This window comes from Lithobates pipiens, unplaced genomic scaffold (genome assembly GCF_037356315.1).
Source record: "Lithobates pipiens isolate NorthernLeopardFrog02 unplaced genomic scaffold, aLitPip1_a1.2 Scaffold_18, whole genome shotgun sequence".
Taxonomy (NCBI): domain Eukaryota; kingdom Metazoa; phylum Chordata; class Amphibia; order Anura; family Ranidae; genus Lithobates; species Lithobates pipiens.
The window spans coordinates 512,638,467-512,710,555 of record NW_027507758.1 but is presented as its reverse complement, the minus strand read 5'-3'; the positions used below and the strand labels follow the sequence as shown (position 1 = coordinate 512,710,555).

The 72,089-nt window shown below is 50.5% G+C and overlaps 1 long non-coding RNA gene across 1 annotated transcript; it reads left to right on the top strand.

Annotated features, from left to right (window-relative positions):
- The first annotated feature begins 40,516 nt into the window (after positions 1 to 40,516).
- On the top strand, positions 40,517 to 50,887 carry LOC143990240 (uncharacterized). The gene is made up of 2 exons (XR_013277237.1): positions 40,517 to 40,669; positions 50,641 to 50,887. It is a non-coding gene; the product is annotated as an uncharacterized LOC143990240 (long non-coding RNA).
- The last annotated feature ends 21,202 nt before the right edge of the window (positions 50,888 to 72,089 follow it).

Below are 72,089 nucleotides of genomic sequence, written 5' to 3'. Positions count from 1 at the left end.
GCATATATGCTCTTTTTTTTAACTGTGGTGGTGGAATCACCTCCTACGGCATTGGAGTCACGGTTTTATGTATCGAGGGAGCAAATGCTGTTGCTGTCAAGATAAATAAATCTGCGCTGCAACTGAATGGTGTACCTGCTAAGCAAATTTTGGTTAACATCAAAACAAAGTAACATTACAGTATAACAGTAAGACCTTAGCATACCATACCTGCAAAGCAAATACCAAAAAAAAAATCATAAAAAAATCAAACATTTTTTAACGCAACCTGTGCCTAAAATATATATATCCCGAAGCATGGGGGTATCCTCCCACAAAAAAGTTATGCCGCGTACAAACGGTCGGACTTTTCTACGGGCAAGACTCCATCGGAATTTCGACCGTATGTACGCGGCATACGGAGCAAATCACTCCTCCACCCCTGCTGCCCCCATGCTTTGGCATATATGCTCTTTTTTTTAACTGTGGTGGTGGAATCACCTCCTACGGTATTGGAGTCACGGTTTTATGTATCGTGGGAGCAAATGCTGTTGCTGTCAAGATAAATAAATCCGCGCTGCAACTGAATGGTGTACCTGCTAAGCAAATTATGGTTAACATTAAAACAAAGTAACATTATAGTACAACAGTAAGACCTTACCATACCATACCTGCAAAGCAAATACCAGAAAAAACATAGTAAAAAATAAAACATTTTTTAATGCAACCTGTGCCTAAAAAAGATATATGCCGAAGCATGGGGGCATCCTCCCACTAAAGGTAGGAGCAAATCGCTCCTCCACCCCTGCTGCCCCCATGCTTCGGCATATATGCTCTTTTTTTTAACTGTGGTGGTGAAATGACCTCCGACAGCTATGGCAGAGACCACAACTCCGTTGTCAGAGCTATCTGTCATGGAGAAGCTGTCGTCTACAGGATCGTATTGTGAGCCTGAATCTGACAGATGAGAGGCTTCCTCTTCACCATCTGTCATGCTGAGAAACGTGTAGGCCTCTTCACTAGTGTACCTTCGATTTGCCATTTTGGGCTCTAAATTTAGTGGTACACTAGTTAGACTCACAGGTACAAAAAGCTCCTGACTGTTATCAACTGTATTAAAACGCTACTAAAAAAACTGTAAGTGATCACAGGGATCAGGCCTGACTCTGTGAACACTGCCATTGTTTGTGTTTTGTAAGTGACAGTGATCGATCGATACTGATCTTGGGTGGGCTGGGCTGGGCTGGGCTGAGGGGCAAAACGCAGGTGCTAGCAGGTATCTGGGCTGATTCTGCTAACACTGCGTTTTTGGGAACCCTAAACTACTGGGGACACTAGTATAGATCTGATCAGATCAGATATCGATCCGTTCAGATACTATACCGCTAAGGGAGGTTTATGATGCGTGCGTGGGTGTTAGCGGTACTGGCACTAACCTGATGATGCCCTGACACTTTAAAAAACAAACTAACCAGTGTCACCCGTAACAGTTATATGGTGATCACTGGTCAACTAGGGGGCACTCAGGGGGTTAAAACCTTTACTAGGTAGTATATGGGGGTACCTGACTCTATAAAAAGCTGACGGTAATCCTAAATACTTACCTGCCTAACTAGCGTCACTAATACAGCGATCAAAAAAACTTAGTGACACTGGCGACAGGGGTGATCACGGGGTTAAACATTTGTTGGGGGGGTACCCTAGACCTAAAGGGGGCTAACCCTAACTGCCCTACCACTTATAACAGTCACAATGCCCCAATGCAGCAATCAGTAAATAGAAAAAAAACTGCTATTGGTGTCACTGTGGCAGGGGGTGCAGTGGGGTGATCGGGGGGTGATTGGGGGGTGAAAAGTGTGTCTACTGTAAGTGTTGTATTGGTGCAACTCACTTGGATGTCTTCTCTCGACGGGAGACAGAAAAAGGCTCCACGAGAAGCGATGACATCACTTCAACAGAGGAAGATTTTAATTTGCAGGGAATGATCGCGAGGGGGGTGGCCATGAATCAGTGGCCTCCCCCTCAGCACAGATCGCTCCCGCAACAATGCCGACCGCCTAGGGCACCGGGGGAGGCGCAAACCGGTATGTTACTTTGCCCGCCCGTAGCATTCTGCCGACGTATATCGTCGTGAGGCGGTCGGCACGTGGTTAACTAGGATTTTTTTTGTTTTAAAAAAATAAGGATTTTATTTAGACCTTTAAAAAAATAATAATAAAACCCGGGCCGCCTCCTCCCTGTACAGACGGCCAATCGCTCTCCTTTTTTCTAAGATGATGAAGATCTGTGTGAATTTTGTTGTTTTTGTTGGGTGAGAGGGAGAACAGGCACATAGTTGGCCTGCACAGGGGCTGAGCAATGATCCGCTGTTACAGAAATAATACCAACAAGGGCTACAGACATCATATCTGATACCAGATAACACTGAATGGTAGTGGGGACAACTGTATGCAGAGGTGACAGGAAGACATATCCCTAAGGCCTTAATATGATCGCCTTGGGAGTGCTCCCCCTAGCAGGGAGCCGGCCCCAAGGAACTATGACCCTACGAAAGACAGAGACCAGAACAGGAAACCCGGGAAGAAAAGGAGATGAAGGAGAGGGGGAAGGAGAAGGAAAAGAAGGGGAAAGGGACATTTTGGACTAGGAAGCTTCAGAGGAAGCGGCCATATGAGGCCAGAACAGGCCAGTTAGAGTGTGGGACACTGCTAAGAGATCCATGGTTCCAATACCTTAAATCGGTGTTCCGCCCAAAAAAGCCATTGCGTGTAATGGTACCCGGCAGTGTAGCCTTATGGCCTCTCCTCTCTCCTACTGGCCTGGCAACAGGGAGAGGAGGAGTGAGCCCCGCAGTGATGTCACTGGCCGCTGCCTGGACTGCTGGAAGTGGGAACAGGTTACCTGTCTTTACAGGTTTCCTGCCCCCCTTCCCCCTGAAAGGAGCCAATTGTGGCATCGGAGGGGGAGAGGAGACAAATGAGTGGAAGTTCCACTTTTGGATTGTGAACATGAGTGGGACACATGCATCCCCCATACACTCTCCTATACAACATAGTGTACTCCATGCGTCCCCCATACACTCTCCTATACAACATAGTGTACTCCATGCATCCCCCATACACTCTCCTATACACTATAGCACACTCCATGCGTCCTCATACACTTTCCAATATACCATAGCTCACTGCATGTTTCCCCCATACACTCTACTATATACCATATTGCGCACTCCGTGCATCCCCCACACGCTCTCCTATACACCATAGCACACTCCATGCATGCCCCAAACACTCTCATATACACCATAGACGCACTCCATGCTTCCTCCTACACTTTCCTATTCACCATAGCAGACTCCATGTGTCCTCATACACTTTTCTATACACCATAGCACATGTGTCCTTCATACACTCTCCTATACACTACAGCACACTCAATGCGTCTCCTATAAACCATAGCGTACTCCATGCATCTCCTATACACTTTCCTATAAACCATAGCACACTCCGTGCGTCCTCATACACTCTCCTATACACCAAAGCACACTCCATGCATCCTCATACACTCTCCTATACTCCATGCGTCCCCTGTATAGCCTAGCGCACTTCATGCATCCTCATAAACTCTCCTATACTCCATAACGCACTCCATGCATCTGCCATACATTCTCCTATACACCATAGTACACTCCATGCGTCCCCCATACACTCTCCTATATACCCTAGTGCACCCCATGCATCCTCATAAAATCTCCTATATTCCATAGTGCATGCCATGCATCTCCCATACACTATATTGCACTCCATGCATCCTCATACATTCTCCTACACTCCATACCACACTGCGCCCCCCCATACACTCTCCTATATACCCTATCGCACCCCATACATCCTCATAAACTCTCCTATACTCCATAGCTCACGCCATGTATCCCCCATACACTATAGCACACTCCATGCGTCCTCATACACTTTCCAATATACCATAGCTCACTGCATGTATCCCCCATACTCTCCTATACACCATATTGCGCACTCCATGCGTCCCCCACACGCTCTCCTATACACCATAGCACACTCCATGCATGCCCCAAATACTCTCATATACACCATAGATGCATTCCATGCATCCTCATACACACTCCTATACACCAGAGTGTACTCCATGCGTCCTCCATACACTTTCCTATTCACCATAGCACACTCCATGCGTCCTCATACACTCTTCTATACACCATAGCACACGTGTCCTCCATACACTCTCCTATACACCACAGCACACTCCATGCGTCTCCTATAAACCATAGCGTATGCCATGCATCTCCTATACACTTTCCTATAAACCATAGCACACTCCATGCATCTCCTATACACCATAGCACACTCCATGCATCTCCTATACACCATAGCACACTCCATGCATCCCCCATACAATCTGCTCTACACCATAGCACACTCCATGCATCCCCCATACACTCTCCTATACACCATAGTGCACTCCCTGCGTCCTCATACACAAGTTTTGAAAAATGGAAAAAAATAAAATAATTCTGTATTTTGGGGTGTAATTTCACATATACCCATGGCATGTTTGAGCAATATATAATTTAGTGACAACTTTGTTTAACCACTTTCAGACCGGACCATTTTGCTGGTAAATGACCAGAGGTCTTTTTACAATTTGGCACTGCACTGCTTTAACTGGTAATTGCGCGGTCATGCAATGTTGTACCCAAACGAAATTTGCGTCCTTTTCTTCCCACAAATAGAGCTTTCTTTTAAAGGTATTTGACTGACTCTGCGATTTTTATTTTTTGCGATATAAACGTAAAAAGACCGCAAATTTTGAAAAAAAATGATATTTTCTACTTTTTGTTATTAGAAAAATCCAATAAACTCAATTTTAGTCATACATTTAGGCCAAAATGTATTCAGCCACATGTCTTTGATAAAAAAAAAAGTCAATAACTGTATATTTATTGGTTTGCGCAAAGGTTGTCACATCTACAAACTAAGGTACACTTTCTGGAATTTACGCAGCTTTTAGTTTATGACTGCCTATCTCATTTCTTGAGGTGCTAAAATGGCAGGGCAGTACAAAAACCCCCCAAATGACCCCATTTTGGAAAGTAGACACCCTAAGGAAATTGATAAGAGGCATGTTGAGCCCATTGAATATTTTATTTTTTTGCCGCAAGCGATTGAATAATGACAAAAAAAAAAATATATATTTTTTTTTTTACACAAAGTTGTCACTAAATGATATATTGCTCACACATGCCATGGTTATATGTGGAATTGTACCCCAAAATACATTCTGCTGCTTCTTCTAAGTACGGGGATACCACATGTGGTCGACTTTTTGGAAGCCTAGCCACGTACGGGGCCCCGAAAGCCAAGCACCGCCCTCAGGATTTCTAAGGGCATACATATGTCATTTTACTCCTCACCACTTATCACAGTTTTGAAGGCCATAAAATGCCAAGATGGCACAAAACCCCCCCAAATGACCCCATTTTAGAAAGTAGACACCCCAAGCTATTTGCTGAGAGGCATGTTGAGTCCATGGAATATTTTATATTTTGCCACAAGTTGCGGGAATATTACAAACTTTCATTTATTTTTTATTTTTTTTCACAAAGTTGTCACTAAATGATATATTGCTCACACATGCCAGGGGCATATGTGAAATGACACCCCAAAATAAATTCTGCTGCTTCTCCTGAGTACGGGGATACCACATGTGTGGGACTTTTTGGGAGCCTAGTCGCGTACGGGGCCCCGAAATCCAAAAACCGCCTTCAGGATTTCTAAGGGTGTAAATTTTTGATTTCACACCTCACTACCTATCACAGTTTTGAAGGCCATAAAATGCCAAAATAGCACAAAACCCCCCAAAATTACCCCATTTTGGAAAGCAGACACCCCAAGCTATTTGCCGAGAGGCATGGTGAGTATTTTGCAGCTCTTATTTGTTTTTGAAAATGAAGAAAAAAAAAATAATGTATATTTTTCTTTTTTTCAATTTTCAAAACTTTGTGACAAAAATGAAGGTCTGCAAAATACTCACCATACCTCTTGGCAAATAGCTTGGGGTGTCTCCTTTCCAAAATGGGGTCACTTGGGGGGATTTTGTGCTATCTGGGCATTCCATGGCCTCCGAAACTGTGATAGGCAGTGAGGAATGAAATCAAAAATTTACACCCTTAGAAATCCTGAAGGTGGTGCTTGGATTTTGGGGTACCGTACGCGGTTAGGCTCCCAAAAGGTCTCACACTTGTGCTATCCCCGTACTCAGGAGAAGCAACAGAATGTATTTTGGGGTGTAATTTTACATATAACCATGGCATGTTTGAGCAATATATCATTTAATGACAACTTTGTGCAAAAAAAATAAATAAAAAATAATAATGTATTTTTTCCACAACTTTTGTCAAAATATAAAATATTCCATGGACTCAACATGCCTCTCAGCAAATAGCTTGGGGTGTCTACTTTCTAAAATGGGGTCATTTGGGGAGGTTTTGAACTGTCCTGGCATTTTATAAACAACATTTAGAAGCTTATGTCACACATCACCCACTCTTCTAACCACTTGAAGAAAAAGCCCTTTCTGACACTTTTTGTTTATATGAAAAAATATTTTTTTTGCAAGAAAATTACTTTGAACCCCCAAACATGAAGTGTTTTTTTTAACCACTTGCTTACTGGGCACTTAAACCCCCCTCAGTCCCAGACCAATTTTCAGCTTTCAGCGCTGATGCACTTTGAATGACAATTGCGCGGGCATACAACACTGTACCCAAATGAAATTTTTATCATTTTTTTCCCACAAATAGAGCTTTCTTTTGGTGGTATTTAGTTACAGCTCGGAGTTTTATTTTTTGCTAAACAAACAAAAAAAGATGCAAAAAAAAAAAAAAAAAATCATGTTTTAATAGTTTGTTATAAAATTTTGCAAACGGGTCATTTTTCTCCTTCATTGAAGTGCGCTGATTAGGCGGCACTGATAGGCTGCATTGGTGGGCACTGATGGGCTGCATTGGTGGGCACTGATAGGCTGCATTGGTGGGCACTGATAGGCTGCACTGATAGGCATAGTTAAGGCAGCACTAATAGGCACAGATAAGGCGGCACCGATGGGCACAGATAAGGCGGCACTGATGGGCAAAGATGGGCACAGATAAGATGGCACGGATGGGTGGCACGGATAAGTGGCACAGATGGGTGGCACGGATGGGCACTGATAGAAACCACTGATAGATGGGACTGATGGGCACTGATAGGTGGCACTGATAGGTGGCTCTGATAGGTGGCACTGCTGGGCACTGATGGGCGGCACTGATGGGCACTGATGGGCGGCACTGCTGGGCACTGATGGGCGGCACTGGGGTGCAGCACCTTTGAGGCAGATTGTGGGCACTGTGGGTGGCACTGTGGGTGGCACTGTGGGCACTTCTGGGTGGCACTGTGGGCACTGCTGGGTGGCACTATGGGCACTGCTGAGTGGCACTGACGGGGAGCACTTTTATTCAGGATGGCACTGCGGGGGCAGGTGGTTGCTTGAATTGCTGGCCGTGATCGGGACTGATGTCCCGATCACGGCCGCCGGTGATCGGCTTTTTTTTTTTCTCAGCGCGAGGAGGAATACTAGCCGATTACCGGCTCCGTTTTATCACATGATCAGCTGTCATTGGCTGACAGCTGATCACGTGATAAGGGGTCGGGATCGACCCCTTGCACGGATGGGTGATCAGGCGAGTCTCATGGACTCGCCGATCACAGAGCGCGCCGCGCGCGCCCCTCAGGGGGCGCGCAGGCTGCTCGTTCCCGGGACTACGTCTATTGACGTCGTCCCGGAAAAGGAGATCCGCGCTGTAGCCGTCATTTGGCTATAGCGCGGATCTCAAGTGGTTAAAGCAAAAGCCCTACCGATTAAAATGGTGGGTGTTTCATTTTTTTTTTTCACACAGTATTTGCGCATCGATTTTTCAAACGCATTTTTTGGGGAAAAAACACACTTTTTTTTATTTTAATGCACTAAAAATCACTATATTGCCCAAATGTTTGATGAAATAAAAAATATGATCTTAGGCCGAGTACATGAATACCAAACACGACATGCTTTAAAATTGCACAGAAACGTGCAGCGGCGACAAACTACGTACATTTTTAAAAGCCTTTAAATGCCTTTACAGGTGACCACTTTAGATTTATGGAGGAGGTCTACTGCTAAAATTAGTACCCTCGATCTGACCTTCGTGGTGATACCTCACATGCATGGTGCAATTGCTGTTTACATATGACACCAGACCAACGCTTGAGTTTGACGTTGCGCCTTAGCAGGGGGGGACAGCGGTGTTTTTTTTTTTTGTTTTTTTATTATTATTTATTTTGCTTTTTTATTTTATTTCTAAACTGTTCCTTTCATTTATATATATTTTTTTATGATTTTTATTATCTCAGGGAATGTAAATATCCCCTATGATTGCAATAGGTAGTGACAGGTACTCTTTTTTGAAAAAATTAGGGTCTATCAGACCCTAGATCTCTCCTCTGTCCTCAAAGCATCTGACCACACCAAGATCGGTGTGATAAAATGCTTTCCCAATTTCCCAATGGCGCTGTTTACATCCCGCAAAATCTAAGTCATGAAATGCTCATAGCTTCCGGTGTCTTAGGCCATAGAGATGATTGGAGCCATTCTGGTCTCTGATCAGCTCTATGGTCAGCTGGCGGAACCACCAGCTGCATTCTCAGGTTCCCTGTTGGGACAGGAGAGCCTGAGAAAACCATGGAAGATGGTGCGGGGGGGGGGGGGACATTCCCTCCCACTGCTTGTAAAAGTAGTCTAGAGGCTAATTAGCCGCTAGGATTGCTTTTACATAAAAGCCGACCGCTGGCTGAAAAGAATGATACCAAGATGATACCTAAACCTGCAGGCATCATTCTGGTATAAGCACTCAAAGTCCAGCAACATACCAGTATGTTGCTGGAACTTGTTGGGCATATATTGTAATTTTTTTTTTCATGCAGCCTGTGGGCTGAACGAAAAAAAAATATTGATCGGTGGGTATGCCCACCATTAGATACCTCCCTTCATCCACCCACTTTTAATGGTGGGCATACATGCACCATTTATATATGCCGAAGCATGGGGGCATCCTCCCGCAAAAGGTAGGAGCAGATCGCTCCTCCACCCCTTATGCCCCCATGCTTCGGCATATATGCTCTTTTTTAACTGTGGTGGTGGAATCACCTCCTACGGCATTGGAGTCACGGTTTTATGTATCGTGGGAGCAAATGCTGTTGCTGTCAAGATAAATAAATCCGCGCTACAACTGAATGGTGTACCTGCTAAGCAAATGATGGTTAACAATAAAACAAAGTAACATTACAGTATAACAGTAAGACGTACCATACCTGCAAAGCAAATACAAAAAAAAATAGCAAAAAATAACACATTTAACACAATCTGTGCCTAAAATATATATATGCCGAAGCATGGGGGCATCCTCCCGCAAAAGGTAGGAGCAGATCGCTCCTCCACCCCGTATGCCCCCATGCTTCAGCATATATGCTCTTTTTTAACTGTGGTGGTGAAATCACCTCCGACAGTGCTGGAGTCGTGGCTTTACGTATCGTGGGAGCAAACGCTGTTGCTGTCAAGATAAATAAATCCGCTCTGCAGCAGAATGGCGTACCTGCTAAGCAAATGATGGTTAACAATAAAACAAAGTAACATTACAGTATAACAGTAGGACTTACCATACCTGCAAAGCAAATACAAAAAAAATAGCAAGAAATAACACATTTAACACAATCTGTGCCTAAAATATATATATGCCGAAGCATGGGGGCATCCTCCCGCAAAAGGTAGGAGCAGATCGCTCCTCCACCCCTTATGCCCCCATGCTTCGGCATATATGCTCTTTTTTAACTGTGGTGGTGAAATCACCTCCGACAGCGCTGGAGTCGTGGCTTTACGTATCGTGGGAGCAAACGCTGTTGCTGTCAAGATAAATAAATCCACGCTACAGCTGAATGGCGTACCTGAAAACAAAAAATGGTTAACAATAAAACATTGCAGAATAGAATACAGTACAAAGGAGCAGAACAATAGAGAGAGAATAGAGAGAGAGAGAACAATAAAACGACAACTATTTTTATTTTTTATTTTTTTTTTTGCATTTTTTTTTTTTTTTACTTTTTTTTTTTTTTAAACACTTTTTTATGTAACTTTAACACTTCTGTTGTAACGGTTCCAGCGGTTTGGGTCTCTCAAAATGCGATGGCATCTTGGGAGACCCTGTGAACGTGTGCCTAGCCTGTGCAATGCTGTACCCTACTCTAAAACTCAACTAGTTCATGGTAGCGTTCAAAACATTCACCAATGCAAAGACCAGGATTGTCAGGACAGCGGGGACAACAATAACGGGAGTCACGCCTATATCCGCGCTTTCTGCAGACACGACATTTTCTTTGGGGGGCTCGTTGGGTAGGGGTACTCGGGATGACATAAGGATAATGCCTCTCATGCAGCCGGCATACTGCATCTGGTTGGGGAACGTGAGGTGGAGCACCGCCTGGATACAGAAGGGCTCTGACGATATCCTCCTGGAATTTAAGGAAGGATCCAGTCCGTGAAGTATAGCCAATTGGAATAAATAAACAGACACTTTTTTGTACCAGCGTCTGGCCTTACGGGCAACTAGATACGGCGCCAACAACTGGTCATTGAGGTCCACCCCTCCCATGTTAAGGTTATATTTGTGGACACAGAGGGGTTTCTCCACAATACCAGTCGCCGTAGGAATTTGGACCGTCGTGTCTGCATGAAGGGAGGTAAGAACGAAAACATTCTTATTATCCCTCCACTTCATAGCGAGCAAATTATTACTGCGCAAGCAGGCTCTCTCCCCCAGCCTAAGACGGGACTCTACAAGCCGCTAGGGAAAGCCCCGGCGATTAGGTCGCACGGTGCCACATGCTCCAATCTGCTGATCAAACAAGTGACTAAACAGTGGCACGCTTGTGTAATAATTGTCCACGTACAAGTGGTACCCCTTTCCGAATAAGGGTGACACCATGTCCCGCACTATCTTGCCAGCGCTTCCTATGTAGTCAGGGCAGTTCTCCGGCTCTACGTGACTATCTTTACCCTCATAAACCATGAAACTACGTGTATAGCCTGTGGCCCTGTCACAGAGCTTATACATCTTGACCCCGTATCTGGAACGCTTGTTGGGGACGTATTGTTTAAATGACAAGCGACCAGAAAACTTAATCAAGGACTCATCAACGCAGACAACTTGATGGGGAGTAAACAAGTCTGCAAAACGTTGGTTGAAGTGGTTTATGAGGGGCCGAATTTTGTAGAGCCGATCGTATTCAGGGTCTCCACGAGGACGACAGAGTTCATTGTCGCTGAAGTGCATGAACCGCAAAATCATCTCGTATCGTGCCCTGGACATGGAAGCAGAGAACACGCGCATATGGTGAATTGGGTCAGTGGACCAATATGACCGCAACTCACTCTTTTTGGTTATGCCCATGTTGAGGGAGAGGCCCAGAAAGATTTTAAATTTGGAAACCGTAACTGGTTTCCATTGTTTGGCAAGGGCGGACTGGGTAATAGTGGCGATGTGTTGACCAGCGTACAAATTGGTTTGGTCCACAATAGATCTATAGAGATCTTCGGTGAAAAACAGTGAGTAAAAGTCAAGTGTCGTAAAATCAACTGTTTCCACATTAATGCCAGGTTGGCCAGTGAATGGGGGAAGTACGGGTTCTGCAGAAGTGGTGGGCACCCAATTAGGATTGGGGAATTCTGCAGGAAGGGCACTATGGGTACGACGGGCCTGTCTTTGTCTTTGTCTTGGTGGCAGCGGGACAATACTTGTGCTTGCCACCTCGCCAGCTTGAACTGCACTTATGGGACTCGCCACGTCACCACGTGTTACTGCAGTGCTGGATGTAGGTCCAGGGTGTACTAGGCCGCTGGTGCTTGCCAGTTCACCAGAAGGATGAGCGGCTCTAGTACGTCTCTGCTCCATACGAGTGACCTGCGGTTCCTGCACCTGAACAACAGAATACATTCGGGATCGGGCACACCTGTCCTTAACAGGGACCTCATCTCCGTCGTCAGAGCTATCTGTCATGGAGCCGCTGTCCTCTACAGGATCGTATTCTGAGCCTGAATCTGACAGATGAGTGACGTCCTCTTCACTATCTGTCATGCTCAGAAACGTGTAGGCCTCTTCACTAGTGTACCTTCGCTTTGCCATTTTGGGCTCTAAATTTAGGGGTACACTAGTGAGACTCACAGGTAAAAAAGCACCTAGCCTGTCAGCGACTGTTTCAAAACGCTACAAAAAAAACTGTTAGCGATCGCAGGGATCAAGCCTGACTCTGCGAACGCTGCAGTTATGTGTGTTGTGTTTTGTAAGTGACAGTGATCGATCGATACTGCACTTGGGTGGGCTGGGCTGGGCTTGGCGGAGGGGCTAAACGCAGGTACTAGCAGGTATCTGGGCTGATCCCGCTAACAATGCGTTTTGGGAAACCTAAAATGCTGGCAACGCTAATATAGATCTGATCAGATACTATATTACTAAGGGAGGTGTATGCTTTGCGCGTGGGTGTTAGCGGTACTGGCACTAACCTGACGCTGGGGCGACGCAGACCTTATCTGACCCTCAAACTTATATCACCCGCCGGGTGATCAGGGGGTTAAACCTTTATTAGGTAATAAATGGCGGGTGCCCTGAAACAAAAAAAAAAAAAACTAACCAACCAGCGTCACCTGTAACAGTTATATGGTGATCACTGGTGAAAGGGTTAACTGGGGGGCAATCAGGGGGCTTTATGCGGTAGTATATGGGGGTCCCTGATGCTATAAAAAGCTGCGGCGAACCTAAATACTTACCTGCCTAACTAGCGTCACCTGTGACACTAATACAGCGATCAGAAAAACGATCGCTTATTAGTGACACTGGCGACGGGGGGTGATCACGGGGTTAAACCTTTATTGGGGGGGGTTAGGGGGGTACCCTAGAGCTAAAGGGGGCTAACCCTAACTGCCCTAACAGTTATTACAGTCACAAATGACACCAATGCAAAAAAAAAAAATGCAATTGGTGTCACTGTGACTGGGGGGGCAGGGGTAATTGGGGGGTGATCGGGGGGTGAAAAGTGTGCCTGGCGTGTTCTACTGTAAGTGTAGTGTTGGGTGCAACTCACCGATCCTCTCTCCTCGGTGCCTGAACGAAAAAGACCGACACGAGGAGAGATTACATCACTTCCTCTGCCTGTGTTTACATTACAGGAGAGGAAGTGATGTAATGCTGCCATTTCATTCGTCAGGAGCGATCGCGAGGGGGTGGCCATGAATGAATGGCCGCCCCCTCATCCCGGATCGCTCCCGGACGAATACTGACCGCCGCAGGCACTGGGGGGGGGGCCCAATCGGGCCCCCCACCCGCGGGAAGGCAGGGACGTACAGGTACGCCCATATGCCTGCCCGTGCCATTCTGTCGACGTATATTGTCGTGCGGCGGTCGGCAAGTGGTTAAAAAAAAAAATTTAATTTTCCAAAAATTTGTGGCAAAATATAAAATATTCCACGGACTCAACATGCCTCTCAGAAAATAGCTTAGGGTGTCTACTTTCCAAAATGGGGTCATTTGGGGGGGGGGGGTTGACCTGTACTGGGGCATTTTACAGAAGAGGAAAAAAGAGAGCATTGCCACTAACGCCACTTTTTCCTGGCAGTTCTGGCAGTTCTGGCAGGTCTTTGGGGTCATCGCATTCTAAAAGAAAAGAGCGTTCCCCTTAAAAGGCATTCCCATTCCAAGAGAAGCCGTTCAAGATCCTCCCACCACCGCAGAAGCTCATCTTCCTCTCACCAACATCAAGATGGAGGGCATACACGTCCTGCACCTAATACATGTTGGGTTTGCGGAGCACAAGTCCTACCAAGTAAACTAGTGTGTCAAATCTGCTTAGAAGAGGCGACCCGTCATAAAGAATCTGACGCAAGGAAGGCATCTAATATAATAAGAGAATCGGTAAAAGAATCAATCATGCAGGTAGCAGCTTACAAACCGATCGGACCTTTTAATTCAGCCTCTACCTCCTACACTCATCAAGACCAAGATCATTCTCCAGAAGACGACGAATTGATGCCGCCAACTGCATTCAATTTTGCACTAAAAGATTCCTTTGCAAAATCAGTGAAGGAGGCGATTGGGTGGGAGGAGGAGGCTCTACCTAAGTTAAGAAAATATTTTCCTAACTTAAAGAAACATCCCGAAACATTTTTATTCATCGAGGAACTCGAAGAACTGATAAAGGATGAGTGGCAAAAACCAAACAAAAAATACGGGCTAAACAATAGGCTGAGCAAGCTCTATCCACTAAAAGAACCAACGGTGAATCCCCTTATTCTGGCTCCAGTGGTGGACTCCTCACTAATGCGGCTGACGCGCCATGTAACCCTGCCAATCAAAGACGTGGTGACCTTTAAGGATGTGATGGACCGCAAAATAGATCCCGACCTTAAAAAGGCTTACTCAGCGGCAGGGGGCCTGCAGGCCAGCGGTCACTCTGGCAGCAGTCGGTAGAGCCATCACCTGCTGGACTTCCAATGTGGAGAACTTACTGCTGGAAGCAGCAGATCAAGAAAGAATCATATCCGCTCTGCAGGAACTCAGCCTAGTGGGGGACTTAGTGGCAGAAGCTGCGGTGGATATAAGATCCTCAGCAAGAGCAATGCTGGCCTCTGTGACTTCCCGAAGAGCAATGTGGCTCAAGCCCTGGGTCACAGATACGACCTCTAAGTCCATTTGATGTTAGATTCCCTACGATGGTACCAACCTATTTGGCCCTAAGTTAGATGCTGCAATATCAAAGTTCACAGGAGGAAAGTTGGGTCTCATCCCGTCAGATAGAAGGCCCAAACAAAAAAAGAACCCATCTTTCAGGCGCCATCTGCCCGAAAGATATTGGGATGAAAGATCTTATAAACCAGGGAAGGAGTTTAAGCGGAATTGGCGAAACAGCCGTCTTTCATGAGGGTACAGAAGTCAAAGGGGACCCCAGGAGACCAACCAAAATCTTTTTGATGCCACACTTGCCCAGCCCGCAATAGTAGGAGCGAGGCTGAGGCTATTTGCTCATGTATGGATGGACCATATACAAGATCACTAGATGACTTCTACCATTCAAGAAGGCCACAGATGGAAGTTCAAATACAGACCTCCCAAAAATCACTACAGATTTACCAGGCTACCATCCTCGTGCTCAAAATGCAAACTTCTAGTCAAATATATAATGGAGCTAATACAGAAGCAGGCGATTATAGAAGTCCCATGGGAGCAGAGAGGTGTAGGTTTTTACTCCCCTCTTTTTCTAGTCACAAAGAAGACAGGAGACTTGAGGCCGGTGCTAGATTTAAAGAATCTCAACCAAACGATTCTGGTCAAATCCTTCAAGATGGAGAGTCTTCAATCCATATTACTAGCAGTAGGACCGAAAGGCTGGATGCTCTTGGTCAATTTGTCTGACGCTTATTTGCACATACCCGTGCACCAAACCTTTCAGAAGTACCTGTGCTTAGCCATTGGCTAACAACATTTCCAGTTCCAAAGCCTCTCGTTCGGGATTGCAATGGCACCCAGAACCTTTACAAAGGTCTTACTTCCAGTTATAGCACATCTGAGGAAGAAAGGACTGAGAGGCCTACACTATCTAGACGATATTATCCTCCTAGCTGACAGTCAGGAAACACTCTTGCAACATCAAACAGTGCTAATCTCCACACTCCAGCAATTAGGGTGGATAATAAACTGGAAAAAGAGCAGCCTGGTCCCAACACAGAAGATGATTTTCCTAGGATCAATGTCCCCCACCTTCCTAATGATCCAGTGGTCCCAGTGGAATTCGAGAACTTTCCAGAACTTGTTCCTAAAACAATGGAACGGATATTCTATGAATCAATGAATAGTGACCACTCAGGCAGTGAAGAAATCTGCACCATGATGGACTCAAATCAGCAATCTGACACGTTGCTGTCCCATTGTACCCCCACTACCAGAAATAATAACAACGGATGCCAGTCTTCATGGTTGGGGAGCACATTATCAACAACAGGGTACACAAGGCCATTGGACCTTTCGACCGCAGGGCATAGTTTCGAATGTCCTAGAGCTCAGGGCCGCCTGCCAAGCACTCCTTACCTTCGTCCCACTCCTCACAGGGAAAAGCGTCCTCTTGTGAATGGACAATACGATAGCAGTAAACTACGTTCACAGATGGGGTACCCGAAGCAACACACTCATGCAGGAGGTCCAGCCCATACTCAAATGGGCGCAGATCCACCTGGCAGACTTGAAGGCGATATACATCCTAGCAACACAAAACCAACGTAGACAACTTGAGCCGAGTATTTGTGTCAAACAACGAGTGGTCCCTAAGTCACCAGGCCTTTGCCCTTCTCACGAGCAGGTGGCGGACGCCAGACATAGAATTAGTGGCAACGCCAGAGAACAACAAATGTGCCCACTTCCTAGCAAGAACAGCCTACCCAATAGCGACAGGGATCGACTGTCTTCACCACCCTTAGGAATTTTACCTAGGGTACATATTCCCTCCGGTACCCTAATAGCCAGATTTCTGGCCAGATTGAGGAGCTCGACGTCCACAGTCGTTGCGGTATTCCGTTTTGGCCGAGGAAGCCATGGTTTGTGACCATCCTGCAACTAAACACGGAAGAACAGCTCCTGCTTCCACTGTACCTGGACTTGCTCTAACAAGGACAGTTCCTACACCCATCTCCAGAATGAATACATCTACCGGCTTGGAGATTGAAAGGGAGAGGTTGTTAGATCAAGAGTGTTCGCTCAGAGTAGTATCCACACTACAGCAAGCCAGAAAAAAAATCAACTAACAACATATATAATAAAATCTGGGAAAAATTCTTCACTTTTGCTCAACAGCAGTCCTGGGACCCACTCTTCCCGTCAGTTTCTCAGGTTCTAGAGTTCCTGCAACTAGGCCTGGAGAAGAGGCTAAGCTCTAGCACCTTAAAAGTCCAACTTTCTACTCTGTCCGCAATGACAGGAGTTAAATGGGCCTCGAATCCTCTCATCATCCAATTCCAGAGAGCATGTCTGAAAATTAGGCCCCCCGGGAAGCCAATCTTCGCGACCTGAGACCTATCAACCATGTTAGAAACTCTGTCGAAGGAATCATTCTTTCCTCTAGATTCAGTATCCCTATGGGACTTAACACTCAAGTTATCTTTTTTGGTGGCAATAACGAGGCCAAGAGGGTTTTGGAACTCCAAGCCCTGCTAATTAAAGAACTGCATCAGTTTTTTTTATCCAGAGTTGTCCCCAGACCCTCGGATCGGTTTGTACCCAAGGTAGCGTCTACCTTTCACTTCAACTCGGAAATCAATCTTCCAGTCTTTCTCAATAGCGAAGGGAATCCTCATCCCTTGGACGTTAAATCTGTCATCTCCACCTACCTAGAAGTTACTCGTGCATTTAGAAAAACTGAATACCTTCTAGTCATACCACATGGCGCAAAGAAAGACCAGGCAGCATCCTCGAGAATGATGGCATCTTGGCTGATTAGAACCATAAGAAAAGCATACTTAATTCAACTTCTCCCGATACCAGAGGGATTGAGAGCCCACTCGGCAAGAGCAGTAGTGACCTCCTAGGCAGCATACCATGGAGTGTCCCCAGAAACTATTTGCAAGGCAGCAACTTGGACCTCAAAATCCACATTCATGGCACACTACAGAGTAGACCCGGCTCAATTAACTACAGCTGAATGCGGGAGATCAATCATTCAAACAAATTCATCCATAACTTGTCATTGGGTAAATAAGTCTTTTGAAAACACCCACCCATGTAGCGAGTTATTTCCCAATGTGTGTGCTGCCATGATACGTTAGGAAAATGGAAAATTGTATACTCACCTTTCTGTCATTTTTATTTCCTGACGCATCCCATGGCTCACAGGGTCCCACCCCTCTAAGGTGACAGTTACTGAGAATGAAACGGTGGATGCCTCTTCGAGCTAACCAGTCCTATCAGGTTGTGGAGGCGGAGTCACAACCCAATGTGTGTGCTGCCATGGGATGCGTCAGGAAAGGAAAATTACACAAAGGTGAGTATACAATTTTCAGTTTTTTAGTGATCTCTGACTCTTGCAAACCTTCATTTATTTTATTTTTTTCTGATCTAACGTCCTGAAATGGGTTTTGGGCTGTGGGCTTTGGGCTGAGGGTTTTGGGATTTGGGCTGCGGGTTTTTGGCTGTGGCCTGTGAGTTTTGGGCTGAGGGTTTTGGGCTTTGGGCAAAAGAAGAGGTTTGGGAGTTAATGGAGAATGACAGAGGGAGGCATAAACATACAGAAACAATTTCATGACAATTTACAATTAACTAAAATGTCTGTCTATCTTTATTTTTTATTTTTGTATAAAACAAGACCAAAAAACATACATACTATTTTATCATATCACTATCTTATCTATGTTTACAAACTATATATATTTTTTTGTATTTTTTTTCAAACAAACAGAAGTGAAGGGAAAGGGAGAGGTTTGGTAGTTAACAGAGGATGTGATGAGGAATCAGAAGCGCACAGTAAGAAACAATTTAATGACAAATAATTTACAAGTACATAGACTATAATTTCCATCTTATCTATACAAGAACAAAAAACATGCATAATATCTTATCATATCACTATTTTATCTATGTTTACTAACAAAAAATAAAATTGTATTTTTAAATGTATTTATTTATTTTAAAGCAGAAGTGAGGGGAAAGGGAGAGGTCCAATAGTTAACCACTTCATGTCCAAGGTACATCATGACATCATAGACTTTGAGGGGGATAGCTGAATGATCCCATTCAGATATTGTATTTTTTCGGCAGGCGACTCTGTGCACCGTAAGAACAATCCCAACGGCAGCTCAGCCGCTAGATCGTTCTTCCAGGCATGCTTTTCCTGGGCTCGCCTGTACGATCAGCGACCCAGAGAAAGAAACGATCGCCAACGGAAGTTTACTATAGAGATTTATGACGTTATGATGTCACGTCTGGGCCGAGAGATGTAAACAAAGCCGAGGACGTGGCTGGACTTTATTGTTTTTTTTAATGATCCAACTTCCTGAAAAGGGCTATGGGCTTTAGACTTTATGCTATGGGCTTTGGGCTATAAGCTTTGGGCTCTGGGCTTTGTAGTGTTCATAGAGCAGTGTACATGACTGCAACTAACATGCACTACTCATTCGGATCAGACGTGAGGGGAAAAAGAAGGGGTGTAGGAGGACCATTAACTAATGGATGTGTATGAATTTTTTATGAAAAATAAGGATTTGGTGGTAATTGTCTGGAGCCACACCTGGAAAGCCTGAAGCTGCATCAGGATGAAGTGACCCCTTTTCGGTGATAATTGTCTGGAGCCACACCTGGAAAGCCTGAAGCTGCATCAGGATGAAGTGACCCCTTTTCGGTGATATTTGTCTGGAGCCACACCTGGAAAGCCTGAAGCTGCATCAGGATGAAGTGACCCCTTTTCGGTGATAATTGTCTGGAGCCACACCTGGAAAGCCTGAAGCTGCATCAGGATGAAGTGACCCCTTTTCGGTGATAATTGTCTGGAGCCACACCTGGAAAGCCTGAAGCTGCATCAGGATGAAGTGACCCCTTTTCGGTGATATTTGTCTGGAGCCACACCTGGAAAGCCTGAAGCTGCATCAGGATGAAGTGACCCCTTTTCGGTGATAATTGTCTGGAGCCACACCTGGAAAGCCTGAAGCTGCATCAGGATGAAGTGACCCCTTTTAGGTGATATTTGTCTGGAGCCACACCTGGAAAGCCTGAAGCTGCATCAGGATGAAGTGACCCCTTTTCGGTGATATTTGTCTGGAGCCACACCTGGAAAGCCTGAAGCTGCATCAGGATGAAGTGACCCCTTTTCGGTGATATTTGTCTGGAGCCACACCTGGAAAGCCTGAAGCTGCATCAGGATGAAGTGACCCCTTTTCGGTGATAATTGTCTGGAGCCACACCTGGAAAGCCTGAAGCTGCATCAGGATGAAGTGACCCCTTTTCGGTGATATTTGTCTGGAGCCACACCTGGAAAGCCTGAAGCTGCATCAGGATGAAGTGACCCCTTTTCGGTGATATTTGTCTGGAGCCACACCTGGAAAGCCTGAAGCTGCATCAGGATGAAGTGACCCCTTTTCGGTGATATTTGTCTGGAGCCACACCTGGAAAGCCTGAAGCTGCATCAGGATGAAGTGACCCCTTTTCGGTGATAATTGTCTGGAGCCACACCTGGAAAGCCTGAAGCTGCATCAGGATGAAGTGACCCCTTTTAGGTGATATTTGTCTGGAGCCACACCTGGAAAGCCTGAAGCTGCATCAGGATGAAGTGACCCCTTTTCGGTGATATTTGTCTGGAGCCACACCTGGAAAGCCTGAAGCTGCATCAGGATGAAGTGACCCCTTTTCGGTGATATTTGTCTGGAGCCACACCTGGAAAGCCTGAAGCTGCATCAGGATGAAGTGACCCCTTTTCGGTGATAATTGTCTGGAGCCACACCTGGAAAGCCTGAAGCTGCATCAGGATGAAGTGACCCCTTTTCGGTGATATTTGTCTGGAGCCACACCTGGAAAGCCTGAAGCTGCATCAGGATGAAGTGACCCCTTTTCGGTGATAATTGTCTGGAGCGTTCAAGATTTTTTCTGCTTCACGGATGTGCTCTGATATGCTGCACTAATGGGCACCGATGAGATGGCACTGATGGGCTGCACTGATGAGGTGGCTTTGAGGTTGGAACTGATGGGCACTGACAGGAAGCACTGATGGGCACCAATAGGCAGCACGGAGGTGCCACTGATGGGGACTAATAGGTGGCACTGATAGGCAACACAGAGGTGGCACTGATGGGCACTGACAGGTGGCACTGATGGGCACTGATAGGCAGCACTAACATGTGGCACTGACAGGTGAAACTGATGGGCAGCACTGATAGGTGACACTAATGGGCAGCACTGAAAGGTGGCACTGGGCAGCACTGAGGTGGAACTGGTTGGCACTGGCAGGAGGCACTGGTTGGCACTGGCAGATGGCAATGGTTGGCACTGGCAGATGGAACTAATTGGCATGTGGCACTGGTTGGGATTGGCAGATGGCACTGGAAGGCAATGGCGGGTTTCACAGCCAATAGTGTAACTGAATGCACTCTGCAGCGCTGCGGCGTGTGAAACTGTATGGAGAAAGAGAGGAGCTAACAAATTCAGAGTGATGTCGGAGGTGGTCGGGACAGGGGGTGGGCGGGACCTGGCAGCTATCCAGCCAATGATTGGACTGTTTAAGCTAGGAGCGGGTGTTGGATAGCTGGGTCTCACCCACACCAGGTCCCGCCCACCCCGACATTCAACCTCAATTTTGACAGCTCCTCTCTCTCTCCATACAGTTTCACACACCGTAGCGCTGCTCTGCCAAAAGAGTGTGGAGAAGGGAGGAGGAAGCTCTCGCCATGTCAGCGGCTGTTGCATTGCTCCCTTCCTGCTCCATCCCCACTACCGCTACTAATCACTTTACCAGACAGTGCTCTGTGCGTGGAGGGCCTACGAGGCCCGCATGGCACCTCCACTTTCCCAGTCAAGACCCCACAGCCCGCCCTGTAGCAGGGGCACCTGTCACTGACAAAAGCCCAGGCCCCAGGGCACAATTTCTAGTTGCAACGGTGACCTGGTGCCTGGGATTTGTTGAGCCCTGCTCTATAGGGATCATTACCACATTACTACCTATCAATTACCTCATACTCATCGTCCTCTTCAAAAACCTGAAAGTCAAGCATCACCTCTTCAATGTTAAAGTACCACACATTACGATTTTCATCAAGCTGAACCTCAAACCTGTCGTTGAGCCACTCGTCGATGTCAATGTGGATTCCGTGATCCTGCTGGGGGATGGGAATAGGAGCACGGCACAGTGGACAGGTTGCGCTTTGCTCGATCCAATGTTGGATGCAGCCCATGTGGAACTCGTGAGAGCAGGTCAGAATGGCCGTGTCTTCTCCAGCTTCATACCCTGCAAGACAAATTGTACATCTCACCTCCTCCTCGCCACGCAGCTCCATGGCCGGCGGCGGTGCTGGAAGATGTTCAGCCACCCTGTCGCGGTCTCTTGGCGAACGGCTCCTGTTCCTGGGTGGGTCCGCCTCCTGTCTCTGCCGATGTGGGGCTCTGGATCGCGTCCTGTGGGCGATTGGTGACTCGTCGCTCTCCTGACGTGAGCGCCTTCGCCGGGATCTGGGACGTGAAAGCCGAGGCATCCTGTTAAAAGCCTGTATACCTGCAAAAAACTATAAAATTAATGATAATATTCTAATAAGGGTTAGTAATAGTGATAAATATCAATAAAAATGATAAAAATTGTGGTTATTTGCCATCAGTCGCTGAAAATCGCAGTGAAATACGGGAGCTATACTCTCTGAATGTCACTCCATCAACTCACTAAGAAGTGACCTGATATCCTCCTGGGAGAAGTCTGTTTTTTTTATCAGCAGAACAAGCTGTCATGCAGATGTAGCAGTTAGAGGGTTGAGCCAAACCATTTGCCACTGATAGGTGACTGCAGTGATCAGCTCTTTTATTTATTTGTGTAAAACCTTTATCCCAAAAAATCTGTTGTTCTAACTGCTTGTGAGTCTTAAGTGTGACCTGGAGATCGGCTCCAATTTGGTAGTGTATGTAAATCTGCAACTAATACATCTAATACCCCCTCCCCCCAGACCAACAATGCTTCTGTCCTAAGATGTGCCCCCTGTGCTCCTTCATCCAGAGTAGAGGCAGTCTAGTACAGGAGGTGTGTTACTGGCCAGATTACCAAGGGGAAAAGCCTTCGGCCCCTTTCACACGGGTGGACCGTTCAGGTCCTCCTGTCAGTTTTTTAGGGGGACCTGAATGGAGGCTCCATACAGGTCTATGGAGGGTCAGATGTCAGCGGTGACATGTCCGACCCGCTAAAGTCAGACGGATGGAAACCCCATTTTCCATCCGTCTGGCGGATCAGATGAAGATGGACTCTACAGTCTATCTTCATCCCATCCCTCATAGGGGAGAGTGGAGCTCTGATAGGTCCGTCCTGCACAGTGTACAGAGATGGAGCTGTCATCCGCCTGCTGAGCGGGAATCAACGGAGCGATCCCTACTGAGCAAAGCGGAGTCCGTACACAGACACGTCCATGTGAAAGAGCCCTTAAAAAAGAAAACGAATACAGCCACCACATCTACTGATCGTTAAGCTGCAATAGATGACATCCAATCAGGCGGCTGGCTGAACGTGTCGCCATACGTCTGTTTTTAGCGGATCGGATGGCAGGCTGGTGTCAGGGGACACATCTCTGCTGACATCCGTCTCCCCATAGGAGTCAATGGGAGGCCCGCTCAGATCCACCTGAAAAACGCACACATCAGAGCGCGCCGATCGTGTGGAAGGGGCCAAAATGTTTGTGTGCATCCCGAGTTCCTTTATTTACTTTTCAGGTACATTTCATGTTATATTCCAATGGAGAAGACGATTGAAGTGGGAAATAACGGTAACATATGTAAGGAGATGTCAGGAACACCTAGGGCTGCTTCACTCTGCAAAAACGCCTTCCGTATGTGTCTTGCATGCATGTGTTTCATGTGTTTTTGGTGCATTCCGGTGTGTGTTTGACGCGCTTCCAGGCGCTTTTTTCTTTTTTTTTCAGTTTTTCACTGTACTGGGGTCCGGTGCATTTTTGATGCATTCCAGTGCACATTTTATGCGTTTTATTGCCTTCCAGTGTAGCAAAAATGCTGCTTTTTTTCTGGAACTGGAATGCTCCGGGGCACTGCACTGGGGGGACCTATGTCATTGGAAGCCATATAACCTACTTTCCAATGCGTTTGGGAAAAAACGCACTGGACTGAATGTGGTGTGAATTACATTTTTTTAATATATATTTCGGACATTAACCACTTCAGCTCCGGAAGATTTACCCCACCCTCCTTAATGACCAAGCCATTTCTTGTGATATGGCACTGCGTTATTTTAACTAACAATTGCGCGGTCATGCGACTCTGTACCCAAGTAAAATGTATGTCCTTTTTTCCCGCACAAATACAGCTTTCTTTCGGTGGTATTTGATCACCTCTGCGTTTTTTTTTTTTTTTTTGCTCTAGAAGCAAGATAGATAGCAAAAAATAGATTGATAGATAGTCACATTCGGACCAAACTCACATAGGAAACTAGTTTTTGGTCTGCATCAGAATTTAATCGCAGGATGTTCACACATTTGCGATCCAATTCATGTCCGAACTGATAGTTCGCAGTGTGGTATGCGAGCTGAAATAGGGGTGTCATTAACATTGTATTGAAACTCAGAGTGGTTTGTATATGGCAATGTGAAGTGCCGTGCGAGTCGGGTGCGATGCGGAAACTCGCAGGGTTTCCGCATCGCACTGCTGTGAACCCAGCCTTAAACACATCCAATAAAAAATGTAAAAAAAAATCACATTTCACTATCAGTTTAGGCCAATATGTATTCTGCTACACATTTTTGGTACAAAATCCCAATAAGCGAATATTGATTGGTTTGCACAAAAGTTATTGTGTCAGACCATCAGAGCCCATGCCCAAGCCCAAATGGCGGCTCCTATGTGCATGGGCGGGAGTGACGTCATAGCGCCCTTGGCCTCTCATGTACCCAGAGGCCATGAACCCAGAAGGCCGGGTGAAGATGGAAGTCCTGTCAGCAGTGAAAGTGCGCCATTGCAGGGCTTTGTTTTAAGGTAAGTCTCCATTAATGTGCTAGTATGCGATACATACTAGCACATTATGACATTGCCTTAGGGGGGAAGTTTTTTTGTTTTGTTTTTACTGCAGTTTACTACTGCTTTAAGGGAATCCCTGAGGGAACCCCAAGTGACCAGAACTGGTGTCCCCATTGGAAGATTTCCTCTCAATTACTTTTCTGGGGACACCCCAAAATGTGGAATTTTCTTTACTTTCAATGATAATGGTAAACAGGACTAATAGAGAGGACGAGTCTCCATAAAGCCGAGTCCCACCCACATTTTACACTCACCACCATCCACCACTAATGTATACCCTTAAAACAAATTGCCATTTTTTTGTGTGATCACTTAATTTTTTTCAGCTTTTTTTTTCCACTTCCTCCTTTGTGGCCGCTGCTAACTTTCTGGTTCCTGGAGGGGGAGGAGAGGTTTACATAGCAAAGGGGCGGAGACTTCCCATGGCCCCCCTCACTGCTGCCCCTGACATGCCCCCCACTACTGCCCCTGACACGCCCCCCGCACTGCTGCCCTGACACATTTTGTTTGGGAGGCACGTCGCACGACCACGCAATTTTCAGTTAGGCTGCATTCACACCTGAGCGTAGCGTTTTCAGGCAGAAAATCGTGCAAATTTACCGCGATTTTGTGGCATTTTTTACCGCGATTCGCTACGTTTTTACCGCGATTTGTCGCGATTTTGTGCAGGGCAAAAGGTCACCAATGTTAAAGGAAGAAAAACGCCCAAATCTGCTCAATTCAAGCAACAAAAAAGGGTCCGGAACTTGTTTGAGCTTCAGGCGTTCGGCAACAGGCGACATGGAGTGGAGATGTGAACCATCTCCATTGAGAATAATAATAGATTTTTTCCCCTCTAGCGTTTTGTAGCTTCAGGCTTCAAGCTACAAAACGCTCAGGTGTGAATGGGGTCTTAAAGCGACACAGTGCCGAATGGCAAAAAGTGCTCTGGTCTTTAGGCAGCCAAAGGGTCTGGGGGCTGAAGTGGTTAAAAGAAGCCCGTCACCTGTGATGTCACTTGGTCATGTGACCCTACTGTGCCTAGTCATTTTTTTTCTTCCTAAGCACTGTCGCATGACCAAGTGCTTTCATTGGTCCCCGGTCTGACTGCAGCACTGATTTTAGTGCTGGCTGTAAAAGACAAAGTAACGAGAGCGCAGGCAATGTGAGTTGCCAGCATTAAAAGGGTATACTGCAGGCCACATATTAACGAGGTGCATTGGCTCCATCAGATTCAGGGTGAAAGTGTGTTCCGCTAACTCCAAGCCAGGGTGTGGTATGAGCAGGGAAAAGTGTACCAGAGGTATGTGGCCTGAGCAGGCTAAGGTGTGTGCGAAGAGATCCAGTCAGAGTATAGGGTATGGTCAGGCACTTCTTTAAGGTGGAGCAAAAGGGGAAGCTGCCCCGGGCCCAGTTATTTTGGTGGGGACCAAAGCAGCTGCCCCTTGAGCCCAGGGGTTGCTCATAGCTACAGGGGCCCATGCTGCCTCCATATCATATCAGTGTAGCTGAGCGCTCTCCCCTCACACCGCTGCACAGGCACTACAGGTCTCGGGTCTGCTGTGCTATCACAGGGAAAAGGCGCAGCTGCAGGTTGACTGTGTGCTCGCAACCTCCTGCCCCCCCCCCCCCCCCGTCAGCAGCCAGCTCTGTCTAATCAGTGCTTGCTCGCTCTTCCCCCTCCCTCTGGGTAAGAAGAATGAGCTGCCAATCAGAAGAGACTTGAAGGGCATGAATGGGACATGTAGTCTCAAGGAATGGCCTATTCACCAAAGTCCATGGGGCCTGAACTCAACCCTGGTTTTTGTAAAGGGAGCAAGATTTGCCCAGGCAAAAATTCACCAGGATGGCACAGTGTTATGGGAGAGTTGGTGAGCGGTACAGTGGTAGAGTTACAGTCCCCCCCCCGTGAGAGACTGAGCTGCTGAAAAACCACCAAGCGAATACTATGTGGGGGAGACTGGAAGAGTGAGAAGATGTGTTGCTGAGACACTGCCAGGATATAGACCTTGCTGCAGTGCCTACTGGAGATGTCACAGGCAACCAAGCAGTGAGCTTTAATGATGTGCTGTTGTCTCTAGCAACCATTAAGTGGTAATGATGCACAGTAACCAATAGCAGGGGTCTTCAAACTACGGCCCTCCAGTTGTTGAGAAACTACAATTCCCATCATGCCTAGTCATGTCTGTGAATGTCAGAGTTTTACAATGCCTCATAGGATGCGTAGCTCCAACAGCTGGGGGGCCGTAGTTTGAGGATCCCTGACCTATAGCAACCAATCAGTGAGCCGTAATGTGCAGTAACATTTAGAAACAAAGCAGTCATAATGTGTGCTGTTTCCTCTAGCAACCAGTTATTGAGTGGTAATGATGTGCTGTATTCTCTGGCAACCAATCTCAATTGCTGCCTGATCTGCTGTAGTAAACCGATTTTGAGTCTAGCTGCTATCCTAGCAGTTGGAGAGCAAAATTGCTTGGCACCAACGGCGGTGTGTCCATAAAGGGCACAGGAGCGCCGAAACCCCCCCCCCCCCCGTCTCCTGGTACCGCTCTAATCCCCACCGTCGGCTCTAATAGGTGCCCAAAAACTCAGCTGTATGTTAGCAAAACAAAGGGATTCATTTTGCTAACATTGAACCCCCTTTCAGCCAATCAGGTGTGCAGGGTCTGTGTTACCTGTCACCTGATTGGTTGAAACGACGGGCTCTGTGATTGGACGCGTGATAGGTGTCCAATCATAGCTGAGGAGGAGTGGGCTAGAGAAGACATCAGGGTCAGGGAAGAAATGGGGGACACCGGACATCACCGTCACCCGCTGCCCACCCGAGACAAGGCAAGTGCTGGGGAGATGGGCAGCACAGTGGAAGCGTTTGATGGGCAGAGTGGCTGCGTTTGATGGGCACAGTGAGGCTGCAATTGATGGGTGTTTTTTTTTCAGAATCTTTCAGTTTATTTGCACCCCCAAAAATTTTGAGCACCACCACCAATAACACTGAGGCTTAGCGGAGTGTAAGGAATGAATATGACATATGCCCCATGAATCATTCAGGCTTGTCAGTGATTAAACACCAAGGATCGAAGAACCTCAATGGATATAGGCGTGGAAACAGTTTATTAAAAAATGTTGCTTGTCTTGCAAAACGCTCTCAAACCAAGGTTTTACTGTATATGTAAAGCGCTGTGTAAATTGATGGCGCTATAACAGTATCTCATGGACAGAGGACAGAGTGGGGGGTTGTAGTCAGATGGGGAGTAACAGTGGGGTTCAGTGTCTTTTCACTCACAGTGATTGCAGAATCTGCTCTGCTGGAAAACAAAGACCACTGAACATGACTCCTCATATCCAAATCATATGAGGTATCTGCTCTCCACAAATCACAGCTGGCTGGGCATGCCGGTGTGAACTGCCAATATTTTAGAATTCTTATACACTGACTTTCTTTCCATTAATGGACTGATTTTGTTATAAAATTTTGAAACAAAATGTATGGTGATTTATAGTTATGGCTTTATGATTAAGGCTGTGTGACCATTGAATGGAGCACAACACCATATAGACACGCACGCTCCGCCGGAGGCATGATTGCATGCTGATTGGACCCAGGGGATGCCAATCAGCGGGTCCGGCAGACCCGATGTCCTCTGACCACCCGTGATCATTCCCTCAAGTCCCGCCCGGAGAAAAGTCCGCTCAATTTGAGCGCGTCTCCAGGTAGCCGGGGCCAGCGAAGGAGGCGTCGCTGGCCCCGTCACCTGGTATGGACTTAAAGGGGAACCCCTACGCCGAAAAAAATCGGCGTGGGGTCCCCCCCAGGTCCACATCAGACCCTCATCCGAGCACGCTACCCGGCCGGCCAGGAAAGGGGGGGAAGAGCGAGCGCCCCCCCCCCCCTCCTGAGCCGTACCAGGCTGCGTGCCCTCAACATGGGGGGTGCCTTGGGGAAGGGGGGTCACAGCCCCCCCACCCCAAAGCATCTTGTCCCCATGTTGATGAGGACAAGGATCTCTTCCCAACAACCCTGGCCCTTGGTTGTCAGGGGCCCCCGATGTGAATGAGTATGGGGTACAATGTACCCCTACCCATTCACCTGTGAAAAAAAGTAAAAAAAACCACAAGGGTTAAAATAGTTTATTGCACAGCTCCGGGGGTCTTCTGTCCGTCTTCGGGGGTCTTCTCACCGGACTCCTCCGCTATCTTCTGCTAGCTCTTTTACTAGCGGAGGAGCCCGGCTTTCTTCTCCGCCGCCGCCCTCTTCTTCCGACTTCGGGGGTCTTGTCCCCCTCTTCGGTTCTTCTAGCTCTTTTACAGGTGGTGGCCCGGTCTTCTGTCGCCGCGCAGGCCCCCCTTCCCCAAGGCACCCCCCCATGTTGGCACGCGGCCTGGTACGGCTCAGGAGGGGGGGCGCTCGCTCGTCCCCCCCTACCCTGGCCGGCTGGGTAGCATGCTCCGATAAGGGTCTGATGTGGACCTGGGGGGGACCCCCACGCCGATTTTTTTGCCGTAGGGGTTCCCCTTTAAGTTCAAACCAGGTGACGGGGCCAGCGACGCCTCCTTCGCTGGCCCCGGCTACCTGGAGACGCACTCAAAATGAGCAGACATTCCTCCGCGTGTGTGGGCGAGTCTGTTCATTTCAAAAGTACGGCGGATAGTCCAGCGGACTTAGTACGCCGTACTAGTCTGCTGAAAAAGTGCCGTGTGTGGGCAAGTAGTCTGTTCGGAAAGTCCGGTGGGAAGTCCGCCAGATAGTCGGCTACGTGTGTACGCGGCATTAGAGTACCTGAACTTCCTTTCCAACCCTCTGATCCCATGTCAAGAGACTGTTCATTGTCTACGGTTTTTGCAAATAAAATCCATTTAAGTGGATCTGTCGTCAGTCTCTCAAGTTACTGGGCCATCTACCACGGGACACCCCGTGGCCCAATCTAACCAGCAGCTCCTTCGGGGGTTAGTGCTACATTTGTATATATCTCTTTGGGATGTGGTGCCCTTGATCGCCTGACACCTGGCAGGTTCAATACAACTTATTTTGGTGGTATTTCATGACAACTTTGTTTTTTTTAATATATAAAATTCCCGACCCCAACCCGATAGAACACCTTGGGGATGATTTAGAGCAGAGACTGTGAGCCAGGACTTCTCGTCCACATCAGTGCCTGACCTCACCAATGTTCTTCTGCAAGAATGGTCAAACATTCCCATAGACACACTCCAAAACCTTGTGGACAACCTCCCCAGAAGAGTTGAAGCTGTTATAGCTGCAAAGGGTGAGCCAACTCAATATTGAACCCTACGGAATAAGACTGGGATGCCATTAAATTCATGTAAAGGCAGGTGTAATATGGTGTGTGTATACACAGACGTTTAGAAATAAATGTAAACAAACATATTAAAACATGAAATCATGGATGGTGTCAATAGGGCAGTGGCCAGTGTCAGTAAAACAGGGGAATATGTGCCGCACGTGGTGATTAGGATGTGCCCAGGCTCACCCTGTGGGCATACCATTGGGAATGCCATAATCCTGGTATCCTCTTCAACAGCGGGCGGTCCGCTTTCAGATAAAAGTGGTCTCTGCGGTGGATTTGTCGCAAGATCACTTTTATCGTCGGAGGGAGAAGGGCCCCCCGCCGTGCTGCGGCCATCTCCACCGCTTACCAGAGCTGTCTGTAGTGGCAGAGACGATCGTGTCCTCTTCCCTGTGAGGCTGGATGCCACGTGAGGGAAAGATGCCCCCACTCTGCTCCATACCATTGGATGGCGGAAGAGACTTCAAAGGTCACTTCCCCCTAATGGTCTTAAAAGGGGATTTTTTTTTGTAAATAAAAAGACATTTAAGTGTAAATGTGATATCTGAGGTCTGCTTGACCCCCAGAACTCACATTTAGGAGGTCCTGTCACGCTTTTTTCTATCACTTTTTTTAAAAGGACAGAGTACAAATAAAATAAAGAAGACATTTTTTTTTTTTTTAGGTAACCCGCCGAGCTCACACGCAGAAGCGAACGCATACGTTAGTTGTGCCCGCATGTGAAAACTGTGTTAAAAAGCCCTCTTTACCCCTCACCCCCCCCCCCCTCCGCTCCTCACACCCCCCTCTCTACCCCTCACACACCCCCCCTCTCTACTCCTCACACACCCCCCCTCGTCTACTCCTCACACACACCCCCCCTCCGCTCCTCACACACCCCCCCCTCTCTACCCCTCACACACCCTCCCTCTCTACTCCTCACACACACCCCCCCCCACTCCTCACACCCACACCTAGGGTTGCCTAGGTGTGGGAGAGGCACAGACATGGCAGGATCCAGGGGGGTGCTGATTTACACCCAGATTTCAGTTGTGCCCTCCGTTTGATGTGATGTCTGATTGGCCACTGATCTCCCCCCACCATCGCCCGCACTCAGAGCTGGGAAAAGGCAATGGCATCCTACAGCAGTGAGAGGAGAAGTGGCAGAGTGGAGAGATGGCATCGGACTGTACACACACACTTTGATTACCGCCCCCCTATCTCCTCCAAGGGCTGCTCATCTCCTGGTGTTATGTTGAGAAGTGCCCCCCATCGAATAGTGCCCGGTATGTACTGCGCATGCGCCGTAAGGAACAGTACAACAGCTGATTTGCCGATCAGATGGGCTGACGTAATCAGAGCGCATGCGCACAGCGTAGGAGGTATCTCTCGATGGGAGATACCATTTCACAGGTACAATTTAAATCTATACAAACAGCGGGGGAGACCATAGTTCTCAGATTGTGCATCGCTGCTGCTGGAGGGCGGCTAGTGTGTGTTGAAGAGCTGGTTTTGTCTGTGTTGCAACCCGACCTTTCCCACAGGCAAAACCGGCCGTTCAACACAGCAAACCCGCCTGCAACACAGACAAAACCGCACCATCAGCACACTGTAAAGCCGCCCGCAACAGCGAGGCACAATGTGAGAACTACAGTCTCCCCCGCTGTTTGTATAGGTTTCAATTGTGGCCCTGAAATTGTATCTCCCATCGAGAGATGCCACCTACGATGCCCTGGTCACGTCACTCCAGCTGATTGGCAAATCAGCTGAAGTGCGGCTCCGTCCTGCGCATGCGCGGGCACTACTCGATGGGGGGGCACTTCTAGACAGAACACCGGCAGCAGGAAATGTGGATGGGGGGCGGTAATCACACTGTGTGTGTGTACAGCCCAATGTCATCTAAGGCCGCGTACACACGCGCGGACTGTTCGCCCAACCTTGTCCGCTGAACAGTGTTTGGGCGGACAGTCCGCTCGTGTGTGGGGCTTCAGCGGACAGTTTCAGCGGACAGTTGGCCGAACAAGGTCTTACGGAAATTCCGAAAAACTGTCCGCTGAAACAAGGTTTCAGCGGACTGTTCGCTCGTGTGTAGGCTTGTTCGGCCAACTAAGTCTCGCGCATGCTCAGAAAGGATTTCCACGTCGGAAGGTTGCATTGCAGTGTATAGGACGTCGTATTTTTCGTCCCGTCGTACGTGCCGTTCACGTCATCGCGCACGGTTTCAGCAAACTGTTCGTCCGTCGTGTGTGGCCATGTCCGTCCATGCTAAGTTTGAGCGGACTGTTCGCTCAAACTGTTGGACGGACAGAGTTGGGCCAACAGTCCGCGCGTGTGTATGCGGCCTAAGAGCAATCCTGTCTCATGTGCTGGAGGAGCGCTGTAGTGACAGGAGAGGATGAGGAGGGAGAGGTCACAGGGAAATTGTACAAAATGGAGGAGGGGGGTAAAAGTTTGTGCTTTGAATGTTTGTGGAGAAGGAGGGTGGGCATTTATCTGTGCTGTGAGGTGTAATCAGGATGGGGGGTGTATTTGATAGAAGGAGAAATAGGGGGGGGGGGATATGTGCTAGGGCAGTTTTGGAGGATTTGAGCCGGACGGGGAATGTTTGCCCTAAGGGTGTGGGAATTTCTGCTAAGAGGGGGAAATTTCTTCTGGGGGGAGATTTGGGTAGGGAGGAAGAATGTGTGCAAGGAAAAGGGTAATTTGGAGGGGGTTGTGGATTTGTGGGGGGATTTGCTCTAGGAGGGGGGAGTGGGGGATTTTTTTTGCTAGGGGGAAGGATTTGTGTTAGGAGTGAGGGCTGGGGGAGGAGTGAGGGCTGGGAGTGGGGGTTGGGGGATTTGTGCTGGGAGTGGGGGTTGGGGGATTTGTGCTGGGAGAATGGATTGGGGGGGGGGGGTTATTGCTAGAAGGGGGATTGGGGAGGATTAGTGATTTGGGGGATTTGTTCTAGGAGGAGTGATTGGAGGCGGGAGGATTTGTGCTAGGAGAGGGAATTGGGGGGTAGATTTCTGCTAGGAGGGGGGATAGGGGTGGGATGTGAGTTGGTGGGGGGGGCATAATAACTGTGTAGTGGATACTCCCACTTTGAATTAGATATAATGATGAAAAGTGACCCGCTGCCGCAGGCACCCGATATCTTATGGGTATGTAATGTGATTGGTATATATATGGAATGGAGGGGCTGCTGTAGTGATTGCCAAATGAATTGATGCATCAAAGCTGACATGACATCGGTGTACAAGGATGTAATTAATGGCCATTCAAATAATGTGACAATAATGAGCAAATAAATATCCAAGACGTGAGAATTCATATAATACAATCCAGAGCACTTTAGGTGCTGATAACAGTAATAAATATATGAAAAAGAAGGTGGAGATGAATGTATAAAATACGGAGGATTCATCTGTCAATGTGCAGCGATTGCTATGAAGACAGCAGAATATTAATAGTGATTTATAAACAGACGACTCCGAAGTAAAGGGGGAGATGAGAAATCTGAGGCGACTTTCACACTAAAAAGTAGCGGCAATTTACCGCCGATACCCCCATCACCCCCCCAGTGTGAAAGTGCCCTAAATTGTTCTCTCTTGTAATCCTTTAATGTAATGGGGTGTCCCTTTCCAGTGTTGTAGGAGGGATTGTGGGGATTTGCGCTGGGAGGAGGGGGGCCCCTGTCGTGGAGGGAGTCAGAGGCCCCTGTCGTGGAGGGAGTTAGGGGCCCCTGTCGTGGAGGGAGTGGGGGGCCCCTGTCGTGGAGGAAGCCGGGGGGGCCCTGTCATGGAGGAAGCCGGGGGGGCCCCTGTCATGGAGTGAGCCGGGGGGGCCCCTGTCAGGGAGGAAGCCTGAGGGCCCCTGTCAGGGAGGAAGTCCGAGGGCCCCTGTCAGATAGAATTTGGGAGGCCCCTGTCAGATAGAAGTCGGGAGGCCCCTGTCAGATAGAAGTCGGGGGGCCCCTGTCAGATAGAAGTCGGGGGGCCCCTGTCATGGAGGGTGTGGGTTGCCCTTATCATGGAGGAAGTTTGGGGTCCCTGTCATGGAGGGTGTCAGGGGCTCCTGTCATGGAGGAAGTCGGGGGATTCTGTCATAAAGGAAGTTGGTGGGCCCCTGTCATGGAGGGTGTAGGGGGCCCCTGTCGTGGAGGGAGTCGGAGGCCCCTGTCGTGGAGGGAGTCGGAGGCCCCTGTCGTGGAGGGAGTCGGGGGCCCCTGTCGTGGAGGAAGCCGGGGGGGCCCTGTCATGGAGGAAGCCGGGGGGGCCCCTGTCATGGAGTGAGCCGGGGGGGGGCCCCTGTCATGGAGTGAGCCGGGGGGGGGCCCCTGTCATGGAGTGAGCCGGGGGGCCCCTGTCAGGGAGGAAGCCTGAGGGCCCCTGTCAGGGAGGAAGTCCGAGGGCCCCTGTCAGATAGAATTTGGGAGGCCCCTGTCAGATAGAAGTCGGGAGGCCCCTGTCAGATAGAAGTCGGGGGGGCCCCTGTCATGGAGGGTGTGGGTTGCCCTTATCATGGAGGAAGTTTGGGGTCCCTGTCATGGAGGGTGTCAGGGGCTCCTGTCATGGAGGAAGTCGGGGGATTCTGTCATAAAGGAAGTTGGTGGGCCCCTGTCATGGAGGGTGTCGGGGGCCCCTGTCGTGGAGGGAGTAGGGGTCCCCTGTCGTGGAGGGAGTCGGGGGCCCCTGTCGTGGAGGAAGTCAGGGGGGGCCTGTCATAAATAAAGTCGGGGGGCCTGTCACGGAGGGTGTCGGGGGCCCAAGTCACGGGGGGTGTCGGGGGCCCCTGTCACGGGGGGTGTCAGGGGCCCCTGTCACGGGGGGTGTCAGGGGCCCCTGTCAGAGAGGGTGTCAGGGGCCCCTGTCAGGGAGGGTGTCGGGGCCCCTGTCAGGAAGTAAGTCGGGGGGCCCCTGTCACAGAGGAAGTCAGGGGGCCCCTGTCAGGAAGTAAGTCGGGGTTCCCCTGTCAGGAAGTAAGTCAGGGGCCCCTTCATGGAGGGTGTCGGGGGCCCCTGTCATGGAGGAAGTTAGGGGCCCCTGTCATGGAGGAAGTTAGGGGCCCCTGTCATGGAGGAAGTCTGGAGGGTGTCGGGGGGCCCCTGTCATGGAAGAAGTCAGGGGGCCCTGTCATGGAGGAAATCGGGGGCCCCTGTCATGGAGGGAGTCGGGGGCCCCTGTCATGGAGGGAGTTGGGCGGGCTGTCACAGAGGGTGTGGGGGCCCCTGTAATGTAGAGTGTCGGGGGCCCCTGTCAGGGAGGGTGTCGGGGGTCCCCTGTCATGGAGGAAGTCGGGGGTCCCCTGTCATGGAGGAAGTCGGGGGTCCCCTGTCATGGAGAAAGTCGGGGGCCCCTGTCATGAAGGAAGTTGGTGGGCCCCTGTCATGGAGGGTGTCGGGGCCCCTGTCATGGAGGGAGTTGGGGGGCCTGTCACGGAGGGTATCGGGGGCCCCTGTCACGGGGAGTGTTGGGGGCCCCTGTCACAGGGAGTGTCAGGGGCCCCTGTCACGAGGAGTGTCAGGGCCCCTGTCAGAGAGGGTGTCGGGGGGCCCCTGTCAGGAAGTAAGTCAGGGGCCCCTTCATGGAGGGTGTCGGGGGCCCCTGTCATGGAGGAAGTCAGGGGCCCCTGTCATGGAGGAAGTCGGGGGTCCCTGTCATGGAGGAAGTCGGGGGCCCCTGTCATGGTGGAAGTCGGGGATTCTGTCATAAAGGAAGTTGGTGGGCCCCTGTCATGGAGGGTGTCGGGCCCCTTTCGTGGAGGGAGTCGGGGGGGCCTGTCGTGGAGGGAGCGGGGGGGGCCTGTCATGGAGGGAGTCGGGGGGGCCTGTCATAAAGGAAGTTGGGGGCCCAAGTCACGGGGGGTGTCGGGGGCCCCTGTCAGGGAGGGTGTCGGGGGCCACTGTCAGGGAGGGTGTCAGGGTCCCCTGTCAGGGAGGGTGTCGGGGGGCCCCTGTCACAAAGGAAGTCAGGGGGCCCCTGTCAAGGAGGGTGTCAGGGGGCCCCTGTCATGGAGGAAGTCGGGGGCCCCTGTCATGGAGGAAGTCGGGGCCCGTGTCATGGAGGAAGTCGGGGGCCCCTGTCATGGGGAGTGTCGACGTCAGGGTGTTGGGGGCCCCTGTCATGGAGGAAGTCGGGGACCCCTGTCATGAAGGAAGTCGGTGGGCCCCTGTCATGGAGGGTGTCGGGGCCCCTGTCGTGGAGGGAGTGGGGGGGCCTGTCGTGGAGGGAGTTGGGGGGCCTGTCACGGAGGGTAACGGGGGCCCCTGTCACGGGGAGTGTCGGGGGCCCCTATCACAGGGAGTGTCGGGGGCCCCTGTCACGGGGAGTGTCGGGGGCCCCTGTCACGGGGAGTGTCGGGGGCCCCTGTCACGGAGAGTGTCGGGGGCCCCTGTCAGAGAGGGTGTCGGGGGGCCCCTGTCAGGAAGTAAGTCAGGGGCCCCTTCATGGAGGGTGTCGGGGGCCCCTGTCATGGAGGAAGTCCCTGTCATGGAGGAAGTCGGGGGCCCCTATCATGGAGGAAGTCTGGAGGGTGTCGGGGGCCCCTGTCATGGAAGAAGTCGGGGGGGCCCTGTCATGGAGGAAGTCGGGGGGCCCTGTCATGGAGGAAGTCGGGGGGTCCTGTCATGGAGGAAGTCCCTGTCATGGAGGAAGTCGGGGGCCCCTATCATGGAGGAAGTCTGGAGGGTGTCGGGGGCCCCTGTCATGGAAGAAGTCGGGGGGGCCCTGTCATGGAGGAAGTCGGGGGGCCCTGTCATGGAGGAAGTCGGGGGGTCCTGTCATGGAGGAAGTCGGGGGGCCCCTGTCATGGAGGAATTCGGGGGCCCCTGTCATGGAGGAAATCGGGGGCCCCTGTCATGGAGGGAGTCGGGCCCCTGTCATGGAGGGTGTCGGGGGGGCTGTCACAGAGGGTGTGGGGGGCCCTGTAGTGGGGGGTGTCGGGGGGCCCTGTGACAGAGGGTTCAGGGGCCCTTGTCACAGGGAGTCAGGGGTCCCCTGTCATGGAGGGTGTCGGGGTCCCCTGTCATGGAGGGTGTCGGGGCCCCTGTCTTGGAGGAAATCGGGGGCCCCTGTCATGGAGGAAGTTGGGGGGCCCTGTCATAAAGGAAGTTGGTGGGCCCCTGTCATGGAGGTTGTCGGGGGCCCCTGTCACGGAGGGTATCGGGGGCCCCTGTCACGGGGAGTGTTGGGGGCCCCTGTCACAGGGAGTGTCAGGGGCCCCTGTCACGAGGAGTGTCAGGGCCCCTGTCAGAGAGGGTGTCGGGGGGCCCCTGTCAGGAAGTAAGTCAGGGGCCCCTTCATGGAGGGTGTCGGGGGCCCCTGTCATGGAGGAAGTCAGGGGCCCCTGTCATGGAGGAAGTCGGGGGTCCCTGTCATGGAGGAAGTCGGGGGCCCCTGTCATGGTGGAAGTCGGGGATTCTGTCATAAAGGAAGTTGGTGGGCCCCTGTCATGGAGGGTGTCGGGCCCCTTTCGTGGAGGGAGTCGGGGGGGCCTGTCGTGGAGGGAGCGGGGGGGGCCTGTCATGGAGGGAGTCGGGGGGGCCTGTCATAAAGGAAGTTGGGGGCCCAAGTCACGGGGGGTGTCGGGGGCCCCTGTCAGGGAGGGTGTCGGGGGCCACTGTCAGGGAGGGTGTCAGGGTCCCCTGTCAGGGAGGGTGTCGGGGGGCCCCTGTCACAAAGGAAGTCAGGGGGCCCCTGTCAAGGAGGGTGTCAGGGGGCCCCTGTCATGGAGGAAGTCGGGGGCCCCTGTCATGGAGGAAGTCGGGGCCCGTGTCATGGAGGAAGTCGGGGGCCCCTGTCATGGGGAGTGTCGATGTCAGGGTGTTGGGGGCCCCTGTCATGGAGGAAGTCGGGGACCCCTGTCATGAAGGAAGTCGGTGGGCCCCTGTCATGGAGGGTGTCGGGGCCCCTGTCGTGGAGGGAGTGGGGGGGCCTGTCGTGGAGGGAGTTGGGGGGCCTGTCACGGAGGGTAACGGGGGCCCCTGTCACGGGGAGTGTCGGGGGCCCCTATCACAGGGAGTGTCGGGGGCCCCTGTCACGGGGAGTGTCGGGGGCCCCTGTCACGGGGAGTGTCGGGGGCCCCTGTCACGGAGAGTGTCGGGGGCCCCTGTCAGAGAGGGTGTCGGGGGGCCCCTGTCAGGAAGTAAGTCAGGGGCCCCTTCATGGAGGGTGTCGGGGGCCCCTGTCATGGAGGAAGTCCCTGTCATGGAGGAAGTCGGGGGCCCCTATCATGGAGGAAGTCTGGAGGGTGTCGGGGGCCCCTGTCATGGAAGAAGTCGGGGGGGCCCTGTCATGGAGGAAGTCGGGGGGCCCTGTCATGGAGGAAGTCGGGGGGTCCTGTCATGGAGGAAGTCCCTGTCATGGAGGAAGTCGGGGGCCCCTATCATGGAGGAAGTCTGGAGGGTGTCGGGGGCCCCTGTCATGGAAGAAGTCGGGGGGGCCCTGTCATGGAGGAAGTCGGGGGGCCCTGTCATGGAGGAAGTCGGGGGGTCCTGTCATGGAGGAAGTCGGGGGGCCCCTGTCATGGAGGAATTCGGGGGCCCCTGTCATGGAGGAAATCGGGGGCCCCTGTCATGGAGGGAGTCGGGCCCCTGTCATGGAGGGTGTCGGGGGGGCTGTCACAGAGGGTGTGGGGGGCCCTGTAGTGGGGGGTGTCGGGGGGCCCTGTGACAGAGGGTTCAGGGGCCCTTGTCACAGGGAGTCAGGGGTCCCCTGTCATGGAGGGTGTCGGGGTCCCCTGTCATGGAGGGTGTCGGGGTCCCTGTCTTGGAGGAAATCGGGGGCCCCTGTCATGGAGGAAGTTGGGGGGCCCTGTCATAAAGGAAGTTGGTGGGCCCCTGTCATGGAGGTTGTCGGGGGCCCCTGTCATGGAGGGAGTCGGGGGCTCTGTCATAAAGGATGTCGGGGGGGCTGTCACGGAAGGTGTCGGGGGGCCCGTCACTGTAGGTGTCGGGGACCCCTGTCACGGTGGATATGGGGGGCCCCTGTCACGGGGAGTGTCGAGGGACCCTGTCACGGAGGGTGTGGGGGGCCCCTGTCAGGGAGGGTGTCGGGAGCCCCTGTCACGGAGGGTGTGGGGGGCCCCTGTCACGGAGGGTGTCGGGGGACCCTGTCAGGGAGGGTGTCGGGGGCCCCTGTCAGGGAGGGTGTGGGGGGCCCCTGTCAGGGAGGGTGTGGGGGGCCCCTGTCAGGGAGGGTGTCGGGGGCCCCTGTCAGGGAGGGTGTGGGGGGCCCCTGTCAGGGAGGGTGTCGGGGGCCCCTGTCAGGGAGGGTGTGGGGGGCCCCTGTCAGGGAGGGTGTCGGGGGCCCCTGTCAGGGAGGGTGTGGGGGGCCCCTGTCAGGGAGGGTGTCGGGGGCCCAGGTCACGGAGGGTGTGGGGGGCGCCTGTCAGGGAGGGTGTGAAGGGGCCCCTGTCATGGAGGGTGCCGGGGACAACATCACGGAGGGTGTGGGGGGCCCCTGTCACGGAGGGTGTGGGGGGGCCCCTGTCATGGAGGGTGTGGGGGGCCCCTGTCAAAGAGTGTGTCGGGGACCCCCTGTCACGGAGTGTGTCGGGGGCCCCCTGTCACGGAGTGTGTCGGAGGCCCCTGTCACGGAGGGTGTCGGGGGGGCCCCTGTCAAGGAGGGTGTCGGGTGGGCCCCTGTCAAGGAGGGTGTCGGGGGCCCCTGTCAGGGAGGGTGTGAAGGGGCCCCTGTCATGGAGGGTGCCGGAGACAACATCACGGAGGGTGTGGGGGGCCCCTGTAACGGAGGGTGTGGGGGGCCCCTGTCATGGAGGGTGTGGGGGGGCCCCTGTCACAGAGTGTGTCGGGGACCCCCTGTCACGGAGTGTGTCGGGGGCCCCCTGTCACGGAGTGTGTCGGAGGCCCCTGTCACAGAGGGTGTCGGGGGGCCCCTGTCAAGGAGGGTGTCGGGTGGGCCCCTGTCAAGGAGGGTGTCGGGGGCCCCTGTCACAGAGGGTGTCAGGGGCCCCTGTCACAGAGGATTTCGGGCCCCCCTGTCACGGAGGGTGTCAGGGGCTCCTGTCACGGAGGGTGTGGGGGCCCCCCCTGTCACAGAGGGTGTCAGGGGCTCCTGTCAAGGGGGGTTTGGGGGGCGCCTGTAAAGGAGGATGTGGGGGGCCCCTGTCAAGGAGGGTGTGGGGGTGCCCTGTCAAGGAGGGTGTGGGGGGCCCCTGTCACAGAGGATATGGTGGACCACTGCCTGGCATTTCTCTTCCCTCAGACTAAAAAGGAGGAGAGAAAACACTGAGGGATCGTTACACAAGCCCGCCCACATCCCGACACTGGACCCGCCCCCATCAGGTGACATCGGTCATATGACACTTACTTTCTCTCCAATAGATGTGCTATGAAGAATGGGGGGGTGTAGTCTCCGATTTGTCCTCTGTAGGGCGCTGTGTCCTGTTAAAACAGCCTCTGAAGAGCACACGACCTCTTCCTGGCACAGCAGCAGCAAAGTGACGCCGCTCGGCCAGCCTCTGCCTTATAATCAGTTATCCACTCTTCATCTGATTGGAGGACTCGATCTTCATCTGAGTGGCCGAGGTGAGCAGCGCATAATCTCCATCTCCATGACAACGGGGGACACAGGCTGGTTCCATGTCACTGGGGGGGGCAGTCTAGATGTCACAAGGGGGGGAAAGTCTGTGGAGGGGGGAAAGTCTGGATGTCACCTGGGAGGGGGCAAGTCTGGATGTCACCTGGGGGGACATCCAGACTGGCCCCCACTGGTGGATGTCACCTGGGGGGGGCAAGTCTGGATGTCACCTTGGGGGGACAAGTCTGGATGTCTTTTGGGGGGGCAAGTCTGGATGTCACCCAGGGCAAGTCTGTCACGGGGCGCAGTCTGGATGTCACCTGGGGGGGGCAAGTCTGGATGTCACCTGGGGGGGCAAGTCTGGATGTCACCCAGGGCAAGTCTGTCACGGGGCAGTCAGAATGTCAGGGGGCAAGTCTGGATGTCACCTGGGGAGCAAGTCTGGATGTCACCTGGGGGGGGCAAGTCTGGATGTCACATATGGGGGGGCAAGTCTTGATGTCTTCTGGGGGAGGCAAGTCTGGATGTCACCCAGGACAAGTCTGTCACGGGGGGGGGGGGGGCAGTCAGGATGTCACATGGGGCAAGTCTGGATGTCACCGGAGGGGGGGCAAGTGTGGATGTCACCCAGGGCAAGTCTGTCATGTGGGGCAGTCTGAATGTCACACGGGGCAAGTCTGTCACCGGGGGGGACATCCAGACTGGATCCCCTGGTGGATGTCACCTGGGGGGGCAAGTCTGGATGTCACATATGGGGGGGCAAGTCTGGATGTCACCGGGGGGGCCCAAGTCTGGATGTCACCTTGGGGGGGGCAAGTCTGGATGTCTTTTGGGGGGCAAGTCTGGATGTCACCCAGGGCAAGTCTGTCCCGGGGGGTGCAAGTCTGGATGTCTTTTGGGGGGGGCAAGTCTGGATGTCACCCAGGGCAAGTCTGTCACGGGGGGCAGTCAGGAAGTCACATGGGGCAAGTCTGGATGTCAGGGGGCAAGTCTGGATGTCACCTGGGGGGCAAGTCTGGATGTCACCTGGGGGGGCAAGTCTGGATGTCACCCAGGGCAAGTCTGTCACGGGGGGCAGTCAGGATGTCACATGGGGCAAGTCTGGATGTCAGGGGGCAAGTCTGGATGTCACCTTGGGGGGAAAATCTGGATGTCACCTTGGGGGGGGCAAGTCTAGATGTCACCTAGGGCAAGTCTGTCATGGGGGGGCAGTCAGGATGTCACATGGGGCAAGTCTGGATGTCAGGGGGCAAGTCTGGATGTCACCTGGGGGGGCAAGTCTGGATGTCACCTGGGGGGACATCCAGACTGCCCCGTGTGACATCCAGACTGGCCCCCCTGGTGGAGGTCACCTGGGGGGGGCAAGTCTGGATGTCACATATGGGGGGCAAGTCTGGAAGTCACCTGGGGGGGCAAGTCTGGATGTCTTTTGGGGGAGGCAAGTCTGGATGTCACCCAGGGTAAGTCTGTCACGGGGGGGCAGTCAGGATGTCACATGGGGCAAGTCTGGATGTCACCGGGGGGCAAGTGTGGATGTCACCGGAGGGGGGGGCAAGTCTGGATGTCACCCAGGGCAAGTCTGTCACGGGGGGCAGTCTGGATGTCACACTGGGCAAGTCTGTCACCGGGGGAGGGCAAGTCTGGATGTCACCTGGGAGGGGGCAAGTCTGGATGTCACATGGGGGTGAAATCTTAATGTCACATATGGGGGGGCAAGTCTGGATGTCGCCCAGGGCAAGGCTTTCATGGGGGGGCAAGTCTGGATGTCTTTTGGGGGGCAAGTCTGGATGTCACCCAGGGCAAGTCTGTCATGGGGGCAGTCAGGATGTCACATAGGGCAAGTCTGGATGTCAGGGGGCAAGTATGGATGTCACCTGGGGGGGCAAGTCTGGATGTCACCTGGCGGGACATCCAGACTGCCCCATGTGACATCCAGACTGGCCCCCCTGGTGGATGTCACCTGGGGGGGCAAGTCTGGATGTCACCTAGAGGGGCAAGTCTGGATGTCACCCAGGGCAAGTCTGTCACGGGGCAGTCAGGATGTCAGGGGGCAAGTCTGGATGTCACCTGGGGAAGCAAGTCTGGATGTCACCTGGGGGGGCAAGTCTGGGTGTCACATATGGGGGGGCAAGTCTGGATGTCTTCTGGGGGAGGCAAGTCTGGATGTCACCCAGGGCAAGTCTGTCACGGGGGGCAGTCTGGATGTCACACTGGGCAAGTCTGTCACCGGGGGAGGGCAAGTCTGGATGTCACCTGGGAGGGGGCAAGTCTGGATGTCACATGGGGGTGAAATCTTAATGTCACATATGGGGGGGCAAGTCTGGATGTCGCCCAGGGCAAGTCTTTCATGGGGGGGCAAGTCTGGATGTCTTTTGGGGGGGCAAGTCTGGATGTCACCCAGGGCAAGTCTGTCACGGGGGGCAGTCAGGATGTCACATAGGGCAAGTCTGGATGTCAGGGGGCAAGTATGGATGTCACCTGGGGGGGGCAAGTCTGGATGTCACCTGGCGGGACATCCAGACTGCCCCGTGTGACATCCAGACTGGCCCCCCTGGTGGATGTCACCTGGGGGGGCAAGTCTGGATGTCACCTAGGGGGGCAAGTCTGGATGTCACCTGGGGGGGCAAGTCTGGATGTCACCTTGGGGGGGCAAGTCTGGATGTCACCCAGGGCAAGTCTGTCACGGGAGGGGCAAGTCTGTATGTCACACCGGGCAAGTCTGTATGTCACATATGGGAGGGCAAGTCTAGGTGTTACATATGGGGGGGCAAGTCTAGATGTCACAAATGGGGGGGCAAGTCTGGATGTCACATATGGGGGGGCAAGTCTGGATGTCACATATGGGGGGAAGTCTGGATGTCACCGGGGGGGCCCAAGTCTGGATGTCACCTTGGGGGGGCAAGTCTGGATGTCTTTTGGGGGGCAAGTCTGGATGTCACCCAGGGCAAGTCTGTCACGGGGGCAGTCAGGATGTCACATGGGGCAAGTCTGGATGTCAGGGGGCAAGTCTGGATGTCACCTGGGGGGGGCAAGTCTGGATGTCACCTGGGGGAACATCCAGACTGCCCCGTTTGACATCCAGACTGGCCCCCCTGGTGGATGTCACCTGGGGGGGCAAGTCTGGATGTCAGATATGAGGGGGCAAGTCTGGATGTCACCTGGGGGGGCAAGTCTGGATGTCACCCAGGGCAAGTCTGTCACGGGGGGCAAGTCTGTATGTCACACCGGGCAAGTATGTATGTCACATATGGGGGGCAAGTCTAGATGTCACATATGGGGGGGCAAGTCTTGATGTCACATATGGGGGGGCAAGTCTGGATGTCACATATGGGGGGGGGCAAGTCTGGATGTCACATATGGGGGGCAAGTCTGGATTTTACATATGGGGGCGGGCAAGTCTGGATGTCACATATGGGGGGGAAGTCTGGATGTCACCGGGGGGGGCCCAAGTCTGGATGTCACCTTGGGGGGGGCAAGTCTGGATGTCTTTTGGGGGGGCAAGTCTGGATGTCACCCAGGGCAAGTCTGTCACGGGGGGGCAAGTCTGGATGTCTTTTGGGGGGGCAAGTCTGGATGTCACCCAGGGCAAGTCTGTCACGGGGCAGTCAGGATGTCACATGGGGCAAGTCTGGATGTCAGGGGGCAAGTCTGGATGTCACCTGGGGGGGCAAGTCTGGATGTCACCTGGTGGGACATCCAGACTGCCCCGTTTGACATCCAGACTGGCCCCCCTGGTGGATGTTACCTGGGGGGGCAAGTCTGGATGTCACATATAAGGAGGCAAGTCTGGATGTCACCTGGGGGGGCAAGTCTGGATGTCACCCAGGGCAAGTCTGTCACGGGGGACAAGTCTGTATGTCACACCGGGCAAGTCTGTATGTCACATATGAGGGGGCAAGTCTGGATGTCACATATGGGGGGGCAAGTCTGGATGTCACATATGGGGGGGCAAGTCTGGATGTCACATATGGGGGGGCAAGTCTGGATGTCACATATGGGGGCGGGCAAGTCTGGATGTCACATATGGGGGGGCAAGTCTGGATGTCACATATGGGGGGGGGCAAGTCTGGATGTCACCCAGGGCAAGTCTGTCACGGGGGGCAGTCCGGATGTCACATGGGGCAAGTCTGTCACCGGGGGAGGGCAAGTCTGGATGTCACCTGGGAGGGGGCAAGTATGGATGTCACATGGGGGTGCAATCTTAATGTCACATATGGGGGGGCAAGTCTGGATGTCGTCCAGGGCAAGTCTGTCACGGGGGAGGGCAAGTCTGGATGTCACAGCAGGGGGGGCAAGTTTGAATGTCACCCAGGGCAAGTCTATCACTGGGGGGGGCAGTCTGGATGTCACATATGGGGGGCAAGTCTGGATGTCACAAATGGGGGGGTGGTAAGTCTGGATGTCACCTGGGGGGGCAAGTCTGGTTTCACAGCAGGGGGGCAAGTCTGGATGTCACCTGGGAGGGGGCATGTCTGAATGTCATCCAGGGCAAGTCTGTCACAGGGGGGCATTCTGGATGTCTCACCGGGGGGCAAGTCTTGATGTCACAGCAGGGGGGAAAGTCTGGATGTCACCCAGGGCAAGTCTGTCACAGAGGGGCAGTCTGGATGTCACACGGGGCAAGTCTGCATGTCACCGGGGGGAGGGCCAGTGTGGATGTCACCAGGGGGGCCAGTCTGGATGTCACACGGGGCAAGTCTGTCACGGGGGACAAGTCTGGATGTCACCTGGTGGGGGCCAGTCTGGATGTCACAGGGCGGGCAAGTCTGGATGTCACACGGGGCAAGGATGTCACCTGGTGGGGCAAGTCTGTATGTCACATATGGGGGGGCAAGTCTGGATGTTACAGAGGGGGGGTGGCAAGTCTGGATGTCACAGAGGGGGGGGTGGCAAGTCTGGATGTCACAAGGGGGGGCAAGTCTGGATGTCTCAATGGGCAAATCTGGATGTTACAAGGGGGGCAGGTCTGGATGTCTCACGGGGTAAGTCTGTCACGAGGGAGGGGCAAGTCTGTATGTCACATATGGGGGGGGCAAGTCTGGATGTCACATATGGGGGGGGCAAGTCTGGATGTCACATATGGGGGGGGCAAGTCTGGATGTCACATATAGGGGAGGGCAAGTCTGGATGTCACATATGGGGGGGCAAGTCTGGATGTCACATGGGGGGGCAAGTCTGGATGTCACATATGGGGGGTGAAGTCTGGATGTCACAGAGAGGGGTGGCAAGTCTGGATGTCACAAGGGGGGGCAAGTCTGGATGTCTCAGGGGGCAAGTCTGGATGTCACAGAGGGGGGGCAAGTCTGGATGTTACAAGGGGGGGCAGGTCTGGATGTCTCACGGGGTAAGTCTGTCACGGGGGAGGGGCAAGTCTGTATGTCACATATGGGGGGGGCAAGTCTGGATGTCACATATGGGGGGGCAAGTCTGGATGTCACATATGGGGATGTCACATATGGGGGGAGGGCAAGTTTGGATGTCACGGGGGGGCGGCAAGTTTGGATGTCACCAGGGGGGGCCAGTCTGGATGTCACCAGGGGGGGCCAGTCTGGATGTCACAAGGGGGGGCAAGTCTGGATGTTACAGAGGGGGGGCGGCAAGTCTGGATGTCACAGAGGGGGGGCGGCAAGTCTGGATGTCACAGAGGGGGGTGGCAAGTCTGGATGTCACAGAGGGGGGTGGCAAGTCTGGATGTCACAAGGGGGGGCAAGTCTGGATGTCTCAGGGGGCAAGTCGGATGTCACAGAGGGGGGGCAAGTCTGGATGTTACAAGGGGGGGCAGGTGTGGATGTCTCACGGGGTAAGTCTGTCACGGGGGAGGGGCAAGTCTGTATGTCACATATGGGGGGGGGCAAGTCTGGATGTCACATATGGGGGGGCAAGTCTGGATGTCACATATGGGGATGTCACATATGGGGGGAGGGCAAGTTTGGATGTCACGGGGGGGCGGCAAGTTTGGATGTCACCAGGGGGGGCCAGTCTGGATGTCACATATGGGGGGGGCAAGTCTGGATGTCACATATGGGGGGGGCAAGTCTGGATGTCACATATGGGGGGGGCAAGTCTGGATGTCACATATAGGGGAGGGCAAGTCTGGATGTCACATATGGGGGGGGGCAAGTCTGGATGTCACATGGGGGGGCAAGTCTGGATGTCACATATGGGGGGTGAAGTCTGGATGTCACAGAGAGGGGTGGCAAGTCTGGATGTCACAAGGGGGGGCAAGTCTGGATGTCTCAGGGGGCAAGTCTGGATGTCACAGAGGGGGGGCAAGTCTGGATGTTACAAGGGGGGGCAGGTCTGGATGTCTCACGGGGTAAGTCTGTCACGGGGGAGGGGCAAGTCTGTATGTCACATATGGGGGGGGCAAGTCTGGATGTCACATATGGGGGGGCAAGTCTGGATGTCACATATGGGGATGTCACATATGGGGGGAGGGCAAGTTTGGATGTCACGGGGGGGGCGGCAAGTTTGGATGTCACCAGGGGGGGCCAGTCTGGATGTCACCAGGGGGGGCCAGTCTGGATGTCACAAGGGGGGGCAAGTCTGGATGTTACAGAGGGGGGGCGGCAAGTCTGGATGTCACAGAGGGGGGGCGGCAAGTCTGGATGTCACAGAGGGGGGCGGCAAGTCTGGATGTCACAGAGGGGGGTGGCAAGTCTGGATGTCACAGAGGGGGGTGGCAAGTCTGGATGTCACAAGGGGGGGCAAGTCTGGATGTCTCAGGGGGCAAGTCGGATGTCACAGAGGGGGGGCAAGTCTGGATGTTACAAGGGGGGGCAGGTGTGGATGTCTCACGGGGTAAGTCTGTCACGGGGGAGGGGCAAGTCTGTATGTCACACCGGGCAAGTCTGTATGTCACATATGGGGGTCAAGTCTGGATGTCACATATGGGGGGGTCAAGTCTGGATGTCACATATGGGGGGTCAAGTCTGGATGTCACATATGGGGGGGTCAAGTCTGGATGTCACATATGGGGGGGCAAGTCTGGATGTCACATATGGGGGGAGGGCAAGTCTGGATGTCACAGGGGGGGGCGGCAAGTTTGGATGTCACCAGGGGGGGCCAGTCTGGATGTCACCAGGGGGGGCCAGTCTGGATGTCACACGGGGGGGGAAATCTGGGTGTCACATGGGGCAAGTCTGTCATGGGGGGGCAGTCTGGATGTCACCTGGTGGGGGCAAGTCTGTATGTCACATATGGGGGGGCGGCAAGTCTGGATGTCACCTGGGGGTGGCAAATCTGGATGCCACCTGGGGGGGCAAGTCTGGATGTCACCTGGGAGGGGGCATGTCTGAATGTCATCCAGGGAAAGTCTGTCACACGGGGCAAGTCTGGATGTCACCGGGGGGAAGGGCAAGTCTGGATGTCACCCGGGGGAAGGGCAAGTCTGGATGTCACCGGGGGGAAGGGCAAGTCTGGATGTCACATGGGGGGCAAGTCTGGATGTCACACGAGGCAAGTCTGTCACAGGGGGGACAAGTCTGGATGTCACGGGGGGGCCAGTCTGGATGCCACACGGGGCAAGTCTGTATGTCACATATGGGGGGGCGGCAAGTTTGTATGTTACGATGGGGGGGCGGCAAGTCTGGATGTCACAGAGGGGGGCGGCAAGTCTGGATGTCACAAGGGGGGGCAAGTCTGGATGTCACAAGGGGGGGCAAGTCTGGATGTCTCACGGGGCAAGTCTGTCACGGGAGGCAAGTCGGATGTCACAGAGGGGGGGCAAGTCTGGATGTTACAAGGGGGGGCAGGTCTGGATATCTCACGGGGTAAGTCTGTCATGGGGGGGGCAAGTCTGGATGTCACATATGGGGGGGCAAGTCTGGATGTCACATATGGGGGGGCAAGTCTGGATGTCGCATATGGGGCAGGCAAGTCTGAATGTCACATGGGGGAAAGTCTGTCACAGGGGCAAGTCTGGAGGTCACATATGGGGGGCAGGCAAGATGTCACATATGGGGGGGCAGGCAAGATGTCACATATGGGGGGGCAGGGAAGTCTGGATGTCACATATGGGGGGGAAAGTCTGTCACAGGGGCAAGTCTGGAGGTCACAGAGGGGGGGCATGTCTGGAGGTCACATGGGAGGGCAGTCTGGATGTCACGGGGGGCCACAGGCTACACTGGCTGGGTGTCATGGGGGGGCCACAGGCTGCATGCCACAGGAGGTACACAATGGTTGGCACAGGCTGCCTGGATGTCACAGGGAGGCACAGGCGCCCTGCATTATAAGGGGTGATGCCTATTTTCACGCCCTGCATTACTTGGGGATACCTATTTTTAGGGATGCACCAAAATTTCGACCGCCGAAACATATCGGCTGAAAATGGCCCTTTTGGCAAAAAGCAGAAAGAGAATTTTTGCCGATACTTGCACGGAAAATTGGGTGGGGCTCTGCCCCTGGTGCCGCATATCAGGGGGGCTTCCTAGATCATAGAAAAGAGGAGAGCCGCCGCCTGTTTCATTATAGCACCGGGAACATCACAGCTTTCATTTCAATATCTGTGTTCCCTGCTGCGTGCTGTCACATACAGCCCCTCTACCTTGTCCATGCACTTTGATAAACAGATCAAACCTCTTTTCTATGATCTAGGAAGCACCCCTGATTGGCGGCACCAGGGGCGGGGGGGCCCTATAATGATACAAGCGGCGGCTCTCTCCCTTCACTGGCTGCAATGGCGACACTGGCTGCACTACCGGGGACATAGGCCGGGACGCTGGCTGCACTACCGGGGACATAGGCCGGGACGCTGGCTGCACTACCGGGGACATAGGCCGGGACGCTGGCTGCACTACCGGGGACATAGGCTGGGACGCTGGCTGCACTACCGGGGACATAGGCTGGGACGCTGGCTGCACTACCGGGGACATAGGCTGGGACGCTGGCTGCACTACTGGGGACACTGGCTGGCTGCATCTGACGAGCACTGGTGAGGCTGCATTGATCTCTTGTATCATATCTTCAGTCTCTGACCATCTCCTGTACCATGTCCTCGGTCTCTGACCATCTCTGCAGTCTCTGACCATCTCCTGTATAAATTTTTATTTTAAAAACAGTCACTTTCGGTATCGGTGTTATTCGGTTTTCGGGATCAAGGAAGATTTATTTTCGGTTTCGGCACCAAAAAACCCATTTGGTGCATCCTTACCTATCTTCACAGCCTGCATTACTGGAGGGGATACCTATTTTAAATACTTTCATTACAACAAGAGGGATGCTAAATTTCACAGCCTGTAATATTATAAGAGGGGATACAGAATTTCACGACCTGCATTAGTACTATTGTGGGAGGACACAAACTTAACCCCCCAACTGTCATAGAGGGGGGAAAAAGGAAACCGGTAGCAGTTATTATTGTCATTATTTGGGGGTGACGTGTATTAGTGGCAGGGGCTCAGTCTGGTGTTTCAGTTGGACGGGGGTCAGTCTGAGGTGTCAGTAGTTTGTTATGGGGGGTGTCAGTCTAGGGGGTGGTGATCTACCTGTCTGTGTAGCCAGCGGTTAATTCCTAATTTTTAGTGGTTTGGAGTAGGTAGGTTTCCTCACTCCTCAGCGAACTTATTATTATATTTCAATTAAACAATTTTTTACAAACTTTGTGACCGGGTTCACACTATTGCGAATTGGATGAGGGTTTCCACCGCATCCAATGCGCATAGCAGGAGATTGTGAGCGACTCTCTATGGAGCCGGTTCACACATCTCTGCAGTCTCCAGTGTGAATTGCACAGGAGTCCTGCGCGTCTTTTGATTCATTTCAGGTCTGAATTCAGCCAAAATTTTGAGCTGAAACATTGAATGGAGACGCCCCGGACTCCTGCTGTGAGCCGCTGCATTCCCCATGTGAGCCCAGCCAGTTCTAAATGGAAATTTAAATCCCTGGCCCATCCATTTTTTAGTTAACCAACGTTAGAGGTATGTTACCATGCATTTCTAAATTTATCAGTTTCTGACTCTTCAATGTTTTTCTTTTTCAGCTTCCCCCATCTGTTTGGGCTGTCACCATGCAGATCTGCAATTTTCTCATCCGCCCGTGATTGGCCGTGTACTTTTGGAGTGGAAACATATATACCAATTCTTTATGCAGCTCACCTTTACACTTTTCCAATCTTGTATCGTCCGTCACCATAAATGGTTTCTTGAATAAAATTCACTGTTTTTAAAAGTTTAAAAATAATATGCTTTTAACATCAATAAAATGGTCAGTGCCTTTTTTTGCTCATACTCTTGTCTTGTTGCTTATTTCCTTAACTTTTTGTCTTTCAGTTTGCTGTTTGTTTTTGACATCCAGAAGGTTTTACACCCTTTATGACCATATTGTTTGCTATCCAGCACTGTGCTACTTTCACGCTGGGGGCGTCGGCGGTAAAGTGCCACTTTACCGTTGTTTTTGCGGCACTATTTGGCCACTAGCTGGGCGCTTTTAACCTCCGCCAGCAGCCGAAAAAGCACTTTGTCGGCGGTTCGGAGACGCTGCCCATTGATTTCCAATGGGCAGGGATGCTGTAGGAGTGGTGTGTATACCGCTCCTACAGCACTTCAAAGATGCGGCTAGCAGGACTTTTTTTTTTTTTTACCGTTCTGCCAGCGCACTGCTCCATGGGTTAGATTAGTATGAAATAGATTGTTGAAAAGATCTGGTCCCCAACCAGAAATATTAACCAAGGAAAAAGAGCAAGGGGACAGCTGCGTGCACAGCTTGGACCTGGTGCTGCACGGGCCTGCGTGTAACGGTATTGCTCACGGCGGGTGTTGGGCGCATGTAGTGTGGTGGGAGCGTGCGCACCGGCTGTGCGCTGTAGAACCCCGGGACGCTGTGCGCTGGCGACGCGGCACTGGGGTTGTGAGGCATTAATAGTGATGCTTCACCGCTACCCTGGCACGCCGAGTTGATCCAGAGAACCCCAGGGGTCACACTGTGAGTGGTGAGTGAGCATATTCCAGGAGTCACACCAGTATACAAAAATATCTGTTCATTGATGCATTCCCATGCTCTTGTTTTACACAGATGATCACTTATACCCCGAGTGCCCTAAATGTGCTGGACGTTCCTCCATCTCGCACACTGATCCCATCAGTGAGGCTGAGTTCTTTATCCACCTTTGGGTGGACAGCCTCATGTTTCTCTCCGGGTCTTAAAGAAAGCAATCTGCTTAAAGCGGGAGTCCACCGGGACTCCGCGTTTTTTTTTTTTTTTTAAAAGCCAGCAGCTACAAATACTGCAGCTGCTGACTTTTAAATAGTGACACTTAGGCCGCGTACACACGCGCGGACTGTTCGCCCAACTTTGTCCGTCCAACAGTTTCGGTAAACAGTCCGCTCAAACTTAGCATGGACGGACATGGCCACACACGACGGACGAACAGTTTGCTGAAACCGTGCGCGATGACGTTTCGGCACGCACGACGGATCGAAAATTTCGACGTCCAATACACTGCAATGCAACCTTCCGACGTGGAAATCCTTTCTGAGCATGCGCGAGACTTAGTTGGCCGAACAAGCCTACACACGAGCGAACAGTCCGCTGAAACCTTGTTTCAGCGGACAGTTTTTCGGAATTTCCGTAAGACCTTGTTCGTCCAACTGTCCGCTGAAACTGTCCGCTGAAGCCCCACACACGAGCGGACTGTCCGCCCAAACACTGTTCAGCGGACAAGGTTGGGCGAACAGTCCGCGCGTGTGTACGCGGCCTTACCTGTCCAGCGCGCCCGCGATGTTGGCACCCGAAGCCGATCGCTCGCTCGTGCCGCCGCCATCTTGGGTATGGGAATCAGGAAATGGAGCCTTTCGGCTTCATTTCCCGGTTCCCTACTGCGCATGCGCGAGCCGCGCGGCGCAATCCGGACGGTCCCCGCTGCCTCTGGGAGCTGTGTGTTTCCCAGCAGGCAGCGGGGCACTTGCTGAAGGGGGTGGGCGCTTGCGGAAAGGGGCGTAACGTACGCCCCTTTCCGCAGAGAGCTAGCCCGGAAGTGGGTGCAGTTACCTGGATTATCCAGGTAACTGCACCCCCCTCCCCCCTGAAAGGTGCCGATTGTGGCGCCGGAGGGGGGGGGGATTCCGATGAGCGGAGGTCCATTTTAGGGTGGACCTCCGCTTTAACCTACTGGTAACTAATTAAATTATATTTATTTTCTGCTCCTGGCACCCAGGTTTCACAAGCACCTCACCAATCACTAATTGCCTCACTATTACCCTTGGGTATTCTTTCGGGAACTTGAATCCTTTTTTCAACCTTTATGCGCTGTCACATCACAGCGAGTAATAAACTTCTTGAATAATTAAATGAAATTAACTTTATATATTTCCTTACATATATAATTTACATATGAGACTGGGTCTCACCTTTCAGTTTGCATTCATTTTTCACCATCCGCATCGATTCTTCACTTTTCCCATTTGTGGGATTCCTTTTTTCACTTGTTCCCCTTTTTCCGTCTCACTATCTTCAGATCTCACGTCCGTTCCCTCTTCCCCCCCCCTTTTCTCTTTTTGCTCATCTTTTCCATTCCCTTCCCCTTTCACTAGGGGCTTATTCCAGTTCTTCCTTACAGCACATTGCTTGTTTCACTTCATCGGCACATCTATTTCTTCCAATCACATCGTTTTACCCCTGGTGATGGAGATAAATCTCACGACTGGGTGTCACCCAAGAAAAGTCTTGAGACAAGTATAAACCATGATTTAATATAAATATCTCCATATAGATCTCGGCTAGGGTCGGGCTTAATGCCTCTCCTAGTCGCCGGGGGAGGCTTCCCCTGGTTGCCTGAGCTGTCTCAGGGGCACGGGCGTTCGGGTAAGACCTTGTGAAGCGTTTATCCATATTGTAATTTTGTTCTCTTCCCTATTGCATCTTTTTGATCATAGGTATGCAGTAAAAGATAATATAACTGTGATTTCTATATATATTCCTAGACATATGTATTTCCTGAAGAAGCTGAAAAGCGAAACTAGTCGAAATACGTCCTTCTTTATACCAGTCATTGATTATTTGTACTGCCCATTTTTTTTTTTTTTTTTTTTTTTTATATTTAAATAAATTGATATATTTTTTATGTCTGTTTTTTTATGTTTCCATACCCTGTAAAGCGCACCGTAATAGTCCCCTTGCTCTTTTTCCTTGGTTGATATTTCTGGTTGGGGACCAGATCTTTTCAACAATCTATTTCATATATATTTATTTGGGATGAAGGTGCATGATGTAACGTTTTATTTGTAATTTAATATTATGTTGTGAGGCCATCCACAATCTACATGGGTTAGATTAGAAGGAATGGAGGCCCAGAGACATGTCCAGGGTACACAGAGGATACATGGGATAGATTAGATGGGATGGATGTCCAGGGAAAACATACTAGCTCATTATGAAATGACTTACCTTAGCTCAAAGCTGTTGCAGCGGTCCTCTTGCACCTCTGTGACCGGCGATATGTCTCCAGTAGGGATGAGCTCCGGCGTGTTCTCATATTCCACATGCCGAGCCCACCAGGAAGTCGGCACTGCGCTAATCACAGGCAGTGAGACATTTCCCAATCTCAGCAGCCGCGCATCAGGAAATGTCTCACTGCCTGTGATTAGCGCAGCGCTGCGCCGACTTCCTGGCAGGCTCTGCACGTGGAGTGTGCGAACACGCCGGAGCTCATCCTTAGTCTCCAGGAGTTATTTCAGGGTTCACGGACTCCGGCGCTGTGATTAGCCGGAGCCGTGATGATGTCACTTCCACGCGGGCACGGCTGCTGAAGAAACAGCACAAGCGCTGATGACGTTGGTGGCGTATATGGTAAATATCTCCTTACAGTACCTACAGGTAAGACTTATTATAGGCTCACTTGTACAAGTGGTATAACTGGGTTTGCAGCCACTTTTAATATACATGCACTTACCAGGCCAGGAGTCTGTGTTTTTTTTCACCTGGGACGGTACTCCGCCACTTTTTGGGCCCCTGGCACCACCATCTTGGCTGTACAAAACTGGTATTGACCTCCTCTGTAACTCAAAACATGTGACCAGTAAAAAACTTTAAAGCGTCTCCTATGGGGATTTTTTGGCGCCATTCCACGAGTGTGTGCAATTTTGAAGGGTGACATGTTGGTTATCTATTTACTTGGCGTAACTTCATCTTTCACATTATGCAAAAATATTGGGCTAACTTTACTGTTTTTTCTTTTAAAGCAGCATTTTTCAAACTCGTTTTTTCTTGGGGGAAAAAAACTAGTTTGAAAAATGCTGCGCAAATACCGCGTGGGATAAAAAGTTTCAATGACCGCCATTGTATTCTCTAGTGTCTTTGCTAAAAAAAAAAAACATATACAGTATAATGTTTTGGGGTTCTATGTAATTTTCTAGCAAATAAATGATGATTTTTACATGTAGGAGAGAAATGTCCGAATTGGCCTGGGTGCAAAAATTTGGCATAATGTCTTGACAGACTATGTTTGTCAAAACCTTTTTTGATATTTTGGACATGTTCTCTTAGGCGGCGTACACACGGACGGATTGTCTGCCCAACTTAGTCCGCTGAAACACATTTGAGCGGACAGTCCGCTCGTGTGTGGGCTTCAGCGGACTTTTTCAGCGGACAGTCTGGCAGACTAAGTCTTTCGGAATGTTGGAAAGACTGTCCGCTGAACTCGCATTTGGGCGGACAATCCGCGGACAATCCGCCCGTGTGTGTGCCAGTCCGCCCAACTTTTGAAATGAGCGGACTTTTCCCGCCCGGAGAAAAGTCCGCTCATTTCGAGCGGGTATCCAGGTAGGCGGGGCCCGTGACGGAGACGTCGCGGGCCCCGCCGCCTGGTATGGACTTAAAGGGGAACCCCAACGCCGAAAAAAATCGGCGTGGGGGTCCCCCCAAAGTCCACAACAGACCCTTGTCCGAGCACGCTACCCGGCCGGCCAGGAAAGGGGGTGAGCGAGCCCCCCTCCTGAGCTGTACCAGGCCGCGTGCCCTCAACATGGGGGGTGCCTTGGGGAAGGGGGGCCGCGCACCCCCCCACCCCAAAGCACCTTGTCCCCATGTTGATGAGGACAAGGGCCTCTTCCCGACAACCCTGGCCGTTGGTTGTCGGGGTCTGCGGGCGGGGGGCTTATCAGAATCCGGGAGCCCCCTTTAATAAGGGGGCCCCCGGATACCGCCCCCCCACCCTATGTGAATGAGTATGGGGTACAATGTACCCCTACCCATTCACCTGTAAAATAAAAGTACCAAAAAAAACACAACACACGAGATAAAATATTTTATTGCACAGCTCCGGGGGTCTTCCGTCTTCGGGGGTCTTCTCGCCGGACTCCTCCGCTATCTTCTTGTAGCTCTTTTGCTAGCGGAGGAGTCCGGCTTTCTTCCTCCCCGCCGCCGGCCTCTTCTCCCGACTTCGGGGGTCTTGTCCCCCTCTTCGGTTCTTCTGCCGGGCCACCGCGCCTTCTTATAGCTCTTTTAGAGGCGGTGGCCCGGTCTTCTGTCGCTGTCGCCGCCGCCTTCCATTCTTCTTCTTCTTCTTCTTCTTCTTCTCCAGGAGATGTTGCCTCGACGATCTCTCTGGCCAGAATGCCAGAGCCGCGCTGCGCGGCCACTTATATAGTGACAATGGGGCGGTGTCACATGGTATATGTCACATGGGTTGGTCACATGGGTTGATGTCACATGGGGACTATGACATCGTAAGGGGGCGGGGTCACCATGTGACACCAACCCATGTGACATATACCATGTGACACCGCCCCATTGTCACTATATAAGTGGCCGCGCAGCGCGGCTCTGGCATTCCGGCCGGAGAGATCGTCGAGGCAACATCTCCTGGAGAAGAAGAAGAAGAAGAACGGAAGGCGGCGGCGACAGCGACAGCGACAGTGGCGACAGAAGACCGGGCCATCGCCTCTAAAAGAGCTATAAGAAGGCGCGGTGGCCCGGCAGAAGAACCGAAGAGGGGGACAAGACCCCCGAAGTCGGGAGAAGAGGCCGGCAGTGGGGAGGAAGAAAGCCGGACTCCTCCGCTAGCAAAAGAGCTACAAGAAGATAGTGGAGGAGTCCGGCGAGAAGACCCCCGGAGCTGTGCAATAAAATATTTTATCTCGTGTGTTGTGGTTTTTTTTGGTACTTTTATTTTACAGGTGAATGGGTAGGGGTACATTGTACCCCATACTCATTCACATAGGGTGGGGGGCCGGTATCCGGGGGCCCCCTTATTAAAGGGGGCTCCCGGATTCCGATAAGCCCCCCGCCCGCAGACCCCGACAACCAACGGCCAGGGTTGTCGAAGAGGCCCTTGTCCTCGTCAACATGGGGACAAGGTGCTTTGGGGTGGGGGGGCCGCGCGGCCTCCCCTTCCCCAAGGCACCCCCCATGTTGAGGGCACGCGGCCTGGTACGGCTAAGGAGGGGGGGACGAGTCCTGGCCGGCCGGGTAGCGTGCTCGGACAAGGGTCTGTTGTGGACTTGGGGGGGACCCCCACGCCGATTTTTTTCGGCGTTGGGGTTCCCCTTTAAGTCCATTCCAAGCGGCGGGGCCAGCGACGTCTCCTTCGCGGGCCCCACCTACCTGGAGACGCGCTCGAAATGAGCGGACTTTCCTCCGCGTGTGTGGGCGAGTCCGTTCATTTCAAAAGTAGAGCGGATTGTATGGCGGACTTAGTCCGCCGTATTAGTCCGCTCAAAAAGTGCCGTGTGTGGGCAAGTCCGTTCATTCAAAAGTTTGGACGGACTGTCTGTCGGATTGTCTGACGAACTTAGTTGGGCAGACAATCCGCCCGTGTGTACGCGGCCTTATTCTCTTCCATAGTTCCCTTTTTGTCCTCCCCACATATTGGATGTGGCACGGACACTCTAGGAGGTACACAACACCTTCACTGCGACATGTAATAAAATCATCAATTGTGTATTCCTTTATAGTAACCACTGAGGAAAAACTGGACTTCTTCTTCTTGTTTTCTTTTGTATGCCTGCACGCGTAGCATTTCTTACAAGGATAAAATCCCTTGCCTTCAAAGAAGGAGAGGAATTTCTTCGGGGGATCTAGTACATTTTTTGCTAGATTTTCTGTCAAAGTGGGAGGTCTTCTATAAATGAATTTAGGTTTTTCTGGAAGGATCTTACATAAATGATGATCTGTTTTAATAATCTCCCAATGTTTCTTTATTATTTTTTCGATTTGTTTGAACTGAATATTAAAGTCCATAATTAAGGGTACCATCTCTTTTCTTTCTTCATTTTTTATATTATCCTGTATCAATTTATTCCTGTCTAGTATTAATCCACCACTCCTCCACACTTCAGTGCTTAAGGTGCACCCCTTGTTTCCCCCAGCCTCTCAAGTGTGGAGGAACGGTGGATTTGCACTCATTGTTCACATCGCATGGTTACCATCCTGTTTTTTAGACTCATTGTACACTTTGTGAAGATTTGAGTGGACTTGCTGTTATAATTTTTTGCACTTTGCACTTTGCATTTTGATTGGGAGCAACACTATTTAATGGTCTTTATTTATTTATGGAATCCATTTGATTTTGTGTATGCGATTTGCACCATTGTACATTTACACATATTTATTTATTTATTTATGGAACTTATTCTTATGCTTTTTATACTATTTACACTATTGCACATTTGCACATAGGCTTTGGAAAGTTATTGCACTTTATTTTTTTATAATTAATTATTTAATATTATGTAAATGCATATGGATTAGATTGATTCACTTTATATAATATTTTTCCTGAGAGATCACAATTGATTGAGATCCGGTTATGATTCACTTATTTTTAGGTAGTGCCACATAACCCCCCCCCCCCCCCCCCTATCCATATCCTTCCAAGAGTGTAGAGAACACTTTTTATATATGTGAGTGGCTTTCTAGAATTATAAGATCAGGTCATATTTGGCGAGGTTTGTGCGCAGCAGTATTGTCAATTTTTTATATTCTCTGGTGGCATTTGTCTCCTACCTCCCCTCCATTTGAGGACTGCTGCTGGAGTCTGTAATAGGCTTAAGGCCGGCCATACGCAGTTCGAATCTCCACCGGTTCAGCAGGAACCAGCTGAGGTTCAACCCATTAGTGGGCAGGCTGAATGTACCCAAGTTGATCGCTCAACTTGGGCACAACCAGCCTACCAGATTTGCTTGCAATTGTCATCTTGCGTCTTTGCTTGAGTTCTGTGCATTGGTCACATCAGTTGTGAGGGGACCTTGCTTGTAGTTCTTGATTGTAGTGGGTGAAGTAGGAACTATTAGTCGTAGTAAACAACAGTCCATAGATGAGTACCTTTTTTTTTTTCCAACCAGTGGGTTGAATGGAAAAACTGGACCTGATTTCCCCATCCATGTATTTAAGGTGGATGAGGAAATCCTCTCCACTTCCCCACCGTCAGAATACATTGATGAGCAATGCTTTGTAGGCAGTAGTGTCGGGTGGGGGGTCTGACCAAGGCTATAGCCCTGAGTGGGCCCCCAAAAAGCCCTGGGTCTCAGCATTCATTCTAATTAGCCCAGAGGGTTTACACAGAGTGCGGGGATCAATCTCCCGCTTACCTGGCGTGGCAGAGTGACCTACAAAGTCCCACCTCCTGCACCAAGCTCACACTGGTACAATGCCAGCATGTGTGATGTCCATCACCGGAGCCGATGTTCTGTCAGAACACTGGGTCCAGGGAATGACACTGCGGCAGCGCCAGGTGGGAGAACCCCACTCTCGCTCTGTGTAAACCGGCAGGCAGCTCTCCTAATCTGGCTGCTCTTGATCAATGTTCTTACCTAAGGTTTAGCCTACATTCACACATCAGAGACAGCTTCTTCTTTATTTTTACAGCCTTTGTAGTTTGTACATGAGTTTTTAACACATTATTGATGCTCGCAGGCTGGGGTATGTAGCTCAGCCTCACAGGCTGGGGTATGTAGCTCAGCCTCGCAGGCCAGGGTATGTAGCTGTCAGAAACCATGAATCAGACTGAGACAGAAGTACAATTAAATCACACTTTTTTATTAAATAAAAAGGTAAATAGAAAAAGTTTAGTCAAAGCATAGCTAGAGTCCAGTAACCGGATAGAGTAGTCAGCCAGGCCAGAGTTCAATAACCAGATCGGGTAATCAGCCAGGCCAGAGTCAGGGATCCAAGTAGAGCAACAGCAAGCAGGATAAGGAGCCAAAAGGGATGTCAGCAAGCCAGTCTTTAAAGAGAACGAAGGCGAAGGCAGAGGTGAAGTGAGCTGGACAGCTTTAAGTAGGCAGGTCAGACGAGCATGATCGGGAACAGCTGGGTAACTGTGGAGAGAGATGAGAGCTGGCAATTAGCCGACAGCTCAGCCAGCCCCGAGAAGGAAGGGCTATGCCAGCCCTGACAGTAGCTGAGCCTCGCAGGCCCGAGGTATGTGGAAATTGGGGGAAAGTAAGGCATCAGACATTTAGTCTTGTGAAAACAAAAGTTCCCTTTATTTCTCTGGAAAACAAACACAAATTGCTTTATATTTTAGCAAAGAGGTAAAACAATAAGCTTATCTTCAGCACACAGTGTATAGTAGGAAGAAAGCTCCAACAGAAAAGTACATGTCAAGGTATTTCCCAGTTTACAATATAAGAGATATAAGCTTTGGCGCTAAAACCTTACCTAACGTGCACCTTGGTGCCAAAAAATTAAATGTGCAGTATTCTAATCAATATTATTAATAGGCGGCCTTAAAAATAAAATAAATAAATAATGTGAGCTAATATGAAATATTAGTGGTATCCACCAAATACCATATGTATACCCCTGATAAATACGTGTTAATATAAATAAATAAATGACGGTTAAAATGAAGATTAAAAAATGAAGATTGAAAAATGCCCGTTGGCGTGCAACTCAAAAGTGCACATGTGCTATAAAAAGTGAAAATCATGCAAAAATATAAAAAGTGAAAATCATACAAAAATATAGAAATAAAAATTAATGCATATGTGTTACATGTGAAGGATCATATACAAACCACAAGCATCAATAATAAAAATCCATAAACTGTGTTCTATATTGTAAGTCCCAAGAGTGATAGTCCAAAATGATCGTAAAAATAACAAGAAAAAATATGTCAAAAGGAATTCTTTCAATGCCCAAACAAATTTTTTTAGAATCGCATCACTCAAATTGCTGGAAAAACGCATAAGATCTCTTCAAGTAACAAAGGATAGAGTAAGGTGACTAGTGCAGAAAAGGTTAAGGAACATTCCTCTCCGGTGCGCCACTCAGTGTCAGGAGAATGATTGCGCTCACCAGACAAAGAACCCTCAAAGGGTTAGCCGAGCAGTCACAGTATGAGCCACTGTGCAGCTTTCCTTTGGACTCTGTTCCTGCTGTGCTGGGGGAATGTTCGCCCTTTTACTTCCTCAAATAGTCCGTTTAGCAAGTGCATGGGAGAGGAAACAGAAATACATCCATAGTGCAACACTATTTTTTAAACGGTTTATTTGTTTAAAATCCAAATTACTCACAATCTCCAAAGAAACAATTCGCCTTTCAAATAGCTGCGCCGGCGTTGTTATCTGTATGCCAGTGTAAGGTGCACGTCCTAGGCCACGCCCTACGCGTTTCGTCAGCACGACGTCATCTGGAGCGGCCATGTTGGTGCACCCTCTCATTTATATAGGGTGCAGCGCTCCACTGCGCTTGCGCAATGAATCCGCGCCATTTTGACTATGGGAATGCCCTAACCGTATCGCTACGGGTCCCACTGCGTGCTATATGTTCCCTTCTGGCAGCTCAGGTGTGGGAAAAAGTCCGTTTTTCCCGTCTCCGCTGCGGGCACAGGGCATAATGATTGTTATGTTATTATATTGAACTATGGAGCACTGCAACCCACATGTTTGACACAGGCACTCAGAACCAAGGCAGACAATGGTAAAAGACTGATAAAACGCAATACACACAAATATGGGTAATAAAATGTATAAAAAAATTTAAACAATATGTGTGCAATCCACTGACAGATTGCCCCATATATATGACCTAAAATACGAAAATAAAATTAAATTAAGATTACAAAAACCAATCTATGTAGTCACTCCCTAGGGAATGAATATAATGGCATTCTAATGAACAGAGAATAAGGAAAAAAAGGGGAAGAAAAAGTGAAACAAAAAAAGGCTTATAAATATATGTATACACACTTCTTTGCACACATATATGTGTATAAAGTTGCCAACACTAATGTAAATATATTATAAAATTATAAGAATTATTAATACAAATCCATTTAATCAATCAGTTGATATGGAATAAGGTAGTGTGCAAAGTGTACCTTCAGGTGAAAATAGCTTTACGAGGGAAGTGTATAATGAAGGAGTGTCGGTATGTTTCCTTTTAGGGGAATATTGACTCCCAAGGGTGAAAAGTATGGGAAAGAGCAACAGAATGTAAAAGATTTTTTGAATGAAAAAGGGGGGTATCTATATGTGAATCCCTTATTGAAAGGTGGTACCTGATGTTTAATCTATTATCAACCCACTCTTTTTATTCTTTTGAGTGCATATGTGTGTATACTGCCCCCAATTGGGGACATATGTGTATGGTCCTTTGTTTGGGCCCCGATATATATATGCCCCTATCTTAGAATGGGTCCTTTTTTCTATACTGCTATAGCTCATTAATCAATCGGTTAAAAAGAGAACCTACCTAGTTTGTATATGGGTCGAATGTTATGCTTAATATGGCGTCTTCAATTTCATGGATATAAACCCCTATTATATTCAATCCTATTCCAAATGGTGTGTAGTCTAAGTATAAGGAAGAGGGGAATTTAAGCAAATTTAAAAGTAAGGGAGGGGTTAAAAGAATTTTAAGATTTAAAACCTCAAAGAATTTAAAAATTGGTCAGAAAACAATTCAGATCCAGCTCCACATTCATTCCTTGTGGTTGAAGGGTGTCTAGGTCATATATCCATTTGGTCTCATTTTTAGATATTTTAATTGTTTTGTCCTCTCCTCTCCAGTGGGCCCTTATTTTGTCAATTCCATAGAACACCATCTGTCCTGGGTCACGGTTGTGGAAGTCCCTAAAGTGTCTGGAAACACTATGTTTGGGATACCCTTTTTTAATATTCCTAATGTGTTCACCGATTCTGGTTTGGAGTTCTCTCGTAGTTCGTCCTACATATTGTTTGAAACAAGGGCACTCTATAATATAGGTGACATGAGTGCTTTTACACGTGATGAGCTCCTTTATTCTATATTCTCTTTTGTTTGAAGATGATTGGAAAGTAGCCCTCTTTCTTTCTGTTCTTTTACTAGTTTTGCAAGGGAGGCATTTGCCACATTTGAAGAAACCATTTAGATTGCCCGCTACTTTTATTTGTCTTGGGGGATCGATGGTATTTTTGACTAATTTATTTCTCAGTGTGGGTGCCCTTCTGTAAATAAACAGAGGTTTTTCTGGTAGAATATCTTTAAGTGTGCAGTCCGCTTTCAGGATAGGCCAGTGTTTTTTGATAATGGATTCCACATCCCTATGTTGTCTATTAAACCCTGTGAGGAAGGCAATTGGTAAATTGTTGACCTTTTCTCGTTTCTTATCTTTCAGTAGGTTGTTCCGTTCCATTTGTTTTATTTCATTTTTCAACTTGCGTAAGGCCTTTTCATCATATCCCTTATTTTTGAATCGTTCAATAATTATTTCCGCCTGTTGTTCATAATCAATGCTTCTGCTACAGTTTCTGTATAATCGCATCAGCTGGCCCTTCGGTATGTTCCCCAGCCACTTAGCATGGTGGCAGCTGTTAGTGGGGATATAGCCGTTGCGATCCGTGGGTTTGAAAAAGGTGCGTGTACCCAACTTATTGCCATCCTTATATATTTGTAAGTCCAAATAATCCACACTGCAGTTATTATAATTACCAGTAAATTTTATGTTGTAAATATTATTATTGATCTCATTGAAAAACTCTTGTAGTTGTTCCGTTGTGCCTCCCCACACAATGACAATGTCATCTATATATCGACGGTACATTTTAAGGTTCTTCCTGTGTACCCCATAAATTTGTTCTTCCTCCCATCTGTTAAGGAACAGGTTCGCTACGCTTGGGGCATATTTAGCCCCCATGGCTACACCTTTGATCTGATTGTAGTATGTTCCTTTGTACCAAAAATAGTTTTGATTCATTGCCATTTTTAAACCTTCCATCAGATATTTAATCTGCTCTTGTTTTAGGTCAGACAACTGCTGCAATGCCCACTCTACGCTACTGAGCCCATCATCCTGTTCGATATTAGTGTATAATGATTCCACATCGATGGTGACCAATAAGTCACTCCCTTCAATCTTCAAGCCTCCTAATTCCCCTATCAGTTGTTTACTGTCCCGTAGATATGATTTTCCTTTAGTTACCATCGGTTGTAAAAAACCATCAATGTAGGCCCCTAGTCTGGAGAACAAGGAGTCGATCCCACTTATAATTGGTCGTCCTGGTGGGTTATTTTGGTTCTTATGAATTTTAGGGACATAGTATATAATAGGAGTTTTGGGTGCCTTCTGCATCAAATATCTGGACTCCTTTTTATTCAAGATGCCAAGGGTTTTCCCCTTATCTACATACTTTTTGAGTTTCTTTTCATACTCAGCTTTGGGGTTTTTCTTCAGTTTCTTGTAAGTGTTAGGGGTATTAAGTAAATGTTCCATTTCTTTCTCATAGTCTTGCTTGTTTAAAATTACTAACCCCCCCCCCCTTGTCGGCTGGTCTGATGACTATATTCTTCTGCTTCTCTATTCGTTTGATGGTTTCCCATATATTTCTTCCTTTAGTTCTTTTTATTTCTATATTCTTCAGGTCATTCTCCACCATCCTCTTAAAGACTTTTATGTTTTCGTCCTGTGTTACCTTGGGGTTAAATGTAGAGTTGTTCCTCAGCTGAGAGTGTCTGTATAAGGTATCAGCGTTATCCCTCGTGTTAGGTTTTGCTATGCCAAATTTTTTTTTGATATTAAGTTTTCTCACGAATTTTTGAAGATCGATGTAAGTCTCAAATTTATCAAGGCCCCTATCGGGGGCAAATTTCAACCCCATATCCAAAACCCTAAGTTCCTCTTTTGTAAATTCAGTCTGACTAAGGTTATAGATGCCTTCTCCTATTGTTCTCTTCTTCTTTTTCTGGAGGCCTCCTCTCTTCCCCCTTGTGCGTTTTCTATTTGCCAATCCGGTGGCCTGTACGGTTCTTCCCTTCTCTGTTGCCAAGGGCGCTCGTATTCTCCTTGGTTTCTCCTTGAATTGTCTTGTCTGGTCCATCTCGGATTCCAACCTCCATTCCTGTGGGGACCCCGTTGTTGGTTTCTTCCCGGATACCGGAACGGTCTTCCTTCTCTCCGTGGGTCGTATTGTGTATCCGGTATTCTGGGTGGGCTGCGTTCCTGCCCCCTGTGAAAAAAATCCCTATCGTATCTTCTATTTCTGTAGGGAGTGTATTGAGGATATTCCCTCAGAGGTCAATATCTGTTGGAATGCCTTGGGATATTTGGCGTATAGGGAGTACAGTTATCCCAGTGTCTATTCTGGGTCTGTTCCTCAAAATTTCTGTTTTCTGGTCTTCTATACGCTGGTGTGGCGGGGATTAGTGATGGCCGAACGGTTCGCCCGGCGGTCGTTTCGCGGCGAATTTCCGACATTCGCGGTCCGCACGTTCGAACGCCTTTTTCCGTCGTTCGCCGCGGCGGACTTACGTGTTTAATGTATACAAGAACTTTAACCTTTGGTGACACGTTTATCATGTGATACAGGACAGCCAATTGAGACATGACAGCACATGGACACTTGTACATTCCCCCTAACCTATAAATACACCCGATCCGGTGGCCATTTTACATTCTTTCTTCTGTTACGATAGGGACAGGTTCCTGTGTGGAGTAGGGAGAGATAAACCACTAGCTATTTGGTACACAAAAGTTCTTTTCAGGACTGGTATAGGTGTTAGGTGTTGATAGGTTTGCTGTGCTGCTGATTCTTGCAGCAGCCTGAGTGTCTTTTGTTAGTTTAGAGAAAGGGAAAGGACGGTGTATGCTACAGGGACAGCCAGATTAGTCTTTCATCATCATCATCATCATCATCATCATTAGCTGTTACTATCAAGGTCCACAAAAGAGCTGTTCCAGTAACCACTAATCGTTCTCTTTTTTTGCCAATTTGTATAGGGACAGGAAGGAAGCAGTGTTGTCAGGCAGTGAGGGTAATTTTAAAGACTTGCTGTTATTATTAGTTCCACAAAGGTTCTTTTCAGGACTGGTATCAGTGGTACAGTAATAGGCTTGTACATGTATAATATTCTTTCTTCCAAATATAGAAAGGATATTATACTTGACTGCTGCCCTTCTGCTGCAGTCTGCTAAACATTCACAACTCACTTGTTCCACAAAAGTTCTTATAAGGACTGGTAACTTGGTATAGGGTGCTACGGTACATAGGCTTGAGTGCGGTACAGTCTGCTGTTCTGTAAGGACCGCTATCGGTCCACAATAGATAGGGTTGACGTGCACCACTGCTGACCGCTGCCCTATACTGCAGCAGTCCTTCAGCGGTATAGGGACTGACGTACAGTCTGCTAATCACTAACACACAACCTGCTTGTTCCACAAAAGTTCTTATAAGGACTGGTAACTTGGTATAGGGTGCTACGGTACATAGGCTTGAGTGCGGTACAGTCTGCTGTTCTGTAAGGACCGCTATCGGTCCACAATAGATAGGGTTGACGTGCACCACTGCTGACCGCTGCCCTATACTGCAGCAGTCCTTCAGCGGTATAGGGACTGACGTACAGTCTGCTAAACACTAATACACAACCTGCTTGGTCCACAAAAGTTCTTATAAGGACTGGTAACTTGGTATAGGGTGCTACGGTACATAGGCTTGAGTGCGGTACAGTCTGCTGTTCTGTAAGGACCGCTATCGGTCCACAATAGATAGGGTTGACGTGCACCACTGCTGACCGCTGCCCTATACTGCAGCAGTCCTTCAGCGGTATAGGGACTGACGTACAGTCTGCTAAACACTAATACACAACCTGCTTGGTCCACAAAAGTTCTTATAAGGACTGGTAACTTGGTATAGGGTGCTACGGTACATAGGCTTGAGTGCGGTACAGTCTGCTGTTCTGTAAGGACCGCTATCGGTCCACAATAGATAGGGTTGACGTGCACCACTGCTGACCGCTGCCCTATACTGCAGCAGTCCTTCAGCGGTATAGGGACTGACGTACAGTCTGCTAAACACTAATACACAACCTGCTTGGTCCACAAAAGTTCTTATAAGGACTGGTAACTTGGTATAGGGTGCTACGGTACATAGGCTTGAGTGCGGTACAGTCTGCTGTTCTGTAAGGACCGCTATCGGTCCACAATAGATAGGGTTGACGTGCACCACTGCTGACCGCTGCCCTATACTGCAGCAGTCCTTCAGCGGTATAGGGACTGACGTACAGTCTGCTAAACACTAATACACAACCTGCTTGGTCCACAAAAGTTCTTATAAGGACTGGTAACTTGGTATAGGGTGCTACGGTACATAGGCTTGAGTGCGGTACAGTCTGCTGTTCTGTAAGGACCGCTATCGGTCCACAATAGATAGGGTTGACGTGCACCACTGCTGACCGCTGCCCTATACTGCAGCAGTCCTTCAGCGGTATAGGGACTGACGTACAGTCTGCTAAACACTAATACACAACCTGCTTGGTCCACAAAAGTTCTTATAAGGACTGGTAACTTGGTATAGGGTGCTACGGTACATAGGCTTGAGTGCGGTACAGTCTGCTGTTCTGTAAGGACCGCTATCGGTCCACAATAGATAGGGTTGACGTGCACCACTGCTGACCGCTGCCCTATACTGCAGCAGTCCTTCAGCGGTATAGGGACTGACGTACAGTCTGCTAAACACTAATACACAACCTGCTTGGTCCACAAAAGTTCTTATAAGGACTGGTAACTTGGTATAGGGTGCTACGGTACATAGGCTTGAGTGCGGTACAGTCTGCTGTTCTGTAAGGACCGCTATCGGTCCACAATAGATAGGGTTGACGTGCACCACTGCTGACCGCTCACCTATACTGCAGCAGTCCTTCAGCGGTATAGGGACTGACGTACAGTCTGCTAATCACTAACACACAACCTGCTTGTTCCACAAAAGTTCTTATAAGGACTGGTAACTTGGTATAGGGTGCTACGGTACATAGGCTTGAGTGCGGTACAGTCTGCTGTTCTGTAAGGACCGCTATCGGTCCACAATAGATAGGGTTGACGTGCACCACTGCTGACCGCTGCCCTATACTGCAGCAGTCCTTCAGCGGTATAGGGACTGACGTACAGTCTGCTAATCACTAACACACAACCTGCTTGTTCCACAAAAGTTCTTATAAGGACTGGTAACTTGGTATAGGGTGCTACGGTACATAGGCTTGAGTGCGGTACAGTCTGCTGTTCTGTAAGGACCGCTATCGGTCCACAATAGATAGGGTTGACGTGCACCACTGCTGACCGCTGCCCTATACTGCAGCAGTCCTTCAGCGGTATAGGGACTGACGTACAGTCTGCTAAACACTAATACACAACCTGCTTGGTCCACAAAAGTTCTTATAAGGACTGGTAACTTGGTATAGGGTGCTACGGTACATAGGCTTGAGTGCGGTACAGTCTGCTGTTCTGTAAGGACCGCTATCGGTCCACAATAGATAGGGTTGACGTGCACCACTGCTGACCGCTGCCCTATACTGCAGCAGTCCTTCAGCGGTATAGGGACTGACGTACAGTCTGCTAAACACTAATACACAACCTGCTTGGTCCACAAAAGTTCTTATAAGGTCAGGTAACTTGGTATAGGGTGCTACGGTACATAGGCTTGAGTGCGGTACAGTCTGCTGTTCTGTAAGGACCGCTATCGGTCCACAATAGATAGGGTTGACGTGCACCACTGCTGACCGCTGCCCTATACTGCAGCAGTCCTTCAGCGGTATAGGGACTGACGTACAGTCTGCTAAACACTAATACACAACCTGCTTGGTCCACAAAAGTTCTTATAAGGACTGGTAACTTGGTATAGGGTGCTACGGTACATAGGCTTGAGTGCGGTACAGTCTGCTGTTCTGTAAGGACCGCTATCGGTCCACAATAGATAGGGTTGACGTGCACCACTGCTGACCGCTCACCTATACTGCAGCAGTCCTTCAGCGGTATAGGGACTGACGTACAGTCTGCTAATCACTAACACACAACCTGCTTGTTCCACAAAAGTTCTTATAAGGACTGGTAACTTGGTATAGGGTGCTACGGTACATAGGCTTGAGTGCGGTACAGTCTGCTGTTCTGTAAGGACCGCTATCGGTCCACAATAGATAGGGTTGACGTGCACCACTGCTGACCGCTGCCCTATACTGCAGCAGTCCTTCAGCGGTATAGGGACTGACGTACAGTCTGCTAATCACTAACACACAACCTGCTTGTTCCACAAAAGTTCTTATAAGGACTGGTAACTTGGTATAGGGTGCTACGGTACATAGGCTTGAGTGCGGTACAGTCTGCTGTTCTGTAAGGACCGCTATAGGTCCACAATAGATAGGGTTGACGTGCACCACTGCTGACCGCTCACCTATACTGCAGCAGTCCTTCAGCGGTATAGGGACTAAGAGTTTTGTCACAGGGTCATTTAAAAAATGACATGCAGAGGAAGAGGCAGGCCCTTCCGCAGGGGTGGTAGGGGTAGGGCAGGAGCAACAGGCTTGAGCCAAAGTGGGAAGTTGCAGAAGGTGCGTTCAATTACTTTAAAGGATGCACCAGACTTGGTTGAGTGGCTCGCTCAGCCTTACTCTTCTGCACCCTCCTCATCCTCTCGATCTGCACCCTCTTCTTCACTCTCTGCTATGTGCACCCCCAAAGACACTACCACCAACAACACGACCACCACCACCACCACCACATACCTTCCGCTTGAGTCACTGGAATTATTTTCCGATCCATATCAAGAGGACATTTCTGATGCGCAGCCACTCTTGGTATTGGATCAGGAAGAGGAGGTAGCAACAAGCGCTACTCAGCAGTCTGACGCCAGTACCCAGATCAGCCCAAGGAGGAGGTTGGTCCCCGGTGTTGCTGCCTACTCCGAGATCTCTACTTATAGCGGTGGGGAAGGTGACGTTGATGATGACGTGTCTAGTGATGTCACGTGGGTGCCCACAAGAGAGGAAGAGGAGGGGAGTTCAGAGGGAGATATGGACCAGCAGATAGGGAGGAGAAGCAGCAATGACTTACATTGCACAGCAGGGACAAAGCAGACTGCAAATGTATCAGGAGCGAGTCATCGACCATGTACGGTCACATCTGGCGCTCCCAGGACACCGGCACATGGCTCCGCAGTGTGGGCTTTTTTTAACGTGTCCGCTGCTGACAATAGCGTTGCCATCTGCAATCTTTGCAGTCAACGCGTTAGTCGCGGTAAGCCCAATACTCACCTAGGGACGACCGCCTTAAGAAGGCACATGAGCAGCCATCACCGAGCCCAGTGGGAGCAACGGAACACACAAAGCCACACTGCAGGCTCTCACCGTCCAGCCTCGTCTTCTACTTCTCCTTCTCCTCTCTCCTCACAATTGTCCTCCACTCCACCTTCCATCACGCCAAGCTCACATTTTTCTGCAAAAAGGCAGGCTTCCGTGGGCCTAATGTTTGAGCGTAAAAAAATGATGATGCCGGATAACCCTCTTGCCCAACGGTTGGCGGCTGGCTTGTCAGAACTCATAGCCCGCCAACTACTGCCATATAAACTGGTGGACTCGGAGGCCTTTCGCAAATTTGTGGCCATTGGAACACCACAATGGAAGGTCCCAGGAAGGAAGTATTTCTCAGAGAAGGGCATCCCAGAGCTATATGGCCATGTTCAGCGGCAAGTGAATGTATCTCTGGCACACAGTGTCGGTGCCAAGATACATCTGACCACAGACACGTGGTCTAGCAAACACGGGCAGGGAAGGTATATCAGTTTTACTGCCCACTGGGTGAACCTTCTGACGGCCGTCAAGCATGTAACCCGTGGCACCCGTGTAGATTTGGTTTTACCGCCACGGATTGCATGCAGGCCTGACTCTTCTTCTCCTCCTCCTACTCCATCCTCCTCCCTCTCCTCCTCAGCTGCCTCCTCCTTTTCCGCTGCTAGCGTCTCTTCCACTGCACCGCCCAAGCTCCCCAGAACCTATTCCACATGCCAGGTGAGACGTTGCCATGCCGTGCTGCGTCTGTTGTGCCTGGAAGCAAAGAGCCACACTGGCCCGGCACTCCTTTCAGCTTTGCGTTCACAGGCAGATGAGTGGCTAACACCGCTCAATTTGACAGTTGGTAAAGTGGTGTGTGACAACGGTGCCAATCTGCTTAGCGCATTGAAACAGGGCAAAATCACGCACGTGCCGTGCATGGCACACGTCTTAAACTTGGTCGTGCAGCGATTCCTTGTCAAATACCCTGGGGTCCAGGACATCTTGCGGCAGGCAAGGAAAATCTCGGCCCATTTCAGAAGATCTTACACGGCCATGGCTCGCCTTGCTGACATTCAGCGGCGACACCATCTGCCGGTCAGACGTCTTATTTGCGATTGCCCGACGCGATGGAACTCAACCTTCTATATGCTTGATAGGCTGCTCCAGCAGAAACGTGCAGTTAACGTCTACCTGTATGAACTCTGCGAAAGAAACGGTTCTGGGGAGATGGGTTTTTTTTCACCGCGCCAGTGGCTGCTCATGCGCGACACATGCAGACTTCTGCGGCCATTTGAGGAGATCACCAAACTGGTCAGTCGCAGCCATGGCGCCATCAGTGACATGGTACCTTATGCCTTCTTTCTGGAGCGTGCATTGCGTCGTGTCATTGATCAGGCTGTGGAGGAGCAGGAGCGGGAAGATGAGGAAGTCGCAATGCTGGATGAATTCCCAGGGGGGGCTACTCTATCTGAGACAAGTCAACAACAGGAGTCTGATGAGGAGTCAGAGGAGGATGGTGCCGGGGCGGATGAGCAGGAGCAAGAAGAGCATGCTTTAAACCTTTCTGGGATCCCTGTTGTGCGTGGATGGGGAGAGGAGAATGAAGAGGACGACATTATCCTGGATGATGAGCAGGAGCCAGGCCACCACACCGCTTCCACTTTAGTGCAAATGGGGGCCTTCATGCTCCAGTGTTTTAATAGGGACCCCCGTATAAAAAGCATGAGGGTCAAGGACCAGTACTGGGTGGCAACGTACTTAGACCCCCGGTACAAACACAAAATGGCGGAAATGTTACCGCCGTCGCAGAGGGCTGTCAGAATGCAGCACTTCCAGGCCTTGCTTCGAGAAATGCTGCATTCTGCTTTTGCGTGCGCTGGCAGAGGAGCAATTCCCACTCCCAGAGAAGGATTTGCGGGTACCAATCCAACAGCGCCTGCAAGAAGAGGCCGGTTTGAAGATGTGTTGGTGACTTCGGAT